Source organism: Raphanus sativus, chromosome 6 (assembly GCF_000801105.2).
Source record: "Raphanus sativus cultivar WK10039 chromosome 6, ASM80110v3, whole genome shotgun sequence".
NCBI lineage: Eukaryota > Viridiplantae > Streptophyta > Magnoliopsida > Brassicales > Brassicaceae > Raphanus > Raphanus sativus.
The window spans coordinates 27,574,039-27,645,682 of record NC_079516.1 but is presented as its reverse complement, the minus strand read 5'-3'; the positions used below and the strand labels follow the sequence as shown (position 1 = coordinate 27,645,682).

Sequence of the window (71,644 nt, the reverse complement as noted above, 5' to 3'; positions counted from 1 at the left end):
AGAAGCTAGGCTTGGAGCTAGGCCGTCATATGCGTGGAGAAGTATTCTGTTTGGTCGTGATCTGCTGCTGAAGGGACTAAGGCGCAATGTGGGATCGGGGGAGACCATAAACGTTTGGATGGATAAATGGCTCTTTGCTGCTGAACCCATTGCTCCAATGAGGAAACAAATAATTTATGATCTGGAGCTCAGGGTGTGTGATCTCATTAACCCACAAACAAGAACATGGGATAGAGGGAAGTTGGTGGAAGTATTTTTCCAAAGTGATATCGAGAAAATCCTGAAGATCAAGCCAGCGTTTGGGACCAATGACTCGTATGAGTGGGTACACAACAAATGGGGAGCATACTCGGTGAGATCGGGATACTGGTTAGCGTGTTCTCTTGATCAAACAGCGGTTAGAGTTTCAGCTCAGACTAAGCCTTCTCTAAATGACTTGAGGAGTCAAGTGTGGAAGATTAGTACTGCACCGAAGATTAAAAAATTTCTATGGAAGGCGCTTTCAAATGCCTTAGGTGTGGCCGACGAGTGCATTGCAAGAGGAATGAAGGTAGACCCCAGATGTCCAAAGTGTGGAGAAGAAGGCGAGTCTATTAACCATGTCTTGTTCACTTGCCCAGCAGCTCGTTTGGTTTGGGCTAACTCGGGATTCCCTTTCCTGCAAAGAGGTTTTGAGCATTGTTCTTTATATACAAATGTTAGTTACCTGATATCCAAAGGAAAAGATCAACAGGTTTCGAAGGAGATTGGAAGGAGCTTTCCATGGATTCTATGGATGTTGTGGAAAAACAAAAATGCATTCATTTTTGAGGGCAAACACAATGATGCAGATGAGACGGTAGCAAAGTGTCTGGAGGATTCGAAGCGATGGTTTGATGTGTTGGAAACGGCGAAACGGGATGGGAGTGAGACGAAACGAAGGGGTGGAGATAGTAGGGTGTGGAAGGCACCAGAGAGAGGAGTTGTGAAGTGTAATATTGGAATTTCTTGGATCAAAAAGACGAGAGTAGCAGGAATGGGGTGGATTGTTAGAAACAGTGAAGGTGTTACTGTGTTACATAGCAGAAGAGCTTTTAGTGGTGTTCCGTCGCTTTTGGAGGCAAAACGTTTGGGATTGGTGTGGGCTGCAGAGAGCATGCTGTCTCATAAAATTCAGAGGGTAAGGTTTGAGGTGGAGGATTGTGAAGTGGTGGGAGCGGTGAATAGACCGAAAGCGTGGCCTGCCTATCGCTCACATGGAGGGGGAATAAGAGAGATCATGAGTAAGATTGCAGACTGGGAAGTGCTGTTAGAAGAGAGGTGAATAAAGCTGCTTTCTTAATAGCTCGGAGTGTGACAAAGGAGAGGAGAATAAAATCATATGTAGGTCAAGGTAGTCCGAGCTGGTTAAGGAGTTTACTTGCAGAAGAAACGAGGCGACCATAAGTGGTAGTCTCGGATTCAGAGGCTCTGTTTTGGTGGAAGCTTGTGTCTCAGGCCTTGCTTCTTTCTTTATTTTGTTTTCTTACGCGGGGGTTCTTTATAACCACGTGATGCTTTGTCTCTACTTCTCAAACATTGTTACTTCTTATTCTCAGAGTTTTTTAAAAAAAATTATGTTCCGTCACAATTCCCTTGCAAAATTTGCGAGGGTTTTGTATTCCTTGCAAATTTGCAATAGAATTGCAAAGGTTTTGTATTCCTTGCAAAAAAAATTTCAAAATCATGTTTCCTACACTTGAACAGTTTGGGGCTTTGTTAATGACTTTAGTGTCTTATAACACGTTTACTTAAAATCCCCTATATATTAATTGATGATCTTTTAAAAAGAGTGAACCTCAAGTTTGTATTAATTAAAAAGTGCCCCTTCCTACGTGTCATGATTTTAAGCTCTGAAAAATCCTACGTTTCGAAAAAATAGAGCAACATAATTAAAGCATACGTTAAAAATAAGTATCCTACGGAAATTGACTGTTAAAGCATATAACTTCCCGCACCATATGTCTTATATAATGTGATGTCATTAATATGATATCTGTTACATCATTTAAATCTTCATGAAGATGATTTGTTTCTGTTACATCGTCCCGTTCATACAAGCAAGAATACATCGTTTCTGTCTACAACGATTTGTTAAAGAGTGTCATCGTTTCGTTCCTCCATCTTAAATTTTTTCATTAGTGATAAAAATTTGTTAACATATAGGGGATATGACTACTTCGTGAAGATGAATGTATCTCGAAGAATGGGTTCGTTTCAGAGGTGAGTATGATGGTTTAGTTATGATGTTCCATACAAACGCCAGAATGAATGGTCTACCATTGCCTTCCGTACAAACATTCAAGTATGATGAATGTGTTCGTTTCGTGTCTGAGAGTCAATGATTTGTTTAATCGTCAAAGTTAAAAGTCCTAGGAAACTATTACATATATGGGAGACAATGGTTTGTTTAATCGTCCAATGCCGATATATTTTAGATGTGGAGGTGTGTAAATTTTGATGAAAATAAGGGAAAATTATTTAACGTATACAAAGTTGATAGTTTTAAATGTATTTACATTGACATCCTAAGTATTTCTGACATCGTTTTGGATATATTCTGAAAAAAACCCCATGCTTTGGTACCAAGTTATTTATCATTATTACTCTTTCGACAATTCAGGAAGTTCTAATTATTGTTCCCTCATTAAAGGAAGTTTATAATTAACTCGACAAACCAAAGGGAATAAAATTTTTCTTTTCGCGAAAAAGGAAAAAAATATTTAATCAAACTTTCTCTGCATTAATTGTAGATTGGCGACCAAGTTAATTTTCACACCAAGTTGTCTTAAAAAGTAAATTTCATAATGGGGACGGAAAGAACAATATTTTAGATTCGTGTCATTTATTGGTCATTATTGTATAATGAAAACCTATACATTACTACTATATAAGGATCTCTCATCCCATCATCCTTTCTCATCATCTTCCAACAATCTAAAAAGCAAAAGAAAAATTGTCCCATAGCTTGCAAAATGTCTATCAATCCTGTTTCCGATGTTAAGCCGTTTAAGACCATGTGGAAGATCAAGGTGAAGGTTATCCGGTTGTGGAAACAATACTCAGCCGCTGCTGGTGAAACCATCGAAATGGTTCTTTGCGATGTTACGGTATGTTATTAATTTGTTTAGTTTCTGCTGTTGATTTAGTCGTATAATATTTGTAGCTGATCTTCAGATATCTGTTTTTTTTATCAACAGGGTGATAAGATTCATGCATCGGTGAAGAAGGAGTTGGTTGCTAGATTCGATCATTTCCTAAAACAAGAAAATTCGTTGATGTTGATCAATTTTGCTGTCACTCATTCTTTTGGTTCCTACAGAACCACTAACCATGCATACAGGATTAGTTTCCTGTCAACCACCCGTGTACGACAATATGAGGAACTACCTGAGAATTTGAAAGGGTTTGAGCCCGTGAAGTTCAATGAAGTACTAGATGGTACTGCATCACCTGACTTCTTGGTTGGTAAGTTAACGTGAATTTAGAATATTGCATCCGTTTATTTAAATTGATAATTATATTGACAAGCAAGTTGTTATTGTTTGCAGATATAATAGGCCAAATCGTTGAAATGAGTCATATTGAACATGTTAACGTCAATTGGAAAGACACGGAGAAGATCTCTATAGAGCTGCGAAATTCTCAGTTTGTTATTTTTTGATTTAAGATTTATTAATTGCATTTTTAAAAATCATATACGTATGCTGAAAGTATCGTTTAATTGTATTGATTTTCTAACCCGCAGTGATGAAAAACTTCCTGTCGTTTTGTGGGGTAAATTCGCTTGTGATGTTAATGACGCGATGCAAGTTCGAGATAAACATTGTACCATTTTGGTTTTGCGATTCGGGAAAATCAAAGAGTGGAAAGGTAGCTATATTTTTTTTTTAAAGCAAATAAACATATTCATTAAATTTCCTTATGATGTTTACAACAGAAGCAATAAGTGTCAGCAATGCCTACAATGTTAGTGAAATTGGATTGAATTTACCATGGGCTGAAGTGGAAAATTTCAGTGCAAGGTATGTTTCTATCTATTGTAATGTATTATTTACTTATTATTTGAAAATAATTCGATATTTGCTGAGCCCATTGTTCAGTAACATCAAAATTTGGTATTTTAAATTTTGCAGTTTGCCTAAGGATGACCTTCCTTTAGCAATTGTCGAGTCCAAGTATGCAGCTACGGGAAAAGGTGTTTCGGATAAAGATGATTTCTTTATACATACTCCAAGAAAAAACCATTGCAGAAGTGAAGGAAACAAAACAGGTCAATTGCGTAATTTATATGTTAATTCCAGTTGATGTTTTGAATCTTGTGGTTTATGATCGGGCCTATATATAAAGAGATATATAACATTAATTTTTCGCTGCGATTCTAGGTTGAAAAGTGTATTGTGATGTGTTCAATCGCTGGAATTGATTCTGATATGGGGTGGTTTTATTTGAGCTGCAAAGTCTGCTCTAAAAAAGTCTTGACTGTACCAGCGATCAATGATGATGATGGTAATGACGACGATGATCTGAATCACGTATACTATTGTGTCAAGTGTGATAGTTACAATCCGGTGATTGTTCCAAGGTATTAAATAAACTTGGGATGTCTTTATTAATTTGTTTGTTATTCAGTAATTTTTGTTATTAATATTTCCAATTGGTATAATAATTTTTATAGGTATAAGTTGCATTTGATTGTGCTTGATAGCACAAACAACACTAAGTTGATGGTGTTCGATAATCTTGCTGTGCAACTCCTCAATATGCCATGCTTAAAGATAGTTGGTCCGTCAAACTTAAAAGAGGTAAATCTAAAGTATGATATTCAAGTGGATTTATTTATTACGCAGCTGACCCTGATACATCTAATCTATCTTTTCGTTTCCTAAACTTTGTAGATCGAGGAAACCAATGTGGTTCCTCCGGCTCTTAACACCATCATTGGTAAAACGTGCTTATTCAAAATTCAAATTGAAAGGGAGAACTTTGTCTACAAACATGATACGTACAAGGTTCTGAAGATGATCACTAACACAAATTTGATTACGGATTTTGAAGAAAGTACCTCTCCAGTTGTACGTGCCGGGTTTATTTATTAGCTATATACGTTTTTGAAGCATGTATTCCATTTACCGTATAATTTTTGAATCAATCTAAATTACTAACTCAGGTAAGCGAGGAAGGTTTACTTCATGATGTGGATACTCAATCATCTGCACCTGAGGTTTGTTTTAGTTTTTAAAATTTAATTATTTGGTTTATGTTAAATTATTTAACCATATATACGCATTATTCTCTGCAGACCTCAGTTGCTAATCAAACATCAGATCAGTCGGAGTCTTTCTATCTGACTCCTGCTAAACGAATTAGGGCAGTGAACACTGAATTGGATGACCTTGCTCAAGACGAGAGTTCTGTTACAAGGAATGCCGGTTCCGTGAACATTAAGAAGGAAAAGTTTGCTAAAAGTGGCTGAAGTGAGGATTTAAGACTATAATCTAGAGGCTTTCGAATTTCGTAGCTTTATTTTTCGCTGTTTCTTAAAATTATGTTGGGTTTTTATTTATTGATTTGTGTTTTTGCTTATTCGATACTTATGTTTGTGTTTTATAATTACTGGAAAGCCTCTTTTTATTTCACTTTCTTGCGATTATTTAATATAACAATTTATCTGATGTGGTAAATTGTGACTATATATTTACATTAAGAAGTGCATCAGTTACTTTTAAATTTTTCTAAAATGTTTAGAAACTTACATAATTAGCAACTATATGTCTTGGCCACCCCTTTAAATATAGTCTAGATATCCATCGTGTGGAATAAAAAATATAAGATATTAATTTTGCATTTGTAGATAACCAGGTTTCAATATTTAGATTGATGTGTAATTTAAAGAAATTCGAATTTATGTAGGTCGGTATATCTTGGCTACCATGTGGATTGATAAAAATTAATTACTTTGTCTTATATTCTAATCTAAAAGGAATCGGGAATATATGTGATACTATATTTCTTGCGGTCCACGTTTAATATTATAAAAGCTACCATTTAAAATTTAAGGAAACCGGAATATATGACGATTAAGATAATAAATGTATTTGATCTAATGGAAATAGAGATAGAATGACAATTTAGGTAATAACATTTACTTCAGTTTAAATTAACCTTTACATATATGTCTATACTGGAGTATAATTTTCTAATGTTTTGGTATATTCGTGGCTTTACTTCGTGGGCAAGTCGGCAAGACTATAACTTCGTGGGTAAGTCGGTTTTTACACAAAAGGATCCATCGATTAGGAGAATTAAAAGTATATTTCCCATTTTTATTTACTTTATATGAAGGTTTCGAATCTTATGACTAAAATTAAGGAAACTAAAATATGTTGTCATTTAATAAATGTTTGACGTGCAAGATAACTGGCGACCAATATATCTATATAGAACACAATTTTTTTTTGGCAAGGAATCCCTTTTCGACCGAGTTGTGGACTTGAAACCTTTCCAACCACATCCTATAATAAGGGTCAAAATAATTCGTCTATGGAGAGTGTTATCCGTACGTGGTATTGAGAGTATTGAGATGGTTTTAGTCGATGCAAGTGTAAGTATATTTTCATTAAATTGTTCGTGCTTTACTTAATTATTCTGTTAGACCTTTATATTTTAATGTACTTTAAATGTTTGTTATTCAGGGTGATTCAATTCATGCGACTGTTAATAGGGATTTGGTTACTCGGTTTGCAGCATACCTAAAAGAAGGCGATACAAAGATTATGCTTAACTTTAAAGTTTCACTAGCATTTGGATCATATCGTCCAACCAAAAATCCCTATAAAATTGATTTCGTAACCAGTACAAGTATTCGTTTTTGTGACGATTTGTCCTATAGATTGATAGGTTTTCATCCTGTTAATTTTCGAGATATTTTGAATGGTATAAAAAGTCCTGAATTCTTGGTTGGTAAGAATTTATAATATATATTCTTCGTTTCTATCTTCTGTTTCCTATTTAATAATTTTTTAATAGGAGATAATTTCAAACATGTTGTAGATATCATCGGTCAGGTTTTCAAAGTTAGTCATCTTCAGATTGTTTCTGTTAATGGAAAGGACACCGAGAAGATATCATTTCTGTTAAGAAATGAAGAGTAAGTTAGAAATATATTATTAAGCTTTTGTATAATTTATTTGTTTATACCACCAACTATTTGTGGCATTATATATAAGCCTTGGTTAATATGGTTGAGTATCCACAATCAGAAATCTTAATCTTCGGGTGGTTGTATGGGGAAAGGACGCTTTGGAATTAATAGAATCTTTTCATCTTCTTATTGATCAAACTCTCATTTGTGTGATGAGGTTTGTTAAGATCAGAGTTTGGCAAGGTAAACAGGCTATATTTTCAGAAATAAAATCCTATTTTAATAGATCCTTCTGTGTCGATGCGTGATTTTTAATTGTATACATGTGACGAAATATTTATTTGTAGATGAGCGAAGTGTTTCCAATGTATACAATGTGTCGAGTATTGCCATTAATCCCGATATGAAAGACGTAGAATATTTTATGGCATTGTAAGCTTTCATGGTATAAATTAAAGTAAATGTATTGCTCGGCTCTGTTATATTAATTTGACTTTTTTTGTGAATTAGGTTTTCTAACGTTAATATGTCAACCGCATTTGTGGAGCCGAAACCACTTTCGATGGTTTCAACGATATCGGATGAAGATGATTTCTTTGTTGTCACGCCACAGAAAACCATCTCTGAAATACTTGACTCGAGAAAGGTTTATCTTCCATCTCAAATTACCTTAACTTATTATATATATTCAGAGTTGTTTACAGTTATAGTTTTGTGATAGGTGGAGAGGTGTTTTCTCATATGCACTGTTGCTGCGATTGATATTGATATGGGTTGGTTCTATATGACTTGCAAAGTATGTGGCAATAAAGTGGAAACAAGGCCTAATCATTGTCATGGTGAAAGAACCACAGCAGTGGATAATCGTTGGCTTTCATATTGTACTACGTGCAAGATTCTAAGTCCTAAGCTATTGCCAAAGTAATAGTGTTTGATTAAGATATATCCAGTTACATAGTATAATATCAAACTTGAAAGAAAGAAAGTCATGAGATTTTTTCATCTTTTTAAGGTACAAGTTACATTTGGTTGTACTTGATAATACCGGCCACAGCAAGTTGTTATTGTTAGATGATGTTGTTCTCCAATTGCTCCATCAACCTTGCTACTATGGAAATACAGATGGCATTGTTGGAGTAAGTTAAAGTTTTCTTATTTGTAAGTTTTTAGTGCAAAACAACTATTAAAAATGATTTATATCTGATTTACACCTTTTATGTACCCAATATGCTTAGGTTCAATACCAGAATGTTTTACGCACGGCTCTCGCTAATATAGTTGGTAAAACGTTTACGTTCAAGATCATAGTAGACAAGGAAAACTACATGTACAAGGACGACACGTTCAAGGTGGTTAATATTATCACGAGCCCTTATATGATCAACGGGTTTCACGTGTCAGTTTATCCTAAGGTATTCAATTTATTTTGATATACCACTGTCTCAAATTTAATGGTTAGACCCATTTGATTGATTATCCTTTGATTTCATGATATTATTAGGGAAGTTGTCACACTTTTTCTCCACTATTATATGACGACAATGAAGTCTCTGAGGTATATTATTTCATCTATCTATACATTCATATAATCTATATGCATATGAAGTTTAAGTGTCACGATACTATACAGCTTTCTACATTGATACTTGGTAATACTCGCGAGAGCTCTACATCAACCGGTCTGACTCCAGCTAAACGCAAAAGATTAACAACCGAAAATTTAGAGGAACAAAATAGCAACAGTGAAGCATTAGGACTTCGACCTAATTCTAGGATCAAGATAGAGAAGAAGGTTAAAGTGGCTGAAACTTATTTGCATGGCGACATCTAGAGAAAGACCTTGGGTTTTTTTTATTTTCTTATATTATGTTTTAAGTTTCTTTACTATAAGTTTTTTACTATATTGTTCTACTTAATATATTCTCTCACAATGCTTTTGTTTTTAAAATATTATGAATCTCTTTATATTTGAATTAATTACTTATTTTTATGTTATATTATAAGGTAGTGAGTCAATTACTAAATCACAAAGATCGGCTAAAACGATTGGCAGAAAACGATATCATCTAATTTGGAAATTATATTAATTAAGAAGGTCTGATAAAACAAGCAAACCTACAAAGCAGCTAATAGGACGATACATAATGAGAGAAACATTGGTGAACCAAAAGAAACGACAAAGAACTTAAAGTTGGAGATCATGATATTATCTTAAAATGACCTTCGTTACCTAATTTGGTGTGTCCACGAAAAGGTACCATTGGGATAGGCGTTTGAAGTAGTAACATGAGTTGCATACTTCACTCATGTTATTGAGATCGCAGTTTGACTGTGGCGTGAGGTCCACCATATGCATGTAGTATTCAAAGGTCATAGGAGGATGAATTTCACTAAGTGAATATTTGATTCTTTCCCAGCACCTATCGGAAGTTGAAATATTTTCTCTCCAGTTGAGTTTATCCAAGTACTTCTTACCTTTTTCAAAGTGACCTCTCGCAAGCAATAATAAACCATAAAGAAATATACTATTTTTGTAGTTTCCAATTGCAGATAGTCGTAGATTGCGGAGGCCGGTGTGTTTATCGTTGTGGACGAAGTATTGGAGAATGCCCTCGATATACCGAGCCTCATGATTCCCATGGTGTAAGCATAGTTCCTTCAACCTACCGTGCTCATTTAGCATGCGTTTTGGTTCGGCTGCAAAATATCATAGGCTTAACTTTCTGAAATATCTTCTTGGACATTCCGTTGAGAAGTCGTCTATGTCAGACTCATCTCCGATGTTGTTGCTATCGTCAGATTCCATCGTGGAGAGTTGCTCGGTTTGGTGGAAAGAATGAATGATATATAGCTATCTTTTTGAAATGTTCTTTGGTTATATAATGAGAGTTTGGAAAAGGAACATCTTTAATATATAGGAAGCGAATGAGTTTGACGTGACAAGGCATTGGTAAGTTATCCCAAACACTATTTTTTTTGCTGTTGTTGTTACATTGATCGCGAATTTTTATGTTCTACTTTTTTATGATTCATCTTATCATAGCCATTGGAAGTGGTGCTTTGAATACTATACATTGTGAAAAGATTCACCCATTTAGCTTGACATGCAATGGTCAGAGAAATGTTTGGGAAATGACAAATAATAAATTAACTCGCAAATCGTGGATTGGGAAAAGTTTTGTTCTTCACTGTAGAATGAATTAATTCTATAAACATCCGTGGTCAGAGCTCAAAGAGTTCTCGGCAACTGAGTCATCTTCGCTTTCTGAGGAATCAAAGTTGTTTATAGAATCATCTGTGGACATCACGAAATAGATGAAATTTTTATGTTGCTGCCTTTGGTTTAGATGGTTTTCGGTGGTGTGCACGAGAGAATGGAGGAGGAAGAGTTTATATAAGCGATCTTCACACTAATATACATATCATAATATGTAGATGATGCAAATAAGAAAAAAGTCGTGATGGGAACCATGCAGCTTTCAAAAGGCTGTCGTAATTGGTGTTGTCATTTCGGAAATATGCTCATTGCACAAAAGAAAGGCCATGCATATTCTTGGTTTAAGAACTGGTCAGATACTTTATTTGCCTGGCCATGCATTGCTATATTTCTAAATGCTTGATGATGAGTAATGTGAAAAACATCACCAAGAGATCCTTGCATCCGACTAATTAATCTTTGTTCAAAATATCCTACCCTAGAACCAAGGTTATGAAGTTAATAATCAAGAAGCGATTCTGAAGCTGATGTAATATATTAATAGAAAACTCACAATTAATATTTAGGATTTGTATAAATATTGGAATTGTTAATAATGTTACTCTAGCAAATTAGAGTGGGTGTTTTGATTAATAATAGCGATAATGTTACTCTAGCAAATTCGAACTCCCACATTGGTTTTTAATTATATTTGTTCAAAACAGAATCTTTAGTTACTGATCTATTGTATTTAAATTACATCCAAATATAAGGACGCTAATTGTGAAAACTATATACCAATTTCGAGTCCAAAACTATTTCACAAATACTTACATCTTTGCATACAAATGCTATTATATAGCTTTCATCGTTAGAATACATTATATCAATTTCGAGTCGAAAACGACTTTGGGTTTATTTGTAAAAATCGTTTGGACGCTAATGGGTTGAAAACTATATAGCTTTGGACTCGAAATTCGTATATACTTAAATAGCTTTCATAGTTAGAGTTCTGGAATTCAATCCATTAAATTCAATACAAATGGTATTATATATCTTTCATAGTTAGAATTTTATGGTTTAGAATACAAATAGTTTTTCTATTTATAAATTGATCTATAATGTTATTCGAAGTTAACAATTTTATTATTTTTGTAAAACCGAGAAGAATGACTTCCACATTCTGTTTGAATTTGCATATTTTTTTATGTTAATTATATATAAACATTATTTGATAAAAAAAATTATATACAAACATTTAATATGTTTTTCAAGATGAGTTAATAAAAAAAAGGAACAGCATTTTAGTTGTATGACTTCACCATACACAACAAAATCAGTATACAAAAATAAATAAATACTAAATCTACGATACTAACTACAATTTGCTCCTCCATAATTTACAAATGGTTATATATACAAATTAAAATTCGTTATATTCATATAACAAACCGACACCCTAATAATTTTTCTTTCGTTGAAACCCTAAATTTATATATAGATCTTAAAACCTCACCCCGCGCATGGCGCGGGTCTTATCCTAGTATTTAATATTTAACATGTATGTCGATGAATATTTTTGAAAATTACATTAATTAACGTTTATAAACTCAATTCCAGACACTTGAATTAGTACTACAAAATACTAAACATCAAAAATATATAACTTAAACATTCAATATACATCAATTAAATTACCAGAACTTTTTAAAAATATATAGTTTTAGTTAAATAACTTTTCTAAATTAAATATAAAGAAACATATTACTCCACCTAAAATGTAACAAACCTACAAACGAAACCCTGAAACATATTGAGTTATGACTTTGCAAGGGAATTATAAGGGACCTCTCGCAATGATCTTGCAAATTTGTGAGGGTTTTTGATTACCATGCAAATTTGCAATCGAATTGCGAGGAATCCCTTGCAAAACCATGTTTTCAACACTTAAACAGTTTGAGATTTTGTTAAGGACTTTGGTGTCATATAACACATTTAATTAAATTATTTAGTGTTTAACATATACATCTACAAATATTTTTGAAAATAAACCAATTAACGGTTATAAAATAGATACTTGATTTAGAATTATGAATATTAAACATCAAACTATATAACTTGTACATTCAATATATATCAATTAAATAACAAGATTTTTTTTTAAATATATTTTTACATTTAATAACTTTTTTGAAACTAAATATAAAGAAAAATATTACTCCACCGAAAACGTATCAAAAACACAAATAAAACCCTAAAACACATTGAAATATGATTTTGCAAGGGATCACTCGCAATTCCCTTGCAAATTTGGAGGGTTTTTGATTTCCTTGCAAATTTGCAAGAGAATTGCGAGGAATCCCTTGCAATTTCTTTGCAAAAACATGTTTTCACCACTTAAACGGTTTGAGATTTTGTTAAAGACTTTGGTGTCATATAACACATTTAATTAAAATATTTAGTGTTTAACATATACATCTATAAATATTTTTGAAAATACACCGATTAACGGTTATAAACTCAACTCCCGACACTTGATTAAACATCAAAACTATATAACTTATACATTCAATATACATCAATTAAATTACGAGAATTTTTTTTAGATATATTTTTACACTAAATAACTTTTCTAAAACTAAATATAAAGAAAAATATTACACAGAGATGATCATTGGACGGTGGTCTGGTTCTGCATGTTCAAGATATTTTAATGCTCAGGGAAAGGAAAATTATTAAGCCACCCAGAATTCACAAACACTCTGTCCAAACAACATTCAATCACTTTCGTTATGCACATATTCAATCAAGTTCTTGCAAATCGAAGACTTTCCTAAGTATTTCTAGACTCTTTCCTAAATAAATAAATATATATATACTACTTTTTAGGTCATCTTGGTTTGTATAATTATTTAAATGACTAGAAGACTCACATGCGTCCATGCGCGTGCATGGATATTTAAAAAAAAAACTAAAATATAGTAATTTGAGTGATATTTTAGGAGTTTTGGTGTATTTTTACTTTATTTTATATTAGTTAATTTAAAATTTTATTTATAAGTTTTTTTTGGTTTTGGTTTTATAATTTGTGCAATATATTCAACTGGCTCATGATATTTATTTCTCAAATTATAAAATCATCCGTATAAAAATTGATCTTAAATATGTTAGTTTTTTTTAATTCAGCTTTTACTAACTTTTTCTTGAAGTTCTTAATAAATTCATTGCTTTTAATTGTTGCATGAATACATTTTTTCACATTTGATTTTTTATAATTGTAGAATTAGCAGAGATTAGAAAAATATGAGTTTTAAAAAGGAAAATTTGGACTCATATACATAGTAGGAATTATATTGATAGTATAACCATAGAATACTTTAGGATATATTATTTATGAATTAATTTCTATATTGTCCTTTCTTACTTTCACCTCATTATTTTAATGAAATTTATAACTTTAAAAATTACTTATTTGAATTTCTTAATTACCTATAAAAGTCATAGATTTTTTTCTGTATATGAAATGTTTTGAATTTTGTAAAACTAACATATATTTAAAAATTGTATATATATACAGTTATAATAAAATGTTTGTCTATTCTATTTACGAGACATTGAACAAAACTGAAATTATACAAAATGTATTTGATGTATTTTTTCCTTTATTTCATTTTTCAATTTCTATCTTTATTCATCTTCTTCATTCCTACTTTCTATGTGTCTCTTTTCTTTTTTCTTTCTCTCTCACTTTCTATTCAAATAATAGATTGATGTATTCTACTCTATTTAAGAAATATAGAATAGAATTATAATTATACATCCGCCCTCCCTCCCTCCATATCCTTTCCATTTTTCTCTTTGTAGTATTTTTTTCCTCTTTGACATTCTCATTATTTCTCTCTTTCTTTTTCTCTTTCCAGCTTCCTCTATAAACTTCTCTTCCACTTTCTTTGTCATCTTCTCCATCTTTGCTATTCTTCCTCTCCTCTTACTCCTCGTATTTTTTTTTTAATATATGTCCATATGCTAATACTACATAATCATCAAATATAGAATGGTATATGTTTATTCTTTGTATTATACATGCTAAATATGTTCTTTTTTTTATTCTTTCCTTTGTTTTGTTTTTCTTCTCCCCCTATCAATTTTGTTTGGTATGTAGCTTTTATGTCAAACATAATTCATTCAAATAATTATGGTGGCAAAACATACATATTTTTTTACATATATCATAATTTGAAAAATTTTGATCAGATATTTTAAACATTTCGACCGAAGTTTATACTATAATATATGAAAAATAGAATAGTTCACCTAATTTATACATTGAGTGGTAATGTGTATTTGCGTTTTGAAATTTCATGCTTTATAAAGAGTATTATTTTGCTATTGTATTGAATTAATGAATGCTCTAAGTTAATGAAAATTCACATACATGTTTGTATTAACAGTTTATGTAGCTTTCATACAATATTTGAATAAACATTACATTATAGTATACTAATTTGTTCATCAAAATAGTATAGCTTTCTCCTATGTTGCTTTCACATTTACACTCCATCATATTCTTTCACTCCTCCCCTCCCTTCCTCGGTCTCTCTCAGCCTCTCTCTCCATTCCTCCTTCCTTCATACTTTTATCTTTCCTCATTCCTCCTCCCCTCAAGCTCCTCATCTCTCCATTTTACTCCTTTTCCCATTCATCAATATACTAACTATGGTTTGGGTTTGGGTTTAGGGTCTACGGTTTGGGTTTAGACCTTCAAGGTTAGGGTTTAGGTAGCTTCGTTATGGGCGATTGTTTGGTTTTACAATTTGGGTTTAGGGTTTGGGTTAATGGTTTACGGTTTGGGTTTAGGATTTAAAGTTTAGAATTTGAGTTTAGGGGGATTTAGGGTTTAGGTAGCTCTGTTTGGGTCTACCGTTTGGGTTAAGAATTTGTGTTTAGGGTTTGGGTTTAGGGTTTAGAGTTTGGGTTTAGGGTTTAGGTAGCTCTGTTATGGTTTACGGTTTGGGTTCATAATTTGGGTTTAGGGGTTGAGTTTAGAGTTTGGATTTAGGGTATATGGTTTGGTTTTAGGGTTTGAGTTTAGGGTTTAGTATTTGAGTTTAGGGTTTAAGATTTAGTTTAGCGTATATAGATTTGTGTTTGTTTGTTTGTTTTGGCATATATTATATGTTATTAGTTTAGGGTATAATGACTTGAATGTGTTGAGTATTCCATATCATAATCTGTATGGCATAATCACGTAATGGATGAAACCCAATCTCGTGACTAGTTAACATCACATAGAGCAAAATTACCCTAAATAAATTTACTAAAGAAATAAATTATTCTCTATTATTATTATGTTTGAAATAATCTATACTATATTGACGATATAAATAGAATAGTATTTAGTTGAAGCGTGTGATGTACACACAGTCACGCGCTGTTAAGGACTATATTGTCTCATTATTTAGCAAAATGACACAATGTTCAAGACATGTCTATATTCTTCATTTTTGTCTCCACTATGATTATACACCAAATTCACTCTTTTAAAAATGATTTCACCAACAATGAAAACCTTTGCAATAGGAACAGCCTCTTTAAGATAACTTTTTCCAAATCTCATGATTTTAATATTTATTTTGCATACATCTAAAGAAAAATAAAATTTCTGATAGAAGCCATGTGAATTGTTTTCTTACAATAGAAAGACTTAATTTTTTATGAATAAGAAATATTTTATGTGAACGATGAATGATTGACTAATACTTATATTTATGCTATTGTTTCATAGTTTAAATTTATGACATCGGTTGTTTATTTATATAAATTTTGGAGGCATCCAAATAATATTAAGGTTATAAATCTATAATATAGAAAGAGAAAATTGCATAAAATTGTGCATATAGTTTTTGTAAAAAAAAAAAATTATAAATATCAAAAGGTATAAACAAATAGTTTCCTTTTTATTAAGAAAGAAGATATTTGCTTTTTAATATCATAAGATTTTTTTTCAAATATAAAAAAAAGTTTATAAAATTGGAAATAATATAAAAGTAAAATTCATTTTTATTAAATCACATGTGTGAAATATATTAAAATATTTTATTTTAATATTTAAAATATTTCCTTCTGTACGTAAGTCTTTTTTCTATTTTTAATAAAACGAAAAAAAACTTATAGATATTTTATTTATATAAATTTCCTTTCTGATAAAAATTATAACAGGAATGTAGCAATAAAAGAAAGCAAAAATAAAATATTAATAATTGCAAATATAATAATAAACTGAACATTAAGGGAATCAGTGTAATAAATCATCGTAAAATTAATGTAAGCATGGTATGTAAGAAGCTGACTTTTCAAATAATATGTAAAGAAACTTTTTATAGAATTTGAATTTATATAAAATGGAAATTCGTTTTAATTAAACCACAAGTGTCAAATATATTAAAATATTTTATTTTAATAGTTAACTATTACTTCTTGTACGAAATTCCTTTTCTATTTTTAACAAAAACAAAAATAAAAACGAAAATATTCATAAATATTGTCATTTATATATATATTTCCTTTTTGATAAGAATTTAGTTATAAAAATGTAGCAATAAAAGAAAATAAAATATTTATAATGGCACTTATAATAATAAACTGAACATTAAAGGTATCAGTGTAATAAACCATCGTGAAATTTAATGTGAGCATGAAACGTAAGAAACTGACTTCTTAAATAATATTTTAAAAAACAAATAAAATGATTTTTTTATAAATTTGAATTTATATAAAAGTAAAATTCGTTTTTATTGAATCAAATGTGTCAAGTATATTGAAATATTGTATTTTAATAGTTAAAATATTGCCTTTTTGTACAAGATTCCTTTTCTAATTTTATTAATAAAAACTAAAATATTTATAGATATTATCTTTTATATAAATTTCCTTTTTGATAACAATTTAGTTATAAAAGAAATGTAGCAATAAAAACAAATTAAAATATTAATAATGGCAGTTATAATAATAAACTCAATTCATCACGGATATCAGTGTAGTAACAATCGTGAAAGTTAATGTAAGAAACTCATTTCTCAAATCTATTATATTAAAAGAGAAATCATGACTTCTCATTCATCTGTGATTTTTTTAAAAAAATGGACCATCTACTAGAGTTGGTCACATTAAATTTTTCACCCATTAATATTATTGATATTAAATAAAACACAAACACATCTCGACATTTAAATGAATACTTTTGTAATACAGTCACATTAATAAACGTCTATAACTAATTCACCTCATCCTTCCATTATCTGATTTTTAATGAATATCATGTTCATGTTAATTTTGACAGTGAGAGACGTCTTCCCAAATTCTATGAGTTATCGTGTTTTAGTAGTGATATCGGGGTTTCCGGATATTTGGATATCCGTCTATATATCATACTATCCGCGGACATTCGGATCCAGGTTTGTAAAAATAATTAATAAAATAAAAATAATAATTTAAAAATATGAAAATCCTAAAATAATACATAGATTAAATATTTATACAAGATTTATAATATGAATATAATATTAATAAAATATAGTATTATAAAACTAATTTTACGAATAAATATTAATATATTAAATATAATTATTAATAAAATTAAAAATATATATATATATATATATATTTTTTATAAATACGGATCTGGATCCGGGTACCCAGACCTAAAAATTAAGATATCAAGATCTCGATTCGGTTTTGACAGATCTTTGATTTTACTATCAGGATACGGATCCGGGCGCCCTGGATATCCTAATTTTAGAGCGGATCCGGAATGGATCTCGGATCGAATATGGATCTCGGATAATAAATCCCAGGCCTAATTATCATGTTTGGTTGATTATTAGAAAAAGTAAAATAACTAAAATTCAATATCTAATCTAAAAATACAAATTCTTAAGTTATGTTTTATACACTTGCATCATATAATGATTTTTTTAAAAATTATATAGATTATTTTATTTGCTCATAATGTATTTCTAAAATACTAAACATAAGCTATAATTTATTTTTAACATGCTAAAATTTTCATAATTTAATGAAGAAACTAATTAAAACATATTTTATTTTATGAAACCTGAAAATATCCTTTTTAAAACCTAGTTAAACACAAGAAAATATATCATTTGATATTTATTAATAAAAGTTATCTAAAATTAATTACATAAAAACAATGAAAAACACTTAACTTCATTGTAAAAGGAATTTGAGTTTGAAAGTGAATGAAGAAAAAAATAATGAAAAGTATTTATAGGCAATTAACTAAAAAAATCTAAGGCAACCATTGGGCCTCTAACTTTGTCCCATAATTTTTCTTCTCATATATGGAGGACATGAATTAAAAGGACAAAAAAAATCTGCTTGCAGTAGAAATTTTTTTTTTCTTTTTTTGGTTCTGCATTCATAAACATAAATTGAAACAAAATGCAGTCTAATATGCATATGATATTCTCCTGCTTTTCTCCTGCATTTCTTCTGTCCTACATTCAAAGCCTAATAAAGACAAAAATATTGAACTGCATGCAGATCTCTGGCTAACTACTTTTTTTTTAAATTGAAAAACGTGAATGGTAACTCTGGGGCAGGAGAACTGCACTTGCGGGTAAATTGCCTTTCTCCCGCTGCACCATTCCAACGCTTAGATGAAAGCCACACTTGCTTATAGTAAAAAAAGCTTGCAGTAATTTTCAATGTCACTGAAATGGCATCTATCTACGGGTTGGAGCTTCCGCATATTTCTCGGGGCTCTTCCTAACAAACTTTGATCCGGCACATGACTTTATTTTGTTACTCTAGCAGCGATCGATCAGGCACGTGCATTAACGAAGGGTTTCTTGCTTGATATGAACTTTAGGTGATGTATTACGTACGCACATAATTTTCTGGTGATCATAAGTTATCCTGAATCGCAGCGCGGAGTATACCTCAATCTCCGTTAGTTCCGTTTCGGCTTTTTCCCCAATTGCCCACTCCCGGAGGGGAGGCTCTCATTAATTAGTTGATGAGGGGAAGGGATTCACAAGTAAAGAATAGATCGGACGATTATGTAAGCAAGGTGTCATAGTGTAGTATGAGATAAGAGCAATTAGATTAGTTGTTAACAGGGAATATTTACAAACATAAAAGTTAATTACCTAGTGCTTCAAACATCACAAAAATTATATGGGTTTAAAAATTTTACAAAAGGGATGATCTAGATAGAGCCAAACTTGGGAAAAAAAGAATATAAGCAAGGTTAAACCTATTTGATTTAGGTGTTGGAATCCTTTCGTGTTGGGTCATATCTTATTGGGTCTTGCTCACCTTGTCCTGGAGGAAGTTGTTAAATTACATGTTAATTAATTAGTGTTCACTCACATCATTTTGTGATTCGTGCTGAATTAATGGTAATGCCACATACCATTGGGTAAGCAACCTCTACCTCGCGCAAGCTTCAATTCTGAGAGCGATATCTGGGAGGTCGTCATTGCTCATCGAGGAAACAGTGTGTATGTGTGTGTGTGTTTGAGTGGAAAATCGAAGTGAATATGTGAAAACCATTGAAGCCCTAGACGCCTTTTGTAGATGATACTCTGTGTAAAAGCTGAAGAAGGCGGTGGTGGACATGTAGTGCGAAAAAGTGTGAGCTTGCATTAACCGAGATTGAATGTAGATGCTAGTGGTGAGCTCTTAAAGACATTTGCAGGCGTTATTCTGCTACTCTTGCAGCCGAAAAAGCATAAATTAGGGTTCTTCAGAGGATGATAAAAGTAAGGAGAAATGTTTTTTGAGTCGAGCCCAACAGTAACGGTAAGAATATCTAACTATTTTCTCTGATCCTCTTCATAAGCTGAAAATAGTTTATGGATTAATTATCCTTTCTTGTTGTCGGCCCACCTGTGTATTGTCGTAATGTTTTCCAACCCAAATGTAACACCATGGTATCTTTAAGGAACCGAAACAATAGAAAACCTGATGCTAACATGTCGATTTCTAGTTTTGCTGGGTTATGACGTGGCTTAATGAGAAGGGAGTATGTTATCCTTTATATATATAGATATAGATTCAAGCCAGATTTAAATACAAACACACATCTCTCTAAGCGAGAAAAAAATTGATGGCCTTAACATATTAAATGTTCATTACAAGCTTCGATATATATCAGTGATTGTAAATCAATATATATATATATATATTAAAATAGTCTACGTTGCACCATTACATTTAACTAACTTTCATATTACTTCTATTTATGTCTAACTTAATTATTATTAATATATGTCCTAGCTTAAAATTAAAGAATTAAATAAATAATATATATTATTTAAAAATTAATGAATTCAATGTATATTATCACTAAATTTAATTAACTAATCAATAATATTTTATTTATAATATAAATAGAATTATATATGCTTACTAATTCGTATATATACAACGTATATCATCACTAAATTTAATTAACTAATCAATAATATATTATTCATATTGTAAAAAGAATTATATATGCTTACTAATTCGTATATACACAACTGTATTTTATTCCAAATGCAAAAAAAAAACAAATTCTTCAAAAAACACAAATTCTTCTTCTTTAGTGATTCAAATTTGCCTTTTATTTTAGGGCACTTCTTTTGCTTATTCTTCTTCTTCTTTCTCCTAGGTTGATCAGGTTCGGGAGGAGCAACTATCAATCGTAAACCAGACTTCATCCATACTTGTGGTCCCCTAACATGTTCTAGATTGATGTTGTAAATATATTGCCACATAAGCGTATAGAAGAAGCCTGAGACATAGTCATCAACATTCAAACCTTTATTGATCATTGTTCCATAAGCGTGTTCATATAGAACTCCACTTATTTGCCATTTTCCGCATGAGCATGTATGCCTTGATGTGTTGACATTATACGAATTGGCATCTAGAGTGACCTGAAAGACTCCACGGGTTGCATGTGTCGTTACACATTCATCTGCGATTTTCTTCTCCTCCGCAAGCACATTAACTACATACTTTGAACAAACTCCATCATGCCTCATCAATGTGATGTCTCTTTTGGCAATGCGTTGCATTGCTTCCCTCCTTATCATCCCAAACAACGGGACCATCTTTGGCTCTGGCTTTTGTGATAGTGGAGTTATTGGACTCTATTGCGTTGTTGTCAACGTCTTCATAACATCATTGTATAAGTCCAAATCGCATGCTTGTAACTTTCTGACACTGTAGTCAAATTCTGACTTCGTATAGCTTCGAGCAATATCCCATATCCTCGGTTTCAGAAAGTTTTTCTTGGCATGATACTTCTTCACATTCTCCACAATGTGTTTCACACACTTCCTATGCTCGGAATTCGGTAACTTTGACTCCATGGCACTTTTCAATCCCTTCGATCTATCTGAAATGATAAAAACCCCATTCCCATCTTGTAGAACTAAGTCTTCTTTGATTTTCTTGATAAACCATAACCAACTATCAGTTGTCTTGGATTGTACAACGGCCCAAGCAATCAGGTAGATTTGATTGTTGACATCATGTCTAACAATAGTTAGGAACACCCCTTTCACAGCTCTCTTCAAGAATGTACGGTCAACTCCGATAATTGGCTTACAATATCTGATATACCATGAATTTTACCCATTTTTACCCATGGTATATAAGTGTTTTATATACTATTTATTATGTATTGGAGTCTATTTAGAGTATTTACAGGTTCAGGGACGATTTGGAGATATATGGTGATTTTGGTGTCTTTTGGAGTCTTTCGAAGTGCAGAACCGCACAGATGCTTCAGATGTTTAGCTCTCGATGGAGACCTTCCACAGTTGGATTTAGCCCATATTTTGACAAACGATAGAGCTTTCAGTTAGCTTTCCAATGCCACTGGTTTGAGATCAATCTAACGGTTAGATCGGAAGTTATGCCCGTTTTACTGAAGAGTGGTCAGTCTGCCTCGCGAGAGAAGGCTGCCGAGAAGAGGATTGTATGTCGATCGATGCAACAGAGTGCATGTCGATCAACAGGGACATCAGAATGTGGGCTGAGTATATTTAATGACCGACTGAAGCCCAGGAGTCACCACAAAGTTACCAAAATACCCTTGACGACCAGAAACCCTATTTATGTTATTTCTAAGCCATTGTTGACGGCTACGCTTTCTACGCTTTAGACGCTTTCTACGCTTTCTTTTATTCATTGTTCTAAGTTAGGAGAGAAGAGAGGAACTCCTTGAGATTCCTCCTGGAACTCCTTTGCTTTTGGTTTTATATTATCTATTGCACTTTCATCTATTCATCTATGATTTCTGTGACAAACTTCATGTCTGAATAGATCCACCTGTTAGATCTATGGTTCAGATAGGTTTGTGGGATTAGCCCCAAACTATACTTGCTAAGTTGTGATATTCATCAAATGGATTGCACTATATGCTTGTTCTAGATTAGCTAACTAGAGCATAGATCACTAGGATCTTTGATATCTTGAATTATCCATTTGAACTTGCTTGTCTCCCGTTGAGAAGAACGACAGTTCCTCCTTGAGACCTTGTGGTCATATTCGGCTCGCGTCTAGGGAGATTTAGAAGCCGTCGATCGATATCCCGACAGGTGAATCGATCGGCGCTGCGAAAAGTGTATCGCTCGATATCTCAAAAGGATATCGACCGACTCTTTTTCTGTGTCATCATGCGAAAGGTGTGGCCAGAGATCTAGATGATTTAACCAGTGATTTATCACATATGTTAAGCGGCTGAGATCTATAGTATCATGCAAGCAACTTGTTAGACATTTATAGAGATTATAATCTCCATTCCTGAATAGAAGCTCTAGATCTAGCTACCATCCTTCTATCAACTACCTTGGTTTCATAAGAACAACTACCTTGTTCGCCCTTGCTATTTAATATATTTAATATTTTATTTACTGCTTTATAATCTATTTACTGTTGGCCTAGCTTAATCATAACTATTAGATCTAGTGTGTGCCTTAGCTCTTTGTGGATTCGATCCCTAAGTACTATAACTTGACCTCTTTTGATGAGAGTAATTCACTCCTTAGGGTAATTTGAGTGGTATCAAATTTAGCGCCGTTGCCGGGAGCTTTGATCGCCATTAGATCTTATTTAGTTAGATTTTGTTTAGGTTTTATTATTATTCAAAAATCTCATCAATTTTGTTTTCTTCTCTTTCAGGTACATACCAGAAGCAACAATGAAGAAAGGATTTTTAGCTTATTCAAAGAAGCAACCTGCTGGTTTATGCACGATCCGTAAGTCTACGAGGGATGTAACGATCGACACTCTCCAAGCAGCATCGATCGATAGCATACACCACAAATCGATCGACATCGTCCATCACGAATCGATCGACACCCTACAAGAATCGGTGATGGACAGAGTACACAAATCGTCAAACGACACAGTTCACACGAACACTGTTCACATGGGTACTGTTCACCGAGGTACTGTTCATCGTGGTACTATTCACGCGGGTACTGTTCATCAAGGTACTATTCATCCGATTACTATTCATCTGATTACTGTTCATCACGGTACTATTCATCGGAGTACTGTTCACGTAAACACTGTTCATCCGAACACTGTTCATCCGAAATCGATCGACATTGTTCATTCTGTGTAGATCGATACTGTTCATCGTGACACTGTTCATCGCGATACTGTTCATCCGACGTCGATCGACACTATTCATCCGACGTCGATCGACACTGTTCACCGAAACAATGTTCATCGTGGCACTGTTCATCGCGATACTGTTCATCCGACGTCGATCGACACTGTTCATCCGACGTCGATCGACACTGTTCACCGGAAAACTTTTCACCGAAACACTGTTCATCGCGGTATTGTTCATCGCGGTACTGTTCATCAGGGTACTGTTCATCGGGGTACTGTTCATCGCGACACTGTTCATCGCGGTACTGTTCATCAAAACACTGTTCATCGCGACACTGTTCATTCGGGTACTGTTCATCCGGACACTGTTCATCCGACGCCGAAAAAATTTGTTCATCAAGAGTCGACCGACACCACTTGCGGAAAGACACATGAGGTCAAAGCGCTCATACTTAAGATTGATAAGAGAGGTATCTGGCGAGACGAATAAGGTCGTCCCTGCAACACCAGAGGAGAATTGATTAATGCAGAGGGTGATTTAATCCCTGATGTGATTGATGTTGCTGAGACAAACGACTTTGCTTTGACAAGCCAATGGTATGATTTGGGAAGCGAGGACCCTTTCAAAGGTCTTCCTATTGAAAATCCCAAAGATCTTATCAAGACACTCGAGGGGTTAGCCTCGTCAGCCCTCTCATCAGCAAACAAGCAGAATGAGGTACATATAGATCACATTATCTGCAAGATTTTCCCCTATTTTTTATCTAGAGATGCTTTTAGCTGGTTCAGTAAGTTGCAACCAAGATCTCTAACCTGTTGGGAAGACATCAAAAGCGCTTTCCTAGGTAAATTTTTCAGTGAAGCTGTAGCAATTCGAAGTAAAAGGTTTGATTACATGATGGACAAGATTATTGAAGATCGTGAGAAAGGAATAATGACTAGTATCAGCCAGATTATTGATTATGTCTACAGCGAGCAGAATAGAGATTCTGAGACCCCAACAACTCATGTCAAGCAGCCAGATATTCAGGATCAACATGCTTATGAGGATACACAGAGGGACAAACTGAACAGAGGATAGCTGGTCAACCATGGTACGGTTGAGGATGATGAACAAGATGGATCTGGAGAGCCGAGCATAGTAGAAAAAGCTGATACAAGTGATTCGATTTCAGCATCGATCGATATCGGCACTTCAGAAATTATCGATACAGACTTGTCTCATCGATCGATACCTCTCGAAATCCCTGATGCTACTGCTGTGAATGCTGGGACAGAACGACAAAGAGCAGTCAGAGACTACAACAGTCCTGAAGATTTATATGCTAAAAGGTCTGCATTGCGTCGTTCAACATTCCTGAGTTCCGTCCGTGAGCTACCTACTGCATATATCTCTCTTGTGGGTCAGACTCCTTTTCATGATCTTCATTATGAAGATGGCACTAACTACTTAGAGGTATTTGAAGATTTAGCTTCGACCATCAAATGCAATGGAGTCCCTGAAGACTACTACTTCTGCAAATTATTCTCATATTCTCTTGCTGGAGAAGCAGCATGTTGGTTCAGGAAGTTGCCACAAGGATCTGTTACTACCTGGAAAGACATCACAAACGCCTTCCTCAACAACTTCCGATGTGATGGTGCAGCAAATCTAGAGATTGAGAAGAGAGCTATGCTGGAATATATGGTAGAGGATGATGAACAGATGGCACCTGAACAACTGAGTAGAGTAGAAGAAGCCGATATTAGTGACACAAGCTCAGCATCGATCGACCCCGCGACCTCGACATCGATCGATAACATCACTTCAGCATCGATCGCCACCAGCACCTCCGAGTCGATCGATACATACTTTGGTCATCGATCGATACCAATTGAAATCCCTGAAAGTTCAAGTTGTCCTCTGGACATTGCAGACTCGACACAGAAGAGCATTGATTTATCAAGTTGTTATCCCAACCAAGATGTAGAAAAAGAGATCACCATGGAAGATTTCTTGGAGCTAGAAGAATTTTTGGAGTTAGAGGGTGGAAAACAACTTGGAGACTTGGATTCGAGTGTAGAAGTCACTTTGGAAGACTTCATAGAGCTGGAGGAATGGCTTGAGTCGGAACAGAAGCTTGATGACGAGCGGAACACTATGAGGAAAAATTTGGAGACTTCGTAAAATGCTAGAATCGATCGATACCGACCTGATGAGATCGATCGACACCCATCAGATATCATTGATCGACACCCACCCGATAGCATTGATCGACACCCACCCGATAGCATTGATCGACACCCACCCGAGTGCATCGATCGACATACATCGTTTGATGAGCTACCAGGATACACAGTTGAGCTGGAACCGATTGAAGTGAGAATGCACAAGTCTGAGACCTCATACCTTGCTGTCCCTGAACATCTAAGACCCATATGCGCAGAAGAAGCTGCTGGGATTTGCAAAAGAGTGAAGAGGATACATGACCCTGTGAAAGTTGTGGTTCCCTGTACCGTGTTTGAAGCTGAATCTCCTATACCACCAGATAGAGGTAAACGTCTTGATTCCTATAATGGAGTATTTAAGGATCATCAGCATGTAGTAGCTTCTCAGAGGGGGATGAGATGTAGAACTGCAGTCGACAAAGAACACCAGAGAAGAAGCCTCGATCGACACTGTTCAGAAAACATCGATCGATAATATCACTAGTTCATCGATCAATACCAGACGCGAATCAGAGCAGAATGAGTATGAAGTGTGTGGAAATATTTTTGATGGAGATACCACCACGCGTTCAGACAAGTCTAGGGGAAAGATGATGATGAACTGGAGGAAGAGGAAAAGAACCAAAAGGGATTCCCAGTTATCATTGATTCCTCACTTCTCCGATGATGTCTGGAAATTTGGAGTGAGACCACACAAGTCAGTGGGAAAGAAGAGGAGAAATTGGAAGAACCGGAAACGAACCAAGGAAGGTTCTCAGTTACCATTGACTCCTTACTTTTCAGATTGTGTTAGGACATCCAGAGTGCGCAGCAGAACCTCACACACCCGTTTGCAAAGCTTCGAGCACTCCTTATTGCTGAGATGATAGACAAAGGAGAAAAGTCTATGGAGGAGGCTTTCACACAAGAATGATAAAGTCTCAAAGATTGGACATTGAGATTTGTTTTGGATCATGTTCTCATTCTCGTCCGTACCAAATCAGATCTCCAAAAGTCAAGCTAATGACTAAAAATAAGCGTTGGCAACCCACTGATAGGTTTGTTTTCAATTTGGTTTTATTTTCATATACTACTGATTGTTGTTTTTAATTATTGCAGGTAAAAAAAAAAATTAGTTAATTCTTTTTATTAGTTATCTATTACTAACCTTTAGACTTTTAGTATTTTATCTATGTTAGGTTACAGGAGAAGATTCATGGATGAAGCATTGATATACCAATATCGACCGATGGTTGCAAACATTGGTCGACAGAGCATTAATAGCATCGATCGATCGCCACTTAATTGTGTTGATCGACAGAGCATGAAGGGTGTTGATCGCCACTTAACTGTGTTGCTTGATATTCACATCAAAGTGAGGTATACCATTTTTCCTTGTCAATTATTGTCCTTATGATTTATTCTCCCACCAAACTTAGACTGTATAACACTGGTAACAGTGTTGTTTAAGTCTAAGGGAGGTCGTACTAATATTATAATTTAGATTAGCTATTTAGAATAGGGACCCGAGTAAACGATTGCCATAATATCGACCGACGAGAAGAAGTCGATATCGATCGACATAACCAAATCTGTCACGAGCGATGACAACACATTTACATCGATCAACATCTATTCCGGTCAGGTATTTCGTTTTAACTTGTTAAATTGAGTACTTATGGTTTATTTCTCACCAATCTCCGACTTGATAACACCGTTATAGTGTTATTTAAGTCTGGGAGAGTTCTACTGATATTGTGTTTTAGTTTTGAAAAAAAAATAATAATAAATTAAAAGACAGATCCAAGTGTAGACGATTGCTCAGCACATCGCCCGATGAGACTAGCTCGATATCGATCGCCAGCACTTCATATCAAACGATCGATTGTCTCTTCATTGTGTCAAACGATCTCTCTAGCCATCGACTGATGAGACCATGTCGATATCGTTCGACAGCGCTTCATCTTCAACGATATCGTTCTAACTTGTTAACTTTATTAATTATGCTTTATGATTTTTACTTTACCACCGACTGTTTTACACTGGGACAGTGTAATTTAAGCTTGGGGGGATTACTAATAGTTATTTACTTTATGAGTTTTATTTAAAATGTTTTCAAACAAGTTTTTATTGAGTCAAGAAGGGGATGATGATCTATTTCGATTTACTACTTGTCATCTAACCACTCTTTAGACCAGTCTTAGATTTACTAACTGCAGAAGTACTATAGATACTAAAGTGGATCAACCTGTCAACTATGTTTGCACTTGCTGAAATTGTTTGAAGGAACCAAAGCTGACCTCCAACCTAATACTGACTTGATTTGCTTGTCTTGGGGCTTGGTAACCATTGGATTGGAATCCTCCTGCAAGTCTGGAAGGTAAAAAGTCTGCGTGTTTCTGGTTTCCTTCTTTCTCTCTCTTCGGCATCTCAAGATCTAAGTTTATAAAGAAAAGATTGATATGATTTCTTGAGAGGCAGAGGGATAGGTAAATTACCTCCGACCCCATTATTCTAAATCTCGAGGATGATCACACATTGTGGAAACGAGGGATAGGTAAATTACCTGAGACCCCATTATTCGCTACACTTTGTCAAAATGTATGAGTTACAAATGCAAATGTCAATGAGATAGACTATATGACCTTTGTGGCATCGAAACCTGTTGAAATTGAAACTAATAAGAGATTCAGAGAAGAGAGATGAGGGGAGAAAAGGATCAGAGAAGATTACCTGTGTGTTCAGAAACTTGTTTGAGTTGAATCCATGTGTCCTTTGATCGATACTCCCAAGGTAAAGCCTACATTTTTATTTTTATGCAAGAAATGAGGTTAGTAGAGGGGATTGTCAGACAGGATCTGTTAGGTTGTGGAACTAGTGGAATTTGGTTGCGATACTAGGATATGGTATAATGTGCTTCTAAGGATAGGATGCTTAATGATTTGGTTTGCACTAATAAAGAGATGATGAACTGAGTTTTTAAAATCCTTTGAGTCCCTGCTGTTTTCAAACCTCTTTCAGAGAGACTGCCTGGTTGTTTTGCTTGAGGACAAGCAAAAGGGTAAGTCTGGGGAGTTGATATACCATGGATTTTACCCATTTTTACCCATGGTATATAAGTGTTTTATATACTATTTATTATGTATTGGAGTCTATTTAGAGTATTTACAGGTTCAGGGACGATTTGGAGATATATGGTGATTTTGGTGTCTTTTGAAGTCTTTCGCAGTGCAAAACTGCACAGACGCTTCAGATGTTAAGCTCTCGATGAAGACCTTTTTACCGCTGGATTTATCCCATCTTTTGACACAAGATATAGCTTGGAGTTATCTTTTCAATTACACTGGTTTGAGATCAATCCAACGGTTAGATCGGAAGTTATGCCCGTTTTACTGAAGAGTGGTCAGTCTGCCTCGCGAAAGAAGGCTGCCGAGAAGAGGATTGCATGTCGATCGATGCAACAGAGTGCATGTCGATCGACAGGGACATCAGAATGTGGGCTGAGTATATTTAATGACCGACTGAAGTCCAGGAGTCACCACAAAGTTACCAAAATACCCTTGACGACCAAAAACCCTATTTATGTTATTTCTAAGTCATTGTTGACGGCTATGCTTTCTACGCTTTAGACGCTTTCTATGATTTATTTTATTCATTGTTATAAGTTAGGAGAGAAGGGAGGAACTCCTTGAGAGTCCTCCTGGAACTCCTTTGCTTTTGGTTTTATATTATCTATCGCACTTTCATCTATTCATCTATGATTTCTGTGACAAACTTCATGTCTGAATAGATCCACCTGTTAGATCTATGGTTCAGATAGGTTTGTGGGATTAGCCCCAAACTATACTTGCTAAGTTGTGATATTCATCAAATGGATTGCACTATATGCTTGTTCTAGATTAGCTAACTAGAGCATAGATCACTAGGATCTTTGATATCTTGAATTATCCATTTGAACTTGCTTGTCTCCCGTTGAGAAGAACGACAGTTCCTCCTTGAGACCTTGTGGTCATATTCGGCTCGCGCCTAGGCATATCTAGAAGCCGTCGATCGATATCCCGACAGGTGAATCGATCGGCGCTGCGAAAGGTGTATCGCTCGATATCTCAAAAGGATATCGACCGACTCTTTTTCTGTGTCATCATGCGAAAGGTGTGGCCAGAGATCTAGATGATTTAACCAATGATTTATCACATATGTTAAGCGGCTGAGATCTATAGTATCATGCAAGCAACTTGTTAGGCATTTATAGAGATTATAATCTCCATTCCTGAATAGAAACCCTAGATCTAGCTACCATCCTTCCATCAACTACCTTGGTTTCATAAGAACAACTACCTTGTTCGCCCTTGCTATTTAATATATTTCATATTTTATTTACTGCTTTATAATCTATTTACTGTTAGCTTAGCTTAATCATAACTATTAGATCTAGTGTGTGCCTTATCTCCTTGTGGATTCGATCCCTAAGTACTATAACTTGACCTCTTTTGATGAGAGTAATTCACTCCTTAGGATAATTTGAGTGGTATCAATATCCTCTCCAAGTGTCCTGAAGAATCCCAAAGCAGACATAAAACTGGTTGAAAACATCTTTCCCTGCTGCATTTTATATGTGTACAATGGCTGTGGAACCCTTATTCGACACCATGATCTCTTGTGCGTATCCTCGAAGATGAGCAAACTGCTCCTCATACTATTTCTCAAGCCATTTTAGAGTTAAAAGTCTGCCTCTTTGACATTGATTTCGTGTACTGACTATTTTCCACTTCTCCTTTATAATCTGTTGGATCTCTTCGGGCATCAAATCTTCTTTCTGTCTCAGCCTATCCAAAAAAAGTCTTGTAATCACCGGACTTTTCAAGAGCTTTCATTTCCCATCCGGAGTGCAACTATGAAACTTGTACTTCGTCTTCAACAACCATTTCTGAGTTTCAGTATCATAGGAGCAATATATTCACCAGTTACACTTCCCACCGATGCCACACACATATGAGAATTTTGTCTTATCCCACCTGTCTTACTTAATGTTTCTTCTCTTGTTCAAAGCATACTCCAAAACAACCTCTTTAAACTCATACAAGATGTAGTAGGTACTCTCACGCACATCTATCTCATCTTCAGAAGAGTCATCCGAACTCTCTGGAATCTCTTTTCTCTCAGTTGGTGTCTCATCCTCAAAATCAGCGACTGATTCTTTGATCTCAAACTCATGTCGACCAAGAGTATCTTCTTCTTCATCCATCTTCCTCGTAATCTTTCTCATAACCTCCCTCTAAGTCTTTCTGAGTGTCAGCACTTTTGATATCACCTCTTTCATCTCTGTAAAAAAAACTTCAAACTCAAATCTAGACATAAACAAGTACATACGAAATCTAAGTTAAACAAGCTTAAAATTCTCCATATCTATTAACAACAGCCCCTTCAACATCTTCGTTCCTCACTGTCTCTCTCCTCTGCATCGTCGTTTTTCATTGTCTCTCTCTCCTCTGGATTCTCTTCTCTCGTTTTTATGTCCCTTTCTTTTTCTCTGTCATCTTCTTCGTTTGTGTCGTGAGCACTGCGACAAACCCTGATTTCAGTATCCCCAATTATTTTCTCTCTCCAGTTGTTGTTCCGTGTTAGGGAAAAAGAATAAAAAATAAAAACTAAGCCCCAATTTGATTCTGATTTCAACTAGACCTCCAATTTGTTTTTTTAAAGTTAAGTCGGATCAGTTTTTTAAACACCGGGTCTGGTTTTCTTAATTGGGCAATCACTGTTTTCTAAACGTGTTTTTTATTCTTTTAATTTCGATATCGAAATTGATTAGAGAGGGGGTTAAAAAAGTTTAGAGGGAGATTTAAAGAGAAAATCTTTGCTCGGTGGGTTTACGAAGAGCTTAATAGTTTGGGGAGGAATAAGTAGAATAAGTGTGTCTAAAAGGGGAAATATACAGGCAACCCTTAAAAAATCTAGCATTCCACACGTAAATTATTATAGACTTTACAAGCATTAAATTTAGCAAACAAATATTCTTTCTAAGTGTTTCTAGCACAGCTTTCAAGTAATGCACATATTCGGGTCAAGTTCTTGCTAAAAGTCAGGATGTCACCAAAGTAAAAAGTTATGAAGTATCCTATGAAAGATCTAAAGACATGGTTGTCGATTCCTTGCATGTAAGGTACTTAACAAAGATTTGCATCAGAGCGCCGGCTCAAGACTTTTGTAGGTCCCTAGGCCAATTCTTTTTTTCATTCTTTAATGAAAATTTAACTTTTTCATATTTAAAAATTAACATAACAAAAATTTTAGTCTATTTATGAGAATTTGTGATAAATCCAATCATAAAAATATGTTAAAATAAATTTTAGTTATGAAGACATATATATAAACATTTTTGTTTAACTAATTTTATCCAAAACAATGAAAAAAATCAACACACATTGCAAAAAAAAAATGTTGGGCCCTTATTTTGGTGGGCTCTGGGGCGGTGCACCTTTTGTCCCTCCCCCAAAGCAGAATCACCACCTGAAAAAAATACATGCAATTCTCGTTAGCTCACACAAATAATAAATAAGTTCTCACAGATCCTAGTAATCTTATCCAATAAGAAAATCTCTAATTTAAGAGAAGAAAACAAGCAACAGTTGGTTCAGAGGATTGAAGAAACAACCTATCTTTAGCAGTGCTGGCTTAGGAAATGGGACGGTCAGTGCGACCGCCTCAGGGCCCATTTCGATTTTTTATTTTATTTTATTAACATACATAATATTAACTGAACAATTATAATTGTTTTAATTACTTACGTATATATGCATGTGGTGTCGAAGGTTAAATGATATATGTGTTATTATAAGGTCCAAAAAATCATTTTAATAATTTTAATAAATGTTTCAATATTAAAATTTAATAACCATAGGGTCCAAAAAATATTTTTGCCCAAAGGCCTAAATTGGTATTGAGCCGGCCCTGATCTTTAGAGAAGAGTTCACGAAAGTTTTGAACAACTGTTTGAATTTGTTTTATCAGAAAAAAAAAACTGTTTGAATTTGCGTTTGTAAGATAAAAAGGAGATAAGCGGGTTTACAAAAAAAAAAGATAAAAGGAGATGATTGACAACGAGGGGACATTTTCTTATATATTGGCTTAATCTTAAAGCATCCTTATCAACAATTAATAAAATATAAATATTAATTAAATAATGTTTAGAATTATTGTTGAAAAAACTTGTGAATTATTTTATAAGAATGTTCTTATCCTCTTCAATACATTTTTTCTTTTTAAAAAATTGCTCATTCTTACGCAATCAGCCAACCAAAATCAACCTTTTCCACGGTATATATTCATTTCTGAAACTAGGCCACAAACAGCACAATCACCGTAAAACATTATTTCTTTGGCTTTGCCTTTGAAACCAGTATTAATCTTTTGGACAAAGCCCAAATTCTTCTTAATTTCCCTTTACATATCATCTCCAACATTACTTGAGTCATAAAGCTCCTTTCAGATCGAATTTGTTGCTTCGATTCTCAATTATACCAGCAAACGACACACACACAAGTAGATGGAAAATTCTTCTTCGTATATCTAATTGTACAAACTACAAGACAACTCAAAGATCGAAACTTTACTTCTTATTTTCCACACCCTCAATGTTTACAATAGCAGACCTTATATAGTCTCAGAGATGAATCTAAAACCCTAGTTACATTCGATAATCTCATTACAAGTGGATAGCTTCTCAACCCTTAGATGTAGATTGAGATGAGAAGCTTATGATTTCCGCTGGACCACTTCTCCAGCTGGCTCCATCTTCATCTTCTCCGTACTCTTTTGTTTTCACCTCTGAACTTCTGAAATCACACTTTGCCGCCTTCTCTTCTGGGCCTGTGTTCTTATTATCTTCGAGGCCCAACTTCCTCTTGTGACCCATATCATATAACTCTGTTTTGGTGATACTACCTACACTAATAAAGCTGTTAACTTGTTGATCATTGGCAATAACATAGACAACTACTCCTAAGTTATTGATCAGAAAACTTGGAAAATAACTCAACTCAGCACTAACAATCCCCTGGTCCATTCTAAAATCCTCTAAAACCATCATCTTCAATTGCTTTAATGTAGTACTCGATTCCAAAGTGAGTAATTTACCTCATTTTTCCTTATCAACACGACATCCACTTGTTATTCACATTCCATCTTTAAACACCACTTGTTACATAGATATAAAGTATTAACCATATAATTTGATGAAAAAGATATGAAAAGAATAAAGAAAGAAGATCGTTGAATAAAAAAGAAGTTGAATTCAAGGTGTAATTCAACATCATGAATAAGATAATTTTGAATAAAATTAGTAAGGATTCCTAGATTTTTTCAGATTTAAATACAGTTTTCACCTAAAATATTAGTAATAAATAAATTAAAATACTCAAATATCTATGAATACCGAAAATATGAAAAGTATCTAAACTGAATTATACAAAATTAGAACTATTCAAATATTTTTATCAACAAGTTTAAACTGAATTAATTAATATTTTAATCCAAAACTCGCGCAACCGCACGGGTGTTTCATTTTATTTATATATATTTATAGATATTTGTTTTACATCATTAGTGTTATATATTGATTTTAATTATATAATTCAATGTTTATATAATTATTTAATATAATAGATAATATATGTTAAATATGTAAATTTAAGATATGTTAATTTGTAAACATATGTTATATTATATAGTTTATTATGTGAAATCCGTTTTACTAAAATACTATATTATTTTAACATAAGTATTTATATTTATGAAATCAAAATATATTAATATATCATTTAGTATAATTTTATTATATTTAGTTTAGTATAATAATTATTTTTATTTGAAAGATTATGATTAAAAATAAATAAACTGTGTTGGAATTATTTATTATCGTTTTATAAATAATAAATTAGTATATATTAATGTAAAATGATATTTTAGTATTAATTACGAAATTAGTAAAAAAACTACATCAAATTTTAAACACTGAGATCTTGTTAAAATCTGGTTTCAAAAAAAATTGTTGGAATTTTTTTTTTTTGATCAACAGATCAATATATATATAAAATGAAAAAGATATCAAAAGATATTATGATTAAAGTAGTTACATAAATATAATGTAAAATTAAATGATACATATATTTTAATTAGTAACTTTCTAGGAGATGATTCAGTTCAAATAACACAAATGAAATAAGTCATGATTTCTCTTTTAATATAATAGATATCTTAACTATAATACTTAACCAGATTACTTGATATTTTATTCAAAATATCTGAAAATCATACCAGCTGAACCAAATTGAACCCTCATTTTAAAGATATTACAAGGACTCGATATGCGGCTCCGCGAGGGTGTTTAATTAAACTTGTATTTAACGTAAACTCATAAAACACTGGTTTTATAAAATTCTCATGTATTTTTTTAAGTTTTGTAAATTACATTTAGAGTAGAATATATTATTTTATAATATAGATGTTTGATGATACTTATTTTGTTTGTACATAATATTATATTTAAATTTTATAAGTTGATGCAATTTAATGTAATTATATTATTCATACATTAACTTCTTTTTTATTTATTTTAAAATGAAACAACATGTTAAAAGATTACTTTTTGCACTACTTTTGTATGAATTATTATTAATTTTATGATTTTTTAAATTGTTCTCTCGAATATTTATATTTGACTAAACTAAATAAAGTAATACTCTACATAAATATTGATTTATATACAATATATTATATATTTACGTTTGTGTTTTTATTTTAACCACAAATAAATAACAACCATAATTTGTTATGGCTGCAAATAACATAATACCGATTTAATTAAAATGATTAAATAGATAAGTTTTAGAATTGTAATTAGTAATTTTTAATTAATTTTAAATGTTGTGACAAAATTTGTAAAGAAAAAGTAAAAAAGAAAATATTTAATTCATTCTAAATACAGTGGCTAAATCTGTAAATGAAAAAAAATTGTAAATAAAAGGAATTACCAAAAGTTATTACAGTTTTAATAATATAGATTAAATTGCAAATTTGGAAGAAAAAGAAACTAAATACTTCCTTTTAAGATATTACTAGATTTGTGGAAGCACTCTTGGTCCATTGGTTTGACTAAGAGTTCATTAATGCTTCTACACCATGAAGTCTTGGGTTCGAACCCCAAGAAAGCCGAATTATGCGAATTAAGAGAGAAAAGATTTACAAGAGATCTGCAACATGGCGCAAGGAGTACTGGTCAAGGGTTGATTAATAGGACGGTTCAAGTGATGCAGTCAGACAGATATCATCATAGGACAGGTACCATAACATAATCATCCAGCCTTTAAATATATATATATATATATATATATATATTTTACTAGATTTGAAGCCGCACATCGTGCATATATTTATTATTTTTACAATAGCATTTAAAATATAAAATAAGTTATAAAGATATTTGTTTTATATCAATTTTAGTTTTTCTATGATATTTTGTTTGCAAATTTTATATTTGGTGAATTTTTCAATGCAATTTTATTATTCATATATTAGCCAATTTATTTCTTTATTTGTATCAAACAATAGTTTATATGAATTATTAATAATTTTATCATAATTTTTGTTTGAAAAGTTGTATTTTCGAATTGTGATATGTGACTAAATTAAATTTGTTAATACCAAATTCTGAAAATATTTTATTTATTTAAATATTTTAAGTTTTATGTTTTTATTATTGCCACACAGAAAAATGTAAAAGCATAGACAAAACAAACAATTTTTTATTTGCTTTATATAAAAACTTAATATCATAACTTTTAACAGATTTGGGATATATTATTTCATTCAAAAATTAATTACCTAAAACATATAAAATCTGTTAGGATTTAGATAAAAATCTTTCTAATCTTTTTTTTTATATATTAATCTCCATTAAATTTATTCCAATATTAATATATTAATGTGTTTATGTTAGTATTTAAATGGTCCAACTACTCATGTATAGTAGATTTTTTAGAATTAATCTAGTTTAATAGAGTAGATGTTCCTGCTTTTATTCTCTTTACCAAAGCAAAGACTATTCATCGAAAAATGAGCGGACCAAAAAAAGATATCAAGGTGAGGGCAAGGGTTCCAACGTGAAATGTCCAGATCTGCTTCATCTCCTCCGATCTGAAGCTGTAAGCCCTCAATATCATTCAGCTCGACAAGCAGAAGGTCAAGCTGCAACCATTGAGCTACCATAGCTTCTCTTTCGCAACTTTCCCCCGAAATCGCCTAGTCGATAAACTGCTTAGAAAACCAGATCTACGAGTTCGAATCTTCCAATAGGCCTGTGTGGCTTCTCAGTAGGCCTGCGTGGCCTTTCTCACCTCTCATTAAGCCTCGATAGTTTCTTAGTAAGACTCAGTACTTTGTGATTTCCTCATTAAGCCCCAATGGCTTCCCAGTAAGCTTTACTGCTTCTCGGTAATCTCATTAAGCCGTGGTGGCTTTCCATTTTTGTCTTCAATCCGTCAGAAGATCACTTCTCAACAATGTTTCACCCTAAGAAGAAAAAGGAGCTCACTTTAGTAGAAGAGTGGAAGGAACCCGAGCTGCTAGAAGAAGGAGAGATGGTCGACATTCCTGACCTTGAGAATAAAGACCTCCTTGAAGAAAACTCTCTCAGCGTTATTGTTCGCTGCCTAAACCCCTATGTCCACAAAGTAGGAGGTTTAGTGAAAGCTCTTCCACCGATATGGAGGATGGAAGATAGGGTACATGGCAGAGGTGTAGGTCCAGACAGAGCCCAATTCATGTTCGAGCAGACAGAGATCTACACCATGTTATGACGAGAGGGCCTTGGTTTGTCAACAGCTGGATTGTCTCTCTCGATCAATGGACTCCACACCCAGGGCCAGACTTCCTCTGCAAAATCCCATTCTGGATCAGAATCAGGGGTCTCCCAATACACCTACTCAAAAAGAAAGCAGTCGACAGTCTCTTTGGTCCACTAGGACATGTAGAAAAAGTGGAACTCCACGCAAAGAATTCTTCCTCTGTGGAATATGTAAGAGCGCTTGTCTGGATCAACTCTGATGAGCCTCTACAGTTCCGCAGAATAGCAAGATTCAAGTCGGGGAAATGATACCCACTGAACTAGAATATGAGAGACTCCTCAAAGTGTGCTTTCTCTGCAAGCGCCTTACTCACGACCAAACACGATGTCCTTCTCAAGCTCAACCTCAAGCTCAGAACCAGCATCCCACCTACACGATAGGAAGAGGATCACAAAAACGTGATACGACAGAAGGACTCCATGCTCCCAAAAGAGGTGGCCCAAAGAAACAGAGCACTCATACTGGAATCTCATTATCCAGATCCTCTCAGCCTAGTGGAAGCAACCCGAGAACTGCGGCAAATCCTCCAGAGTCGCGCAAGCGAACTGATCTTAAAGGGAAAGGAGTAGCCAGGGGAAGCTCACAGGTTTGGAAACAAAAAACAGACTCCAAAACTCCAAGCCGGAGTGAAGCAACTCCGAAGAGTTCAAGAGAATCTCAGGGTACCCAGCGCCAACAGATCCACATCCTCTGGAAAGAGAAAGACTAAGGGTTCACCTTCTCCAGGAACATCAAAGGAGATAGTTTCAGTTTTTGAAAGGCTCGGCAATACTGAAGAGCTGCCTTCAAGAAATTCAGAGCACTCCACTGAACTTCTGGAAACGCTCTCCGGCGATTCAAAAAGACTCTCTGCGCAAAGAGAATTGCAAGATGGTCGTTCCAGCAAAGGGAGCAGAAGCCCACCGTCTGTCTTTGAACGTCTTGGCTCCCGATCCAGAAGCTCATAAGGGAAGAAACGATAAACTCTGAAAGTCTCCACATCTAAAAGACGAAGGCTCAGCGGCAGTGGAGACAGAGAAGCAAAGAAAGCTCGTACCGATGCTCAAGAAACATCTGTCTTCCAAAGGCTTGGAACCAGCGCCACTGGCTCAGGAGGCAGAGACTCGGAGCATCATGTTCGTTCTGCTATTATAGCAACTTCACGCCAATCACATTATGTCTGTAGGATAGTATTGGGCCGCAGCAAAATCTTGGAAGAATGGTTGATGGATGATTCCAACCCTTCAAACTCAGTATGAGAATACTCAGCTGGAATTGTCAGGGGGTGGGGAATACCCCGACAGTTCGACATCTGAAGGGAATGCTTGGTCAGCATCCTCCCGAGATTTTATTCCTTAGTGAGACCAAAAACATAAGAAGTTACATGGAAGGTGATAGACCCAAAATCGGGAAGATGGCTTTGGCCGGGTGTTGGATATGAACCGAGAAGGCGATGGCACTTCTGGAACTGGGATGGATTGATAGGATCGTCAAGAGGTGCGGAATGACTCTTGATATACCAACGATCTAAGGCTAACCACCAAAGAAGGGATGAATGTGTTGGCTAACCACCAAACAACACACAAAGATGATTGGCTGACCACCAAATCAACAAGCCGGTTCACACCGATGAACTAGCTAAGAACTCTCTCTCTCACTCAGAGAATAAAAACAAAAATGAAACCAAAAATGATCTGCTTTTATTCATGAAAGTGACTATATATTTATAGTGTTTGTAGTCAAAGACTAATAATGAGAAATGCGGAAAACAATACATAGAAATTAGATATTTGACTAGATCTAATCAAGGCACATAAAATAATGTATAGAAAATATAAATTTGACCAGATCTGAATTAATGAGTCAAAGACTCAGTCTTCCATGCAGATTGGTCAAAGATGACCATTCAGATAATGTCCAGGTTCATTCGAACCAGATGGATGCACGGAGTAAAGATTAGGACGCCTGCGGGACTGTCTGGATGGTCCGGCGGATGAGAATGCATGTCTGTCTTTGGTTTCCTCACGACCCAAGCTAAGTCTGGCTCGACCGTGGGTTTTAGAATGTGCGGCTCGGTCGGTGTGATCAGCACGAACTGGTGGAGAAACCATGGTTTGGTCGAGCTGGTTGACAAGATCGCCACTTTGGACCGTGTCCTTGAAACAAAAAGGACGGTGCTCGATTTTGGTTCTATCATACTCTCCCTCTTCAAAAAGATTTGTCCTCAAATCTGAAACATATAAAAGAAAAGGATTATAAGCAAAAGAATTATAATCAGCACAATGCTCACCTTGAGTTTGGTCCAGTTTTTGAATGGAAGAAGATCCTTCTTGATGACCACGGTTTTGCTCTCCATCTGATCCTTCGTTTGGTTCATGTTCATAGTCATCAAAAATTGGCAAATGATCTTCCTTTTCTGGCTCGGTTTCAACGTTCTCATTCTCCAAAATCACCAACAGTCTTTGCTTTTGACACTTGTTAGCATAATGACCGATCATATGGCATTTGAAGCACCTGGTAGAATGAGCTTTGCTTGTGGGTTTCACAGCTTTGCTTTTATCAGAAGACAACACATTAGTTTTCAAATCTGAATTTGAAAAAGAAGAAAGATTACTTTGCTGTTTTGGTGCAGGAGAAGTGTTGGTGTTTTCCTTCTTTTTGAGTTGTCGGACAGCATGAATTGTCTTATGCAACATCTTCTCCAAGCTGGCATAAGTCTGAAGCTCTTTCTGACCAAGCATATCACAGCTCCTTCTCTTGGCTTTGGTGAAGGGACGATCACCATTTCTGACCCACTTCTCATCATCGGACCTGTTTTGTCTCTTCCTTTGTTTCTGCACAAAATCAAACCTATTAGCAGCAAACTGTTTCTTATTTCTAAAAATTAATTGCTCTTTTTCCGAAACAGTTTTAAAAGGAAAGAAGATATCATCTTGTAGTGGGTTTGATTTCTTGAGAAGTCCAAACATCCTGAAACACTTAACAAACGTTAGCACATAAAAATCATCACACTCTCAAAGTGTTTAGCTCACGATTTTGAGGTGATCACTCAAATTTCTTTCACTGGTTTAAAGGATGATAGGCAGTCAAAATTCAGCAATTAAAACCAAAAACAAACTTTGTGGGAAAAAGAAAAGAGACAGAAAGATGAAGATTTCTTTTTTTTTTTTGTGGATCCACCTTAACTGTCCTAAGGCCGGATTTCTCCTCGGCCAGCAGGCTTTCTCTTCAACCACTCCCCCTGGATTACTCTTCAGAAGTGATTCAAGCCAAAACTCTTACTTTTTTTTCTTTTTTTATCGATTTTTTCTTTTTTTTTAATGGCGATCACAAGGGAGTAAAGGAACAGCCCGGATCCAAAAGAAATAAGAAAAGAAAATAATGAAGAGATGAGAAGATCAAAAGAGAATGAAAACAAACCAGCCAAAGTGGCTCTGATACCAAATGATAGACCCAAAATCGGGAAGATGGCTTTGGTCGGGTGTTGGATATGAACCGAGAAGGCGATGACACTTCTGGAACTGGGATGGATTGATATGATCGTCAAGAGGTGCGGAATGACTCTTAATATACCAACGATCTAAGGCTAACCACCAAAGAAGGGATGAATGTGTTGGCTAACCACCAAACAACACACAAAGATGATTGGCTGACCACCAAATCAACAAGCCGGTTCACACCGATGAACTAGCTAAGAACTCTCTCTCTCTCACTCAGAGAATAGAAACAAAAATGAAACCAAAAATGATATGCTTTTATTCATGAAAGTGACTACATATTTATAGTTTTTGTAGTCAAAGACTAATAATGAGAAATGCGGAAAACAATACATAGAAATTAGATATTTGACTAGATCTAATCAAGGCACATAAAATAAAGTATAGAAAATATAAATTTGACCAGATCTAAATTATGAGTCAAAGACTCAGTCTTCCATGCAGATTGGTCGAAGATGACCATTCAGATAATGTCCAGGTTCATTCGAACCAGATGGATGCACGGAGTAAAGATTAGGACGCCTGCGGGACTGTCTGGATGGTCCGGCGGATGAGAATGCATGTCTGTCTTCGGTTTCCTCACGACCCAAGCTAAGTCTGGCTCGACCGTGGGTCTTAGAATGTGCGGCTCGGTCGGTGTGATCAGCACGAACTGGTGGAGAAACCTTGGTTTGGTCGAGCTGGTTGACAAGATCGCCACTTTGGACCGTGTCCTTGAAACAAAAAGGACGGTGCTCGATTTTGGTTCTATCAGAAGGTTTAGCAGCAGACTTGGATTACCAATTTCTACGTACGGTTGAACCCATTGGAAAAGGAGGTGGTCTTGCAGTGATGTGGAAAGAGTTTTGCAAAGTTGAAGTACTGCAGGCAAACAACAGACTTTTCGATCTGAAGATTTTTTGGCAGGACAGGAACTTCTTTCTCACGTGTGTATATGGAGAACCAATCAAGGGTAAAGAAGTGATGTCTGGGAAAGAACCACTAGGATCAGTACCAGCAGAAACGGAGCATGGGTAATGACAGGAGACTTCAATGAAATGATTGATCCCTCTGAGAAGATTGGAGGAGCTGAAAGGAGTGAGGCAGAAGGAAAAGACTTCAAACAGATGTTGTGTGCTTGTGGTATGTGGAACATCAAACACACATGCTATCAATTCTCTTGGGCAGGTACAAGGAACAACATGATGGTGCAATGTCGACTTGACAGAACAATTGCCAACCAAGTTTGGTCAGATATGTTCCCTCAAGCCCAAGCAGCCTATCTCCCAAAAGTAAGCTCTGATCACAGCCCGGTTCTGACCACACTTGTGGATCAATTATGGAAGAAGCGCGCCAGTTTCAAGTACGATCAAAGATGGATAAAGCGTGACGGCTTCTCCAACGTAGTCACTCAGTCTTGGAAGAATCAGAGTTCTGGGCAAGGAGGTCTTCTCGGAAAGATAGCTCTGTGCAGGAAAAGTATATCAACATGGAAGAGAAGTGCACTCCCAAACTCAGCCCTCAGAATCCGAGAACTGCATACCAAGATTGATGAAGCAACCCGGAACTGTTTTGAAACAGAGAAGAATTGAGTAACTTAAGGGAAGCTCTCAACGAAGAATATTACAATGAGGAGATCTTTTGGAGGCAGAAGAGCAGACTGCACTGGCTCAGATCCGGAGACCACAACACTAAATTCTTCCATGCGGCTACAAAGAACCGCAGAGCTCAAAACCGTATCTTGAGCCTCACTGATGAAGAAGGAAGAGAATGGTTTGATGAAGAGGATCTGGGGAAGATAGCAGACAGACACTTCAAGCTTCTTTACTCCTCGGAAGACATCGGGCTTAACTCGGAAAGCTGGAGAGAGATACCCTCAATCATCACCGAGGAGCAGAACGAAATGTTGTTGGCTCCAATTACTAGAGAAGAAGTCAGAGCTGTCGTCTTTGATACTAATCCAAACAAGCGTCCCGGACCTGATGGAATGAATGGCTTCATCTTCAAGCAATTCTGGGATACCATGGGTGATGATATCGTCAGCATGGTCAACAACTTCTTCATCACGGGGAAGCTAGAAGAAGGGATCAATAAAACCAATATATGTCTCATCCCCAAGAAATAAGAGGCCAAGCAGCTTGTGGATTTTCGCCCAATAAGTCTTTGTAATGTCGCTTACAAAATTGTATCAAACCTTCTTAGTAAGCGTTTAAAGATGATTCTGCCCTGGATTATAATAGAAACTCAAGCCGCTTTTGTGGAAGATAGGCTCATCTCAGACAACGTACTTGTAGCGCATGAATTACTGCATGCATTGAACTCCAACAACAGCTGCTACAGAGAGTACATCGCAGTGAAGACTGATCTATCAAAAGCCTTCGACCGTGTCGAATGGTCTTTCTTAAAGACAGCAATGCAATCTCTAGGCTTCTCGGATCAATGGTGCAGTCTCATAATGGAGTGTGTCACCACGGTGCAATATCAGGTGCTCATCAATGGAAGTCCGTACGGAGACATCAAACAAACAAGAGGGATAAGGCAAGGAGATCCTCTCTCACTCTATCTCTTTGTAATATGCACAGAATTACTTGTTCAGAAACTGTTCAAAGCTGAGAGACAAGGCGAAATCACGGGACTGAAGGTAGCACGAGGAGCGCCAGCCATCTCCCAGCTCCTATATGCAAATGATAGGATGTTCTACTGCAAGCAAACAGAAGAACAGCTGAGCAGACTGACCAGAATTCTCAATGAATACAGCCTCGCTTCTGGACAATGCATCAACTATCAAAAGTCCAGCATCTACTTTGGCAAGAACATACCGGCCAATAGACGAGAAGAAATAAAACAGAAGATGGGTATGGAGCAGGAAGGAGGAGGAGGTATCTACTTGGATCTGCCTGAATTTTTTTGTGGATCAAAGGTCACTAACTTAAGCTACCTCAAGGAAACTCTAGAGCAGAGAGTTGGAGGCTGGCAAAATAGATTTCCGTCTCCTGGCGGCAAAGAAGTCCTCCTAAAAGCGGTAGCTCTAGCCCTACCAACTTACACCATGTCATGCTTTCTCATTCCGAAGACAATTTGCAAGAAAATTGTATCTACAATGTCGGACTTCTGGTGGAGGGGCAGCAAAGATTACTGTGGGATGCACTGGCTAGGACTATCTATACTCGCCGAAGGAGAAAGGAGGCCTTGATTTTAAGAACTTAGAAGCTTTCAACATCGCTCTGCTTGGAAAGTAACTCTGGCGTATGCTAACTCACCATGAATCGCTCCTAGCTAGAGTCTTCAAAAGCAGATACTTCCGAGCTACAAATCCGCTAAATGCCTCTCTAGGTTCTCGGCCATTATATGCATGGCGAAGTATTCATGTAGTGCAACAACTAATCAGGCAAGGAGCCAAGATGATAATTGGGAATGGGTGCAATACAAATATCTGGCAGGATAACTGGTTAGGAAGCAAACCAGCGGTTCCTGTCGACTCCACAAAGCTACTTCATGAGCAGCACCGACATCTCATCTCACTGGACCTGACAGTAAGAGATTTAATGATAAGCTCCGGACAAGAATAGGACCAGGAGTTACTTAGCAGCATTTTCCCACAGACCATACAACATAAAATCACTCTGACGAAGCCGCAAGGAGACAGAGGAGTAGACACCTACAGTTGGGAATATACAAAGACAGGCCACTACACTGTAAAATCTGGCTATTGGGTCTTAAAGAATGTTATTGAGTCAGGATGGCGAGAAAAAACAGTTGATCAACCTAGTCTTGATATGGAAGCAGAATACCAGCCCAAATGTCCACCACTTTATGTGGAGATGCATCAGTAATGCACTACCAACAGCTGAAGCAATGCGGAACTGCCACATTACTAAAGATGGTAGATGTACGAGATGCTCTATGGAGAATGAATCAGCCAACCACATACTGTTTCAATGTCCTTACGCTCGCCTTGTTTGGGCTTCTTCCCCAATTCATGCTCGTCCAGATGGTATTATGTCTGATTCCCTATTTGCAAACATCTGTCGTGTGCTGACTTACATGAATAATATCCACAAGAAGAAGTACACGCCGATCTGATCCCATGGCTCTTGTGGCGCCTTTGGAAAAACAGAAATGTCTTTGTTTTCCAAGGATTTGATCACACAGCCTCAGACACTATTGCCAAAGCCATGGAGGACATGAAGGCTTGGAACGAAAGAAAGGAGGTAGAAAGTACAGAGGTTAAACGCCCACACGCACCAACTCTCGTGCATAAAAAAATGGAAACCGCCAGAGCAAGGATGGTTCAAATGCAACACAGATGGGTCATGGAATGTAGAGTCACCATCTCAAGGCACTGGTTGGCTGCTTCGAAACCACGAGGGGAAGTTGTTGTGGGCTGGAGCTCAACGGGTTCAGGGAATGAGTATACCAATTGAGACTGAAGCTACAGCCCTCAAATGGGCAATCCATTCTATGCTTCGATTTGGATACAACCAAGTCATCTTTGAGACACTCTATGGTGTTGGCGAGAATTATTGCAGGAACTGAAGCAATATGGCCAAAACTTCAACCGATCATTCAGGAGATCGCCTATTCCCTATCACTGAACCCGAGCTACAAAATGGAATTCTATTCAAGAGAGGGTAACAAAACGGCTGATAGAATAAGGAAATAAGTTTTTTCTTTTTTGAATCATGTTCCAAAGTTGTATTCTCTGAAGCCATGTTGGTTAAAATCTGTTTTAGAGGCGGATATGCCTACATTAGGAGACAACAATAATGCAGGTTTGAATCCTTTTGGATAATATAAAATTGATGTTGAGCAAAAAAAAAAAAAAAAACCAAAGACTACTGTGACCGCTCCGAACCAATTTTTTTCTGGTTCTTAAATGGATCCTAATAACACCTACATGAACTACTAAATACCCAAAACCCGAGACAAATACCCAAGCCCAGTTCTAAGTTCTATTCAACAATTCCGCACGATTATTTGCCGATTATTTCTTTGATTTATGACATAATTCAATCAAAGAGATAAAAATTGGGGAAGGAAGCAAGAACAAGAGCGACAGCAATAACTCAAAATTGCAATAATCGTCATCTCATAGTCTGTCGTGGGTAAAAGATTATGCATATCTTTGCTGGAAATGCAGAAGTAAACATTGTTTACCAAAATGAGGGAACCAGAAACAGTGCCCAAAGTCTTGAATATTTCTTTTCTTTTATATGCTCTTTTCATCTTTTCTTTGTTAGTCCCTTCTCCACTATCCAACCAAACCTACACAGACAGCAAAATAGAAGCTTAAACATCATATCATTTCCATCTAGATAACAGTTTCTGGCAACTTGCAAGAAGTTGCAACAGTTAAAACTGATTAAGATAGACTTACCCCTAAAATGTATCAGACCCATTCTATCCAAACATTTTGCGGTACTGCTTTTTCTCTTTATTGTCTCTAATGGCAATCTGCACACGTATAAATAGAGCTCATGTTATATATATATATCAACTTAGTTAAGTCACTGCAAACAATGAAACATCATTGGATTGTTTGTACGCGTTCTTACCTTTTTCATTACAGCAGCATATTCTTTCTTGAGGCCAGCTGAAAATAAACATCAGGTATCATGCTAGTTAGAATCTTCCCGAATAGATTTAGGCATCTAATCTACTCATATCATCAATACCCACAAACACAAAAAAAAAGACTCTTGGTAAACGACTTACCATCGTTAGGTTCGAACTGAAGAGCTTTCTCCAGGCTTTCAGCAGCAGCATCGATATTATTGAGAGCCATGTGTGCCTAATTATTACCACCAAGCACAGTCATATTCATCTCGAGAGAAATCCATAACACAATGTTACACTTATACATAGGCCTAGATTATAGAATTACACTTTTTAAGTACCTGTCCCTGTCGAAACAATGCTTTGACATTGTTATCTTCATCACGCATAGCAAATTCAGTGTCCAACAATGCTCCCTTTGCATCTCCAAATTTCAGTTTACAGGCCTGCCACAGGAGCCAGTAACGATACAAAAAGATGAGATCAGCATATTAAAATCAGTTATAGAGGGAAGTAAAAAGTAATTGGAGCTGGACACTGGAAACAATTAATCAAATTTAATGGCACGTCTACAGTGTAGTCAGCTTCAAACATTTAGTTCATGATCTTTGTGGAAACACCGACAGAGAAAGAAGATAAAAAAGAGTTTGTGCTGTAAACAACCAACATATTCCAGAGACTCTTATGCTTCGGACGACAGATACATAGTTTACATGAATTTCACTCACAACAAAAGATAAAACAAGGGATGTTAAAAGTATCAACTTACAGCACTGTTAGTGAAGATCTGCGACTTTGTCTTACGCAAGGCAGTGCTCGTCTCTGCAAGATCACAGGTAGAGAGATTGAGTGAGAGACACTAGTATGCAGGAGTAGCAATATCCCCCTGCGATGCAGTAAATGAGAAACATATATAGAGAGCGAGAAAATGAAGAAGTACCTTGGTCAATGCCATCTTTCTCCCAGCAAATATCCAGATAACGCAAAGCCTTGCGGTACTTTCTAAGAGCCATCTTGTAGTCTTGTTTCTAAAAAAGTAGATTTGAGTTCATAAAACAGGATTTCCAGGAAGCATAACAGACATATAATCCAAATTATAAAAAGAAAAGCAGACCTTAAAGTGGTCGTTACCACTAGCCTTGACAGAATCAACAGTCTCCATCCACCAAGACAACTCAGGAGGGCTTTCATTAAGATCAATAGGCCAGTCAGGGAAGACATCACCGTCCTTGAAAAAGTTACAAATCCCATCATCTTCACCCTCAGGAATGACCCCACAGTCATGAATCACAACATCGAGAGAAGGAGAAGCGTTTTCCTCCGTCGAAACATGCTCAATGGAACGAACCACTCCCATTCCTTTGGTGACCCTTCCAAAGACGACATGCTTGCCATCAAGATGAGAAGTGCGAGTGGTGGTGATGAAAAACTGAGAGGCGTTAGTGTTGGGGCCAGAGTTAGCCATAGAGAGCATCCCTTTCCTCTCATGTTTCAGCTCAAAGTTCTCATCTTCAAACTTTAACCCGTAGATAGATTCACCACCAGTACCATCGTTAGCTGATATGTCCCCACCTTGAATCATAAACCCCTTTATTACACGATGGAACCGATTCCCCTGAAACAACCATAAAAGGAAACACCTTTTTATACTCAAAACCTCCAAAGGCATAACCTTTTAAAGCAGAGAGACCTTGTAGTGGAGAGGGACGGCGGTGTTGGGGCCGATGCCTTTGTCGCCGGTGCAAAGGGATCGAAAATTCTGGGCGGTTTTGGGGACGACGTCGTCGTAAAGCTCGATGATGATTCGCCCTTCAAGCTCGCCTCCAATGCTAATGTCCATGAAACACTTTGACTTGCCCATCTTCTCGCTCGATTCACTCTGAAAATGCACGCGCGCGCCTCTTGCTGTATCTTTAAAGAAGAGAGAGAGAGAGAGGGAATCGAGAGAGACAAAGAAGGTGGAGTCGCTTTCTCTAGCTGGCTCCGTCTGTAGAGTAGAGAGGAGACTTCGTTGGAAATCAAAACGACAGAGCGAGACGCATGAGTGACCAAAACCCTAGGACCCACTTTCTTCCTCTCCAACTTATTTTTTCTTTTTAAATGGATATTATTAAGAAAAAATGATTGTTGGCTAAACGAGGTATTGACCATCACATGGCTAACCATGCAAACTAAACTAATGTATACCTAGCTACACGAAGTATATGTTATGCATGACAACATTCTTCAACTTAATGATGTTATGTAGTTAACATCACGAGTTTAATTTCATTCATCCCAAAACTGATGTGGATGACAAAGACCGTTTAAACAGCACATCTTATCAATTAAAATATAACCGATATGACCGTAATTTATCTAAAATTAGATTTAAAACCACGTTTTAAAAGCGTAAAATATTTTTAACAAAAATTAATTTACAAAATCAATATGTCTTAATATTTTTTGATTAGTAGTGTTTTACCTTTTTATTTTAGTGAATTTGAAAACTATATAATTATGTTATTTGGTTCCTATAAAGTTTGAAAGTTATATAAGATTATTTTTAAATTATTATAATCTGTTTTATTATTAAAATTTAATATAGTTCTGTAATTCATTTGATTAATTATGTGATATATACTTATCTAATAACTGTTTTATTATAAAACTTATTTGATGTCTATTTATATATTGACTCTAAAATTTTATTTTTAATACAAAATTAATTAAATTAATGAATTATTTTATTTATATTTTCATAAACAAAATTTCGTTCACCTAAACTTAGTAAAACTGTAATATTAGATTTGTATTATTAGATTACATTTATTCTTAAAAGTATATTATTAATAAATGTTGGGGCCCAAATATGACCCTCTAGCTAGTAATAGACAATAAGAAATGATAATAGGCCGCGAAAGGCCCATCATGAATTCAATCTTCAAAACAGCTAAGTCAGATCCGGAGGCTGTGAGTTGGAGATGTTCATCATAGAGGTCAAGGAAAAGAGGCAGCTCGTTGACAAGTAAACAGGCGTAGGACCCGGTCAAAGAGGTAGCTCGTGGACAAATAAATAGGCGCAGGACCCGGTCAAAGGGAAGCTGTTACAAATCCCTCAGATCACGGAGGAGATTTCGGGAACCAGTTGGTAGCGACCAAAAGGGACCTGAAGCTATTTAAAGAAGACGTCAAACAATAATCAAGGGATCCGCATTATCTACGATTCATATACATTAGCTCTTAAACACTATTATCTCTTTGTAATCTCAAAAACTTTCCTTGTAAACAATTATTATCAAGAATCAATAAAATCATCATTCATCTTATAAGTTCTTACGGGATTCAGCCCACGTTATCTTCCTTTTAATCTTAACCTGACCTAAAATCAGGAGGTGAGTTTAGTCCCTCACAATAACTATATACACAAGATAATATTTGGTTTAAGTTGACATCAAATAAGTTTTAAACAAATAAAATGTCAGATTGACGTTAAATAAGTTTTATAATTAAAAATAAATATATAATATTTTATATGACTTTCAAATTTATATAAATATAAATAATATAATTATATACTTTTCAAATACACTAAAATAAAAATTCTAAAATATTACTTATCAAATAATAGTTAAAATATTTATTTTATAAATTAAATTTTGTTAAAAAAATTCTTACGCTTTTAAAACGCAGTTTAAAATCTAATTTTGCAAAAATACGGTCAGGTTGATAATATTTTAATTGAAGAAACGAGATATTTAAACGGTCTATGTCACCTACATCAGTTTTTGGATGAATGAAAATAAACTCGTGATGTTAATTACATAATATCATTAAGTTGAGGGATGTTGTCATGCATAACATATACTTCGTGTAGCTAGATATACATTAGTTTAGTTTGCATGGTTAGCCATGTGATGGCTAATACTTCACGTAGCCAGCGATCATTTTTCCTATTATTAACTATTACTAGTAGACTATTATTTTATAAGTCCATTCATATACCATAAGTCCATAATAATGGACAACAGTAGGTGATTGCCAACTATGGCCACTAGACATCTCTTTTATATTTTTGTTTTTTTCTTTCGGGTTTGATATCTTTTCAACCTAATTCTTGGTTTATTCTTTGGGACCATTTTTTAAAAAAATATATACTTTTCAAACAATTTCAAATTTCTACTAAAACCTAGCAACACATCATATAATTTGGTTACCTTCCAGTTTTGAATTTAAAGAAATGGACAAGTATTTTTATTTGAATCAGTTATAATCATATAAATTTGATTATAATCAAACAGATTTATATTATTAAAACTGAAATACTTTGTGATATTGTTTAGAAACATAGATAACATAATAAATGATAATTATTTAGAAACATGGATAGCATATTAGTTACTTTTTTATTTACACATTTAGCTAGTATGTATTTCTTTTTATTTACAGATTATACCACTGCATTTAAAATAAATTTAAATTAATTAATTATAATGGTTATTATTTTTTCGTGGTGAAAATAAAAACATAAATTGAAATATGTAGTATTATTATATAAAAAATTATAATATTACCTTATTTAGTTTAGTCAAATATAAAAATTTAGAGAGTTCAGTTTTTAAGAAAACAAAATATCAAAAGATTAATAATAATTCATAGAAAACTAACGTCAAATTTTTTTAAAAAAAGTATGTTGGTTCATTTTAAATAAAGTAACAAAAACAACATGTTAATATATGAATAATACAATTGCATTAAATTGCATCAAGTTCTAAAATTTTTAATATAATATTGTGTACAAATAAAAAAAATTTTATCAAACATACATATTATAAAATAATATATCACACTCTATATATAAACTACAAAACATAAAAATATACATCTGATTTTCTTATATAGCCAACGGTTTATGAGTTTACGTTGAAATCATGTACTATCATAAGTTTACATATATTTATTCTTAAAGTTAATTTATAAAATTTGTAAGAGTATTTTGATGAAAAATAAATTGAAATCATGTAAGTATAAACAATTATAAATTATGTGATATTAAATTTAATAAAATTGAATTTCTTTCCACATAAATGAATGAATATAGTAGGGCTGGGCAACCGGGGTACCATTCGGGTGCCGGTTCTATTTTAATCGGTTTCGGGTTTTCATGGTTACCGAAAACAAGTCCCATTCGGATAATTTAAAACTTCGGTTCGGGATCGGTTCGGGTGCTCTTCGGTTCGGGTCGGGGTTGGTAAATTATTTTGGTATTGGTATAACCCGAAATACTATCGGGTTTAGGTTTCAAACGGACTTTCGGTTCTTAAGTATATCGTTTATACTAAATGTAACCAATACAAATCTAAAAATTGTAACTTGCAATACAAGTAAATAAGTAAAAGCATCAATTTTGTCACTGACCAAAGAAAACAACTATAAAACGACGCAAATTTAAAAAAAGCCAAACATCTTTATTGATATAAATAAAACAAAACAAATGAGAGAATTCAAAAAAAGCTAAAGCCAAAACCAAAACCAAATGGAAAACATATTATTCAATGAAATCAAAAACCAAAAACTTAAATTAAAATTCAAGTTTCAACTGCAAGCACCAACTTCAACTTCAACTACAAATTTTTCAAACTTCAATCTTCAAGACATAAGTAAAATCAGTTTTTTTTTTATTTTAAAATATTTTATTTGTATAAATTTTGTAACTAAAACATATGTAAGATTGATTCAAAAATAAAAAAAGGAACATCAATCTTGATCATTCAAAATTAAACGAAAAAGTAAATATATCTATCGATAGAAATAAAACCAAATAAACGAAAACATAAAACGAAAATCGATTTCTCATGAAATGAGAAGCATTGTTCAATGAACACAAAACCAAAATATAAAAACTTCAAACTTCAACCGCAATCTTCAACCATAAACTTTCATGTTATAAAACCATTAACTTTTATGTAATAGATAATAATTTAGATATTTCATATATCTAAATGTATTTTGGATACATATCAGGAATTGAAATCATGTTTGGTACAAGATTTTTTTAGGGTTTTAAATGTTTCGGGTTCTATCGGATATCCATTTAAATTCGGGTTCGGTTCGGATAATACCCATAACCCAAAATACCATAAAACAAGATCCATTCGGTATTTATGTCGGGTTCGGACGGTTTGGATTCGTTTTTATCGGATCGGTTTCGGTTCGGATTTTCGGGTTCGGTTATTTTGCCCAGCCCTAGAATATAGATTGTAAATCATGATTGTATATTATTTAGGATTTTAAACATATACAGATATATTCAAGTACTATCGGTACTAATTTTAGGGTTAAAGTTTAGAATCTTAAATACTTTTTAAAAATTATAATATATGACTATAAGTGTTTAGTTTTGTCAAACATTTTATAAATTTGAAATTTAATGAAATGTTTGTTTTTATGTAATTTAACTTTTTAATTTTAGGGTTTAGACGTAAAACATTTTTTTAAGAATTATGCCAAGAAGTTATGTACTAACATATTTCTTTACAAGTACTCTAGAACGTAAGATAAGTTTAGGATTAACTTTTTTGGAATTATGCAATAAAACAATTTTTTAAAGTATTATGCGAAGAAATTATGTACTAGCATATTTCTTTACAAGTCCTCAAGAATGTAAGATAAGTTTAGGATTAATTTTTTTTTTTTGAATTATGCAAAACTGTAATACATTATAAGAGCACCTCCAATAGTAGAGATATCCATATTAGATTCATAAGAGCACCCACAACCAAGATCAACAGGCTCGATAACCAAAGTACACTTTTTGAAATATTTTATTATTTTTTTTTTTCGTCTGAATTTAAAAAAAAAGAACTAACCTATTGCGGGCCACCACATGTAGTGGAGCCCGCAAACAGTGACGTAACTGCATATAAGTTGGTCCTTATACCCGTTACTCGACCCGTACTCGCCTCGTTTTTTCAAGTACTCGTCGTTGCCAAGTCAAGTATCAAGTCGTTGAATTTTGTAACTTGCAAGTACAAGGCAAGTAACAAGTATCACAAAAAAATTAACGACTCGCCTTGATATTACTCGTTACTTGTTTTACGACTGAAAAAATGATAACTAAACTATAAAAACCAAAGTCCTAAACTGATATTTCTATGTTGTAATAAGTAAACAGTATTTTTATATTGAAATATATGTATTATATTCTTTTTTTATTAAGTGCAAATATTTTATTTGAAATAACTCTCTGTGTTTTTACCAAGTCGAGTAAACAAAACAAAATTTTATAACTTTCTCTAACAGAATATTATCTATCAAATAATTCTTACAAACTAGAAAATATATATAAATGATTCATAAGTATTTGTAATTAGTAAGTAGTGGAACAAGGCAAGTCAAGTAACTTGCAAGTAACATATTTTTTTGACAAGTACTCGAAATAACAAGTACTCGTTTCCGACAAGGCAAGTACAAGTCCAAAAATCAATTACTCGTTCAAGGCAAGGCAAATATCAAGTATACATAAAAATGCAAGTAATCGCCTTGCGCCCACCCCTACCTTATTTACGGACTTTAACAGATCAATTATGGCACAGAAACCTAAAAACATAATAATTTAATATATTTTTCCTGCTAAGGATTCCTAAGTTACTACCGTTGCATATGCTCTAATAATTCAAATATTAATACTTTAACAGTTGTTTAGTTTTTACTTACTTTTTGTATTCTGTACAAAATGTGTTCAATTGAAGAATGATATTTGTACTCAAAAGTTTTAAAGAAGTTCTCTAAACTCATATTAGAAGAACTTATTCTGACACAGTTTTTTTCTTTTTGTAATTTTCTTAATTGGTTAGAACCCCATGCAAAGCCTACAGATGGAGTTGGCCTAAGACTTCTAATATGGAAGAAAAAGAACTCGGAGACTGGAGACATCAAAGAACTTGTTTGGGTACTGCAAGCTGATACGTAGTATTGCTAAAATCATTTGAAACCATATCACTTCTCTCAATTACACACAAGCCGGAGGGATTACTACAACAATGGTTGAAGTCTATCCGGGATGAAAGAACTATTTTGCTAGTTTCTTAAAAAATTACTCTTTAACTTGTTTAGATCTTAAGATTCACAATGCAGGCTACATATAGATCCTTGCAAATATTCATCGTTCTTTGATAAATCAATATATTATTTAATGAAAGATATACATATATATCATATTATTTTATTTTATTTTATATTCCTATTTTCACATTACTAAATATTAAAACATTACTTTATTTATATGTTTAGTAATACTACAACTAGCTGAGTACTATTAGTTATATCAAATGGTAACAAAATAAAAACCCTTTATTATGTATCTTTCATTTCTAAATATATAAAAATCTATATTCAACGAATATTTTACATAAAATAAATAATATAAGATATAAATTAACTAAATTAATAATTAGGGAAACATAAATTTTTAATTTTTACGAAATGAATATAAATTTGATAAAGTATAATAGTTAAATTATAAATAATTAACATATATAAAAAATCAAAACAATAATAATAGTATATTAAAAATTTGGTGTATAATATTGTTTTTGTGTAGAATCTATCTTATTAAAGCTGAAGTACAATTTCGGTGTGTTTGGAAACATGAATTGCAGTTTAAAAAGGAAGTTTGATTGGAAACATAGATAACAATATTAAATGAGAATTGTTTGGAAACATGGATAACAGTATATTTACTTCCTTTTATTTACACATTTAGTCATTGCATTTATAAAAAAATAGATATTTCCTTTTTGTAATTTTTTTATTTACAGATTTTACCACTACATTTAAAATCAATTTAAATTAATTAATTGTAATTCCAAACTTATCTAAACAAATTGATGTCTCCATATATTGATCATTATTAATATGTAAAATTACTATTAAAAAAATATTTCACATATTTTAGTCAAACACATAAAAAAAATATATTTTTATTTTTTTACAAAATCAGTTAGGCATAAACATTCGGATCATTTAAGTACGAGTCGTTTTTTCGGGTATAGATTTTTTGGGTTTTGAAATTTCTTTTTAGTACTTCCTTTTTGTGTTTTTTTTATTTATAGATTCTACCACTGCATTTCAAATCAATTTAAATTCATTAATTACAATTCCATAACTTATTGAAACAAATCGATATTCATATATTGATCATTATTAATATTTTACAAATATTACTGAATAAAATTTTATATTTCACTTAATTTGACCAAACACATAAAATATTTTTTATTTGTTTACAGAATCCGTTAGAAATAAATATTTGGGTACCCATTTAGTTACTGGTCAATTTTCGGGTATAGATTTTTTTGGTTTTGATATTAGGCCATGTTTGGATATAAATTTAGGCGTGAGTTTCAAATTGAATCCCCCGGGTCTGTATGAATTTTGTTCTAGATGTATAAGAAACTAAAAATATTCAAATAACGAAAGTATTTTAAAATGATTTATATTTGAACAAAAAATAATGGCAGCACATAACAAAAAATCAATATAAAAGTACTGTACATTTGTATTGAAAATCATTTTAAACAACAAACTACACAAATATGTTTATTTGTATAAAAAAAAAAATTACAATGTAAATATTTAATTAATATAGAAATATGTCACATTGTTTAAACAAAATATCAATATAAAAGTATTATACATTTGCGTTCTAAAATTATTTATTTTAACAACAAGCCAAATAAATATATTTATTAGATAGAGAATAAAACAAAGCCAAAAAACACATAGTTTATCAGAGAAACTCTATATGTCGAACTTATTATAAATAAGATTTTACTAAGATAAAATACATTCAATAATTATAAACAAATAATATGTTTCATAAAATTGAAAATAATACCCGCTCTTTTAAGGGCGGGTCAAAATCTAGTTTAGTGTTATAGTTGGAGATAAAAATTAAAGTTACTAAATTTTATGTAATCTTAACATTAAATTTGGTCTCATGATTGAAGTTGTTAAGTTTAGAATGGTAAAGATTAAAATCGCACTGCTAAGTTAATAGTAACAAACATTTCTATGTATATGGCCCTGTTCGTTTGTACATCTCAAAGATGCATCCAGATGGTCCATCTGGATGCCTTATCCAAATGCTTCATCTGGATGTTGTTCGTCTCTGCATTTCGTTTATCCATCCAGATGAATCATCTAAATGCAACTATGTTTGTTTGCTTTTTTCAACTTGCATCTACATCAAGATGAACTTGTTACTAAAATAATTAAAATAGATTTGTTTTAAAATTTTTGGCGGGATATTGCATTTTTCCGGTTTTGACGAAAAATTGTGTTTTCCAATTTTGACGGGAAATTACATTTTCGGTTTTGCCGGAAAATTTCGTTTTTGGCGAGAAATTGCGTTTTCTCGGTTTTGGTGGGAAAATGTGTTTTTCCGGTTTTGGCGAGAAATTACATTTTCCGGTTTTGGCGGAAAATTACGTTTTCCAGTTTTGGCGGGAAAATGCGTTTTCCGGTTTTCACGAGAAATTACGTTTTTCCGGTTTTGGCGGGAAAATGCGTTTTCCGGTTTTCACGAGAAATTACGTTTTTCCGGTTTTGGCGGGATGTTGCGTTTTCCCGGTTTTGGTCTGAAAATGCGTTTTCCGGTTTTGACGAGAAATTACGTTTTTCCGATTTTGGCGGAAAATTACGTTTTTCCGGTTTTGGCGGGAAAATGCGTTTTCCGGTTTTCACGAGAAATTACGTTTTTCCGGTTTTGGCGGAAAATTACGTTTTCCAGTTTTGGCGGGAAAATGCTTTTTCCGGTTTTCACGAGAAATTACGTTTTTCCGGTTTTGGCGGGAAAATGCGTTTTCCGGTTTTCACGAGAAATTACGTTTTTCCGGTTTTGGCGGAAAATTACGTTTTTCCGGTTTTGGCGGGAAAATTACGTTTTCCGGTTTTGACGAGAAATTGTGTGTTTTCTGGTTTGGACGGGAAATTGCGTTTTTCGATTTTGGTGGGAAATTATGTTTTCCGGTTTTGGCGGGAAATTGTGTTTTTCGGTTTTGGCGGGAAATTGCGTTTTCTCGGTTTTGGTCTTGGCGAGAAATTGGGTTTTCCGATTTTTGGCGGGAAATTGCCTTTTTCCGATTTTGGCGGGATATTGCATTTTTTCGATTTTGACGGGAAATTACGTTTTCTGGTTTTGGCGAAATTATGTTTTCCCGATTTTGACGAGAAATTGTGTTTTCCAATTTTGACGGAAAATTGCATTTTTCGGTTTTGGCAAGAATTTATTTTGTTTTAACGAAAAATCTATCAAATTTTTGGTGAAGACTCACCTTCATCCAGATGCTCCGTGAAGACTCACCCTCATTTGGGTGAGAATTTGAGATGAGTTTTCATAAATGCAGTTGGGTGATCCATCTAGATGTAGCATTTTAATGTACAAAACAAACATTAACTTGCATCTTCACCCAGATGGATCACCCAGATGAGCAAACGAACAGCACCTATATGTATTTATAAATCTTTGTTGCTATTAAAACTGCATTGTAGTATTCCACATGTTATCATTTCAGACAATATTCTCTCTTGCTACTGCTCAGTCTTCAACCTCATCAATCTTATCAACACCCCACCTTTGAAAATTAGCTCGGGTCAACAGTTGTCCTACTTTGCAACCATATTCGGAACACAATTTTGTCAAAGTGTCGGTGCTCATGTCGCAGCATGTTCTCGATTGGTGGAAAGAAATTTGTTCTGAAATCAACCTCATAATGTAAATGCAGCCACAAAATGAGAGAGAGACCATCCATTCTTTAGAGTTCAACAAGTAGTCTTGTTATTAGCGAACCCAGTGAATATGAAACGAAAATTTCTCTTGAGATTGTGCTGCAATAGCTGAGAAGACTAGTGTATACCCAGCTTGACGTTGAGACTAGGAATCTGCGCAAAGTTTAGGAGTAGCGACCTCTAGAAAAAGGCACAGGAATTGCGTTGGCCTTCTCAAAACCAAAACAAAAGACACTCGAAGAATGTTATGTATTTCTTCATTATACAATCTACAATTAAAACAAAGAGTTCATTATTTCACCATCCCTAGTGTTTCGAGTTCAACGATAGAGCTCGAACGTGTATAAAAGAGCATAGTGGTATAGTAAGTGATTGGTGTCTGAGCATACAGAACACTGCCAAGTGTCTCTGTAAATGTGGAAGATATGGCATTGTCTAGAAGATGTAGTAAACCTAGACAAACTCTTTAAGATATCAATGAAAATTGCATTGTTGCATAAAAGGGTGACTGTAATCAACGTACTTCTCCCACAAAGGTTTGTACTTCTCCATCCCGATCTTCAACCACGGCTTTAAGTTCCCATTGAAGTGGAGAACCGCTCCCTTGTCTATCACACGAGTATCCACATTGGCGTATCCCAGTCCCAGGACATGCCACGACGATTCTAGTGCCTCTGTTAACCCGTAAAACGTCAGAAGCCCTGGAGGCAGTGTCCCAAGTTTCCACAAGGTCCGGTCCACGTTCTTTTCTTGCCAGTAGTGGTATATTCCTGTCACATTTCTCTTCCTCCACTCAACTAAATCAAAGACGTTCATCCCAAAGGCCCATCCGCACGCATCTGGATCAAAGTGTGAGCGAATCAGAGGATGTGAATAGTTCAAGTACTTGTGGTACCGGTGGAACGTCTCCATGCAAGTCTCAACAGCCCCGTTCACGTTTCTGTTCAAATCGATCGAAAAGAGAGCAGAAAGGTCCTTCTGCACTACAACGTCATCATCAAGAAAGACCATCTTCTTCAGCGCAGGAAACACTTCAGGGATGTAAAACCTGAGATGATTGAGCATTGAGAGATACTTGGGGTTTCTGAACTTGATCGGTGTGCGTCCATCGTCGTTGTGTCCAGAGAAATAGTAGCTCTGCGTATCAGAGTCCTGCAGCTGCTTGAGGACGGGGACATAAGAAGCATTAAGCCATTTGAAATCCTCAAACTTCTGAACCTCAACAGTGACTCCTCTGAGGTTATCCATGTTCATAGCAAACCATGACTTCATCGCGGCATAGTTGATCTCGTTAGTGACAAGATGAAACACGAGTTTCTCAGGGGCCTTGGAGTTGAGAGCAGTGGAATTCACCACGACCGAAGTAGCAACAATGTTATCAGAAAACACACAAAAATGGTAGAGACTGTTATCAGTGAGCTTAGAAGCAACAGCATAGCTTCTCTCAGCGAGCTTCCCCTGCAACTCAGAGTTCTGAAACCACTCAGTAGTGAGACGAACACCGAGGCAGTAAAGACTCTTGGGCACTTCCTCAGCAGCAATCTGAGCATACTTAGCGCTCTTCTCAGTGACAGAACTCATCTGGCCTTCCAAAGACTGGATACTAGCCTTGAGCCTCATGATCATAGTGGCGCTGTCGTAATGAAGCTGCTGAGCTTGGTAAAGCAAGACAGCCATGTCGCGGATAGTTGGTTCAGAGTCAAGAACCGTCAAAGGACGTCTGGAAGCAGCAGCAGTGGAGAGAAGGAGCTGAGAGTTGCGGATCTGAGCGCTAAGGTCCCAAGCGAACTGAAGGTTTTTGCTTTCTTTAGCAATAACAACAAAGGCTTTAGCTAAAGCGATCTGGTCGTTAACTTGGCGAGCAAAGGAGGTTGGGCTCAACATTTCTTCAGTCATGTTCATGCCTTCGACGAGCTTTTCGTGACGGTAACGCCGCTGGTAACAAAAAAGAAAGGAAGGTTCTAAAATTAAAACTTTTAAAGTAAGAAGAGGAAGTGAATGTAAGGTTGTTACCTCGGGAATGGAGGGTCTAGGTTCGATTTGAGTAGCTTTGGAGAGGATGAGGATGAAGAGGGTGACGACAATCGCAGAGAGGACCCACCAGACGACGTTCGAGATCTTCCTCCGCCCTCCCGCCCTCCGGAAATCCAACCCTCTCCTCCTATTCATACTGAGAAGCGCGCCGCGAGGTCAGGTGAGGAGTGATTGAAACCCTAAAACCTAACCCAAGCCCAGATCTGATTTGACTGATTGATTGATTAGTGGCGAGTGTTGTTGTTGTCAGTTCCGATCTGGGAGCCGAGCGGCCAGCTTCTCGCTTTGTCTTCTCTTCTTCGCTGGAGGAAATAAAACTTTTTAATTATTTTTTAAAAAATAAAGAGGAAGCCAGAAGACATATCTACCCTCGTTTATCTCCTCTCGCGACACCAAAGTTGTCGGTTTGCAGAAATGGTCCGTGAATGTTAGTGGTGGTATTTGAGCTTCAAAGTCACGGCTATTCTTTGTTCGCTGGCTATTATATAAATATTTCATTAGAGAATTCCAAATAAGATATTTTCAACTTAGAAGATGGATTGTATTTTTCCATATCTAGGAGATGGATTGTATTTTTCCACACGGTCCATGAGATAATAGGTCTGATCCATCAAACCCATAACATCAGTTCAGCTCGATGAGTCTCAAGACAATGCATCAGTTCGACTTATGATTTCTTTTAGCCGACCAACAGGAGCGACTATAGGTATCCAATTTAGCGACTCAATTTGTCGGCCTGATTAGCCCATTAGAACAAATAATGTTGAAAGAAAAAACCAGTCATTCCATCAACGCTTGGTATACTTTCATCTTTAATAGAGAAAACAGCAGTCTTCACTTCTTCAATAGTGACTTTCTTGATCAGTGAAGAATTCATTCTTTCCGTAACTCTGGAAGGTAAGTCATGAAGGATTGTAGCATAGTCTTCAGAGTTTGAGGATTTAAAGAGGTCTCAGAAGTAGTCAATAGCCACTTGTGCTTTAGAAGCTTCGGAACGGTGAGTGATGCCCTGGCTATCATGGAGTTTAATAATCTCATTTCTTACTCTAGGATTTTTTTATCGCAGCATGAAAAACCTTAGTATTACCGTCTCCCTGAATGATCCAAGCATCCTTGCTTCTTTTTTTCCAGAAGGTTTCTTCGTCCCTATACGCTTTAAATAACTCTCAGCTGATAGAGGCTATACTAACAGAAGATGGATCCATTGAAGATTGTTCAATCTCCAGTTCATCTTGAAGTTTGGTAATCTTTTCATTAGAATTAGCCTGAGTAGTCTTTTTCCATTTGCTCAGAATATTTCTACAGCATCTCAGCCTAGTGGAACCAGAAACTTCATAAGGGTCTTTTCTTTGGTTCCAAGCTTCCTGGATTGCTTCTTGAACCAATGGTTTATGCAGCATTCTTTTATCAAATCTAAAAGAACCACGGTAGTTATCTTCAGAAGCAGTGAGCTTAATTAAGACCGGACGATGATCAGAGCCGCATTTTGCAAGGAAGGCTTGATTAGAAGAGGGAAAATTCTTGAACCAGTCTGAGTTACCAAAAGCTCGATCCAACTTACTTTGAATCCAAAGCGTCTTCCGTCTTCCTCCCCATGTAAAGCTATTACCAGTACTTGGTAATTCCGACATTCCACAAGCATTAAGCATATCAGAAATGGTTGAAAAGATGCATCACTTCTCAAAGAGCCACCAAGATTCTCTGAATTATTGAGAATCTCGTTGAAGTCGCCTACCATACACCAACAACTTCTTCTATTTACACCCCACCGCATTAGACGTTCCCAAACCATATGACGATACTTGATATTTGGGTTACCATAAATGCAAGAAAGAAAATACTTCTGATCTCCCATCATAATATTGACATCCAAAGTGTTCTTGTCATAATACAACATATCTACATCGACAATGTTTTTCCAAAATAAAGTTAAACCCCCCCCCCCTCCCTCCCCCAAGAGTTAACAGGGTTTACAGTGAAAACATTATCATATCCTAGCCAGACTTTAAGGTCTTCTATAGTACTTCTACTATTCATAGTTTCCATAAGAAATAAAATCTCAGGGAAGTACGTACGCCGCAATTCTGTGAGACGTTGAACTGTCAGTTCTTGAGGCCGCCCCAGTCTCCGACAGTTCCAACTTAGAAGACTCATTAAGCGGTCGACGGTCCCTCCTTTGGGACCATCCTTGATGCTTTCAGCTTGGAAGGCTTGGGAGCATCCGCCACTTCTTCTTCCGCCTTACGTTTACTTGGCAACAGGTTCATAGAGTCCACTGTAACTGGCTTCGAGACTCGAGCTTTGGTCTTGTCTTTAGCTTGAGCATTCCTAGCATATTTCCCCGGTCTGCGCCTTGCTTTCCCTTTAACATTAGAAGCTGCGATAGATTCAGTTAAAGAAAAGTTTAACTGAGAAACCGTAGAGCTTATAATGTGAGTTGAGACCAAAGGAGAGAAGGAGATAGTCATACCATGATCTTGAGGTAGCGGCAGAGTTGAGCGACCAGCAGAGATAGCAGCCGACATCAATTTAGCAGACTGATCTTCAGAAGATATAGGTACTGGTAACTGAGGTTGAGGGTCATTATCAAAGAGGAAACCTTTTCCCCTGTTTAAGTCGGAAGTGATTGTCGGAGGAGGAATGAGTTGAAGTACTGTCTTCTGGGCAATATGATCCTTCTCTACTTCACTTACCGAAGAAATGATGCGCTGCTCTTTAATGCTTCGGTCTTCACCAGTGGATGCCATTAGATAATTCCTCATTTCTTGAAGAACTTCAGGAGCAATGCGAAGTCTGCCAGAGATTGGGTGAATTCCAACTTGATCATCCTTTAAAACACCAAACAAAGGATCAGATTCCGAGAGTGTTTGCTGAGGTCTACAGCTCGATGAAGTGGAGCTGGTAGCAGGTGTAGCTCCAGGGTTTAGAGGATCTTGATTGACAAAAGGACAGATATCGCTTGCATGCGTCAATCATTGACAGAGATAGCATCTTTTCTGCACTTTCTCATAGTAGAAATAGACCGTGTGTCATAAATATTCAATATAACGACTATTTATTAAAACTAAAATATTATAAAATTATATTTGAAACTATGGTGAAAAGATTTATGGATTCATGCAATATATTATTAGATAAACTAGATATGAGCCCGTTGCGTTGCAACGGGTTTTGTTTGAAGTTTTAGTTTAATAAAAATATAATAAAAATCATTTTATTATAGTTTTATGATTTTTTTGCATATGTTGTGTGAGATTTATTTTATAATTAAAAACCTTTTTTCACATATAAGTTCAAGTTAATATTTGTATTTTATAATCATTGTTCATAGATCAATGTTGTAAATTTTGCAATTAGGATTAAAGAATATACTATACCTAAACGTTTAAATTCAACACAACCCAAAATAAGAAATTGAATGAAAGGTAAAAAGAAATCAAAGTCAAATACACCAATCGAGTCAATGACAATATTATACATTCTCTTATGTACTAACTTAATGCTTTATTAAATAAGTTTTAAAATTTTTATTTTGCTAGGATTTTAAAAAAGGAAAAAAAATTATTTGATAAATTTCCTATTTAATTACAATTAATAAATTAAATAAAAAAATTAAATACTCTTTTACATTTTTTTTAGATTTTAGAAAAGGAAAATTTGTCATATAACCTATTACAATTATATTCTCTTTAGAATTTCAGAAAAAAAATTGCTATCAAATAATTATTTCTAGTTATTAATAAATAATCTAAAAATTGCTTTTATCAACAATTTGTATCAATACCACTTTTACACTTATTTCGTTAATTAAAGAATTTTTAATATTATGTTCATCATCACATACTCTCTTTAAATATTATAAATTTGTTTTTTTACAATTCTCTTTTGGTTAGGACTTAGAAATATGGTACAAATTTCTTGTGTTTAGGATTTATTTTAGAAAACAGGAAAAAAAAACTATCAAATATTCTTTTACAGATTTTAGGATTTTAGAAAAGGAAATTAATATTACTTAATCTTTTACAATTATATTTCATCTAGGATTTATAAAAACAAAATTTCTATCAAATAATTATTTCCAGTTAATATTAATTATTTTTAAAAGATGGAATTTTCAAAATTCGTTTTTTCAATATCACTAATGTTTTTTTTTCAATTTGTATTGTTAATTAAATAATTGTTAGTATCATGTTTATCATTAAATTTTTAAATTAAAAATTACTATTATTATTTTACAATTCTCTCCGGTTAGGATTTAAAAGAAAAAAAAAATCTTAATTGGTTAAGATTAGAAAAGAAATTATGTCACATATTATTTTCCTTTTTTCAAAAAGTCTTAAATAAAAATAAATTTAGTTAATTATAAGAAAAATAAGATTACTTTACCTTTACATTTTTATTTATAATGTTTTTAAAAAAGGAAAACTAATTATTTTATTAGTTTTTCCTTATGATTTTTATGCAACTATTTATTTTTAATAGAAAAATATCTGTTTAATAGATGATGTAAACAACAACATCAAAATTGAAAGTTATTTTATAATAAAATGTAATAATAATAATAAAATGTTGAGTTGTATCAAGAAATTAAAAGAAAATACTCAGGTAATACTTTTCATGTAAATACTATTGTGTTTTGTAAAAATAATATGTGGAAGCTTAAACCTAAATATAGATGTGAAATGTTTGTAGCTATTTTTGGTCATAATTTTTAACATACAATAATCTATTAAAAAGGAAAGTTAGTTACTTATAAGAAAATAATAAGAGTACTTTTACAATTTTCTTTTAATTAGGCTTTTAAAAAGGAATATTATTTATTATAAATTTAGTTTTTCTCCATGTTTTTTTATTAAATAATTGAAATTGTGGGATTTTACAATTCGTTTGTTTAACATTTTTTTAAAAAGTTGATTTTATCTTAATTCTCTATCTTTAGTGAGTTTAAGAATAAACATTATAATTTTTTTTAAAAAAGAATTAACTTTCTAATACCTTTTCGCAATTATTATTTTTGTTTAGTCTTTTAAAAAAAAGAAATTACTATTAAATATTTTATAATATAGAATTTTAAAAGACTATATAATAGTAATTTCCCTTTTCTAAAATATATAATGATTCAAAATATATATACTAAAAATAATATTGAAGAAATAATTCTAAATTTTATTTAATGGTGAAAAGTAATTATAAAAATTATTTAATAGTAATTTTTTAGAAACTTTCCTTTTTAAAAGACTTTTCATTTTTTAAATCTCTATATAATAAACAAAAGAGAATTATATCATATTTTGACACATATCACCATCTTAAAATTTTATTGACACATGTCACAATCATATTAATAAGTAACTTTGAAAAACCAAATTTTCCTTTTTTAAAATTTTTTTCCTTTTTTAAAATTCTATTAAATAATAAACAAAAGAAAATTATATCATATTATTTTATTGATACATGTCATAATCATATTAATTAGTAACTTGGTGCAATATATTATTAGATAAATATGTACCGGTGAATAGATTTATGGATTCATGCAATATATTATTAAATTTTACTTCTATGTCCAAAAATCTTATAGATACCAAGTCCCCTCCTTGTTTGGAGTAAAGGAATTCAACAAATGTTATCAAACCAAAAAAGTTCAAATCAACATTGTTGAATTTCATCTAACAAGTGCTTCTTCTGAATCAATCATTGTGATCAAAGCTAGTGTCAAAAGTTTATGATTTATTCTTCGTAGTCCCCATCACTGTCCACTGCATCATAAGCGGGTCTTAGATAATCTTTCATGTCCTCTAAGACGTGAGGCTCTATTAGCTTCCAGAACAAACCCGAGTTCGTTCCCTGAAGTCCAATCCAGAAAACGTTTCCTTTCTTCTTAACCCGACATTCCACAGATTTAGCTCTCAGAGCCTTCACTACCTTCTCAACACCTTCTACGCTTCCCTTCAACCTCAAGATAACATCTCCTGAGGATGTTCTATATCCGCTGTACATATACCAATAAGCTAGTGACTCAGGCGAGAGCCACCGATGAATCAGTTTTGGAATCTCAGGTCGACCATTTGGCCAGAAATTATCAGCGTAAAACCCAAAGCTAGAATGAGAAATGGAGGAGAATTCTAATGGTATATCCTCGTCCTTCGACTGAGGCAACCACTCACGGAACTGATCATGTATGTGTTGTCTCAGTATCAGATGAGCTTGAGACTTCTCTCTGAATTCAAACATGATCTTGTGATTCTTCCTCTCTTTGTCTGATTCCACTCGCAAACCACCTAACAGCAAACCCACCAATACCTCGCGCTGTTCTTTGCTTAGTTTCATGCTCAACGGTTTCTTCACTTCTTTTCTCACCAAGCTAAGGATATAATCAAGCTTTTCCATAACCGGTGACTCAACTTCGTACTTCTTCAAACTCATCAGCTCATATATCTTCTTTGCCTTCACATGATTTCCAGAATCTAAGTATCCTTTCAAAACAGTGTTGCAGGATCTAGCATTCACATTGATTCCCACGTTGTTCTGCATTTCGTCGAAAACGTTCCCTGCTTTTTCAAAGTTACCGATAGTAACCAATGAATCCAAGTATATGTTATATATAGTCTGGTTAGGTTGACATTTCTCCAAGCACTCGACAAAAGCCATCTCAAGTTTCTCATGTAAACCCAAATCAAAGTACATTTTGACTATCTCCACGTATGAAGGAAGAAGCTGCTTCTTACCGGTTTCTACAAACTCTTTCAAGAGAGATTCCGCAAGTTCCACTTGATGTACTTTACATACAACTTCAATGATCTTGTGGTATCCAGAAACTGTTGCACCGCCTAAATGCTTCTCCATCTCCCTAAATATCTCCAAAGCTTTCTCAGAGTCGCCTACTTCTGCGTAAGCTTCCATTTTGTACACAAACGCTTGAGAAGGTATCCCACAATCCAAACCAAGTAATTCAAGCCATGTCCTCTCAACTTCTTCAACGCCTCCTTCCTTAGCATAAGCTCTGAGTAACGAAACCACAACTTCTTTACTCTCCTCAAAACCGGCCTTCCTCATCTCTTCTCTTAGATAGTTTATCCTCTCTATGTCGACTTCGTCTTGACAACTATGCAGCCAGATTAGCCCGCTATAGATATCCTTCTGTACCTCAAGCCCAGTCGTCACAACATTATGGAAGATAAACTCAGCTTGCTTAACGTCATCGCTCGAAGGCCCTCCCTGTTTGCTAACCAAAGCTCTAAACAAAGAGTTATGCAAGCTAAGACGCGGTTTGTAACCTCCAAGTTGAATCATTCTATTGTAAACACTACACGCTTCTTCAAAACAACCTTCCTCTGAGCTACTTAAGTAAGCAACTACAAGAATATGAAACGTGGATTCACTTGGAACACGTCCTTGGTTCATAATATCATCAAACACCTCTCGACATTTCGTGAACTTCCTCTCTTTCCCTAAGAAATCAGCTAGCTTTGTGGCTAAACCGAAATCAAACCGGTACCAGTTCTGCTGCGTCATCCATCTGTACACCTAAAAAGGATCAAAACAGACAAATCAAACTGCAAACTAATTTATTGTCTGAAAAAGGTTGGTTTTTTTATTTATTATTATTATTACTCTGAATCCGGTTTCGTTCTCGCGAATCCGTGTACAGTGGACACAGATGTAAGTAGCGTCTTCTTGACGAACCCATTTCTTCTGACCGTTTAAGAGTCTTACAAGCGTCACGGCTTTATGAGAGGGAACTTCTTTACACAGCCAGGCGAGCTTGGAGCGGCGCCACTCTTCCGGCAACTCTTCTATCTCTCTCACTTCCACATCAGTCTCTACTCTACGAGTTGCCACGTTCCTTAAATCGTTCCTAGCAGATTCTAAATCTCCGAAATTGTAGACTTCGATGGTTTGGTTTGGTGATTCTTTAGTGCCTGCAACGTGTTCGACGAAAGTCCTGCTACGGCGAGAAGAGGAATTAGCAGTGAGTGATAGTGGAAAGGATTGAGTTTCGTTTCGACTGAAGGAGCTGCTGCGATGGCGGATGATTGGGAGAGGGTGGGTGATGTTGGGATTTTGGGAGAGAGAGAAGAAGTTGAAGATCGGGATGGTGACGGTGGAGAAGGAGGAGGAGAAGTCGCAAGCTCCAGTAGATATCATTTTTGCATCGCGGGCCTCCCTTGGAACTCAGAGCCTAATCTCTAATCTGGTTTTCAGTTTGGTTTGTACGTGTGTTTTTCTTTTCTTTTTTAATTCAGTTAGTTTGGTTTCGATCGATGTTGTTAAAACCGGACCAGCAACTAAACCAAAATAAATTTAGCTTATGGATCAATATAGTTTATCCAGGTTCAATTAGGTTTCACCAAAAATTAAGTTCAACAATAAAACAAGATAAATTAAATCTAAAAATGTTTTCTTAGTTATCTTTGGTAAATTTTACAAACATAACTAAATTTAGTTAGTAAAAATTTTAATACAAAAAATTATGAAATAGAATTTAAGTACAAACCAAATATAAATTAAATATAAATTTCATATAATGATTTTAAACATTTATCAACCTGAGTTATGAAAAAACAAAAAAAAATATGAATTTTTTTATCTGTAATAGTTATATTGGTTTAGAAAACAAAAATAATTAACAAAAATAAATCATGTTTTTTATCCATCCGATATGACATATTCCAGATCTACGGTTTAATCTGGTACAATCGTCGGTTCGGTTCAGATTTGTAAATACTCATTTTATTTTAATTCTTGGAAATATTTGAAATTTTGTTTTAATGAATTTCACTATTCCAGATAAATTATACCCTACATATCAAAAGATATAAGAAACAAATAAATGTTGTAAATAAAGTGAGACTGATATTTATATATGTGTCTTGTTTATATAATTATAAAGATTTTCTATATATATGTGGAAGCCCCTTTGGTACAGTGGTTTGACTAAGGATTCACTAATGCTCCATTAATGCTTCTATACTAGGAGGTCTGGGTTTCGGGTCACAGAAAAGACGAAATTATGCGAATTAAAGGAAAGAAGGCTTACAAGAGATTCTGCAGTATGCCGCAAGGAGTATCGTCAGGCATGAATCCGATAGGGTCGTTCAGGTAAGGTGATGCAGTCAATGACAGGTAGAATTGTCGGCTGTAAAATCGACTGTAATATTCTCATAGTTTGAGAAATGTGATCTTGTTATTAATTTTGTTCTTGCTTCAATCGTACAAACATAAAGGGAGGGAATACATATTTTATAGAAATCAGAAAATATTAAATAATGACATCAGTGGGTTATTGGATAATAATATAATATGTTAATGGATAATCATTTTGTATTACGTATGCCTCGTTAAAAATCTACTGCAAAACCCTTATGGTAAGTGTCATCAGCCCAACTGCCAATCGAATAGTTCTCTTCTCTGTCGATCGTGTCATCATACTAGTACTCGATCGCTTCTAAAGGCTGAGTATCGAATGCACAACTCGGATAACAGTGTCTTGGTAACACAGAGATGTCATTCGTAGGTGAAATATCTATCGATTCTCTCAGACTGGTGTCGATCGCTGAGGGACTAGTGTTGTCGATCGATTGTTGAGAGGGGTTCTCGATCGATGCTCCATTCTCTGACTCCTGTCAGCTCTACAATAGCATGCTGCTATCAATCATGGACTATCTCCAATGTAGGACGTATGTGGCTTAACAACTCTTATTGGATCATAGTAGACATTGAGATCGATGAATGTGAGGCATAGCTTGTTGGTCTTCATATCGCAAACAGCTCATATTGTAGCCAAGTATGCTCTCCAAAGTAGTAGAGAAGAACTCATGTTCATCTTGTTTTCCAGAACATGGAAATCAACTGTTATTAGAGCATTACCAATATGGACTTGAAGATCTCTGATGATTCCTCTTGAATTCTTTATAGAACAATCCAAAAAGTGAATGATTCTTCTGAAGGCTCTATCTTCAGACCTAGTTGGTGTGAGAGACTAAACTCACCTCCTGATTTTAGGTCAGGTTAAGATTATTTGGGAAGAAAGCGTGGGCTGAATCCCGTAAGAACTTGTAGAATGAATGAATGATTTTATTGATGATTTTGGGTAAAGAATATGTTTACAAAGATGTTTATATTGTTTATAAAGAAAGAATTAAATGATTGAGAGCTTGTGTGTGAAATGAGTTCCAATCCCTTTTTCTTGATTGATTTTCTCTTTAAATAGCCCCAGGTTCCGTCAGTTGCTACCAACAGGTTCCCGAGATCCCCTCCGTGATTTGAGGGATTTGTAACAGCTCCCCTTTGACCGGGTCCTGCGCCTATTTATTTGTCCACGAGCTACCTCTTTGACCGGGTCCTGCGCCTGTTTACTTGTCAACGAGCTGTCTCTTTTCCTTGACCTCTCTGATGAACATCTCCAGCTCACAGCCTCCGGATCTGACTTAGCTGTTTTTGAAGATTGAATTCATGATGGGCCTTTCGCGGCCCCTTATCATTTCTTATTGTCTATTACTAGCTAGGGGGTCATATTTGGGCCCAACAGTTGCCCCCAGCTTTCGAGATAAGATTCCTTATCTCGGAAGCTAGACCTAGCCGCCGAGCATCAATCTTTTTGTTGAGATCTCGAGCAACAGTTATCTTTATTGAAGATTTCCTTTGCTTAATCTGATGGCTACGATTGCGTATGAAAAGGCGCAAGTATCCGACTTCTCGGCCAGCAAGCTTTCCATTCCTCAATTCTCAGAGAGTTCAG

The 71,644-nt window shown here is 34.6% G+C and overlaps 7 protein-coding genes across 7 annotated transcripts in view; 3 read left to right on the top strand and 4 right to left on the bottom strand.

Moving 5' to 3' along the window:
* LOC130495690 (uncharacterized) overlaps window positions 1-1,303 on the top strand; it is a 1,368-nt gene extending 65 nt beyond the window's left edge. Inside the window, exon 1 of the mRNA XM_056987158.1 lies at window positions 1-1,303. This exon is cut by the window's left edge and continues 65 nt beyond it. Coding sequence (XP_056843138.1) covers window positions 1-1,303 — 1,303 coding nt within the window.
* A 1,690-nt stretch (window positions 1,304-2,993) lies between these two features.
* On the top strand, window positions 2,994-5,494 carry LOC108808252 (replication protein A 70 kDa DNA-binding subunit C-like). Its single transcript, XM_056987157.1, has 11 exons — window positions 2,994-3,128; window positions 3,219-3,486; window positions 3,570-3,666; window positions 3,767-3,891; window positions 3,959-4,043; window positions 4,155-4,300; window positions 4,510-4,603; window positions 4,697-4,823; window positions 4,917-5,093; window positions 5,189-5,242; window positions 5,321-5,494. Exons 1-11 carry the CDS (start codon window positions 2,994-2,996, stop codon window positions 5,492-5,494), a joined length of 1,482 nt encoding a protein of 493 aa, XP_056843137.1.
* Window positions 5,495-7,374: 1,880 nt separating this feature from the next.
* Window positions 7,375-8,993, top strand: LOC130494646 (uncharacterized). Its single transcript, XM_056987156.1, has 8 exons — window positions 7,375-7,405; window positions 7,510-7,594; window positions 7,673-7,808; window positions 7,884-8,083; window positions 8,175-8,298; window positions 8,398-8,574; window positions 8,664-8,717; window positions 8,793-8,993. The coding sequence occupies exons 1-8, from the start codon at window positions 7,375-7,377 to the stop codon at window positions 8,991-8,993; spliced, it is 1,008 nt and encodes a 335-aa protein (XP_056843136.1).
* Window positions 8,994-46,589: 37,596 nt separating this feature from the next.
* On the bottom strand, window positions 46,590-49,156 carry LOC108805879 (peptidyl-prolyl cis-trans isomerase CYP40). The gene is made up of 9 exons (XM_018577864.2): window positions 48,791-49,156; window positions 48,215-48,715; window positions 48,041-48,128; window positions 47,870-47,922; window positions 47,442-47,546; window positions 47,260-47,335; window positions 47,100-47,137; window positions 46,922-46,998; window positions 46,590-46,809 (listed from the first exon to the last, which is right to left on the bottom strand). The coding sequence occupies exons 1-8, from the start codon at window positions 48,959-48,961 to the stop codon at window positions 46,945-46,947; spliced, it is 1,086 nt and encodes a 361-aa protein (XP_018433366.1). The 5' UTR covers window positions 48,962-49,156; the 3' UTR covers window positions 46,590-46,809; window positions 46,922-46,944.
* Window positions 49,157-59,099: 9,943 nt separating this feature from the next.
* LOC108812899 (probable galacturonosyltransferase 10) lies at window positions 59,100-61,391 on the bottom strand. Its single transcript, XM_018585284.2, has 3 exons — window positions 61,272-61,391; window positions 60,883-61,205; window positions 59,100-60,804 (listed from the first exon to the last, which is right to left on the bottom strand). Exons 2-3 carry the CDS (start codon window positions 61,036-61,038, stop codon window positions 59,344-59,346), a joined length of 1,617 nt encoding a protein of 538 aa, XP_018440786.1. The 5' UTR covers window positions 61,039-61,205; window positions 61,272-61,391; the 3' UTR covers window positions 59,100-59,343.
* A 1,665-nt stretch (window positions 61,392-63,056) lies between these two features.
* Window positions 63,057-63,845, bottom strand: LOC108811057 (uncharacterized). Its single transcript, XM_018583119.2, has 2 exons — window positions 63,374-63,845; window positions 63,057-63,280 (listed from the first exon to the last, which is right to left on the bottom strand). The coding sequence occupies exons 1-2, from the start codon at window positions 63,663-63,665 to the stop codon at window positions 63,057-63,059; spliced, it is 516 nt and encodes a 171-aa protein (XP_018438621.1). The 5' UTR covers window positions 63,666-63,845.
* Window positions 63,846-66,447: 2,602 nt separating this feature from the next.
* Window positions 66,448-69,128, bottom strand: LOC108805970 (pentatricopeptide repeat-containing protein At2g15820, chloroplastic). The gene is made up of 2 exons (XM_018577971.2): window positions 68,518-69,128; window positions 66,448-68,430 (listed from the first exon to the last, which is right to left on the bottom strand). The coding sequence occupies exons 1-2, from the start codon at window positions 69,049-69,051 to the stop codon at window positions 66,634-66,636; spliced, it is 2,331 nt and encodes a 776-aa protein (XP_018433473.1). The 5' UTR covers window positions 69,052-69,128; the 3' UTR covers window positions 66,448-66,633.
* Between the last annotated feature and the right edge of the window lie 2,516 nt (window positions 69,129-71,644).

Excerpts from the sequence above, each read along its gene's own strand:
- LOC108808252 (XM_056987157.1), top strand. The coding sequence starts at position 2,994 with ATGTCTATCAATCCTGTTTCCGATGTTAAGCCGTTTAAGACCATGTGG. Across the intron at positions 4,824-4,916 it reads GTCCGTCAAACTTAAAAGAG|ATCGAGGAAACCAATGTGGT; the intron begins GTAAATCTAAAG and ends TAAACTTTGTAG. Across the intron at positions 5,243-5,320 it reads CTCAATCATCTGCACCTGAG|ACCTCAGTTGCTAATCAAAC; the intron begins GTTTGTTTTAGT and ends TATTCTCTGCAG.
- LOC130494646 (XM_056987156.1), top strand. The coding sequence starts at position 7,375 with ATGAGGTTTGTTAAGATCAGAGTTTGGCAAG. Across the intron at positions 7,809-7,883 it reads AAATACTTGACTCGAGAAAG|GTGGAGAGGTGTTTTCTCAT; the intron begins GTTTATCTTCCA and ends GTTTTGTGATAG. Across the intron at positions 8,575-8,663 it reads ACGTGTCAGTTTATCCTAAG|GGAAGTTGTCACACTTTTTC; the intron begins GTATTCAATTTA and ends TGATATTATTAG.
- LOC108805879 (XM_018577864.2), bottom strand. The coding sequence starts at position 48,961 with ATGGGCAAGTCAAAGTGTTTCATGGACATTAGCATTGGAGGCGAGCTT. Across the intron at positions 48,716-48,790 it reads CCGTCCCTCTCCACTACAAG|GGGAATCGGTTCCATCGTGT; the intron begins GTCTCTCTGCTT and ends TGGTTGTTTCAG. Across the intron at positions 47,547-47,869 it reads AGATCTTCACTAACAGTGCT|GCCTGTAAACTGAAATTTGG; the intron begins GTAAGTTGATAC and ends CTCCTGTGGCAG.
- LOC108812899 (XM_018585284.2), bottom strand. The coding sequence starts at position 61,038 with ATGAATAGGAGGAGAGGGTTGGATTTCCGGAGGGCGGGAGGGCGGAGG. Across the intron at positions 60,805-60,882 it reads CTAGACCCTCCATTCCCGAG|CGGCGTTACCGTCACGAAAA; the intron begins GTAACAACCTTA and ends TTTTGTTACCAG.
- LOC108811057 (XM_018583119.2), bottom strand. The coding sequence starts at position 63,665 with ATGAGGAATTATCTAATGGCATCCACTGGTGAAGACCGAAGCATTAAA. Across the intron at positions 63,281-63,373 it reads GCCGCTACCTCAAGATCATG|CTTCTAATGTTAAAGGGAAA; the intron begins GTATGACTATCT and ends AATCTATCGCAG.
- LOC108805970 (XM_018577971.2), bottom strand. The coding sequence starts at position 69,051 with ATGATATCTACTGGAGCTTGCGACTTCTCCTCCTCCTTCTCCACCGTC. Across the intron at positions 68,431-68,517 it reads AGAACGAAACCGGATTCAGA|GTGTACAGATGGATGACGCA; the intron begins GTAATAATAATA and ends GATCCTTTTTAG.